The sequence below is a fragment of the Lactuca sativa genome, chromosome 2 (assembly GCF_002870075.4).
Source record: "Lactuca sativa cultivar Salinas chromosome 2, Lsat_Salinas_v11, whole genome shotgun sequence".
NCBI classification, from domain to species: domain Eukaryota; kingdom Viridiplantae; phylum Streptophyta; class Magnoliopsida; order Asterales; family Asteraceae; genus Lactuca; species Lactuca sativa.
In genome coordinates, this window is record NC_056624.2 from 221,447,530 (window position 1) to 221,519,407 (window position 71,878).

Below are 71,878 nucleotides of genomic sequence, written 5' to 3' on the forward strand. Positions count from 1 at the left end.
TAATATCAATTATATATTAAGTGAAAAAAAAATCAACATTATAATTCAAATTTGTACTATTTTAACATTATATTTTAAAAGTTTATAATATCATTCTACATTGAAAGCCATACATTATACCCATTCACCATTGTACTTTCATATTTTGTATATTTCATAATATTTTAGTGTTGAATTTTTAATACAGTATTATGAAATAAATCAATAATATAAGGGTTATTGTCACTGTAGCCCAACAAAGTTACTTATAATGGTTTAAATGGTCATTCGTGACTATATTTTGCATTTTAAGGGCATATACTTGTAATTTCTTGTTTTAAAAGGGCACTTTTTAAAAAAATGAAGGGGTCACCCGGTGACCCCCATTCTACGTAGCAGTTTTCCATTTCCACCTAATATCCAAATAGTATAATTTAGTCCACGTCATTGCCACGTGTATAGATGAGTTAATGAGAGATATTGTACGTTTGAACCCCTAAACTATCTCTTTCGAACACTTTCTTCTTAACTTCCTCATCGAAATTCGTTGTTCAACTGTTCTTCGGTCCTATCCTTTTCTTCAAGTGTGCGTCACTCAAATTGGCGAACTTTGTCGTTGCTATGGCCGTTTTCATGAATATTGATCTACATTTTGCTGGAATTTTTACCAGGTACCCCTCTATTACTTACTCAAATGGAGCAATGCAAAGGTTTGAAGATTTTGATTTTGCTGGAATGGACAAGAAGGAATTTGTCGAGTTCCTTGAAAGATTCGCATTTGAGATATGTGTGAATGTTTACTTTTGCAAGCCCGATATTGATTTTCCTGATGGATTAAGGTTAATCGCGACCGACATGGATTACATTGAACAAATCGAAGTAGGGTATGCTTCTGAACTTGTAATATATATATATATATATATATATATATATATATATATATATATTATATGGACCATCTTGGTATTAATGTACATCAATGGATTCTTGAAAAGCAAGTAGATGTTTGCAGTTCCTTAGACCAATTATCTGGTGCAAATGAAGATCATGAAGAAGTGCACAGTCATATGGATATGGATGATGGAATTGACATGCAAGATTTATATGGTGGTAGGGATGATATCCTAGGTGCAAGGGAGGATTTCCAAGGTGAGTAAGATAATGGCATTCACATGGAAGTGGACATTAAACCTGATGAGTGCATTCCTATGAACAAGACCACGGATGACGAGTTTCTGAGTTAGTTGTGTTGGATTAGTGTCTAAGTCCATAACTATTTTGGTATATACTTGACCCGATGGTGCATGGTCCTTTTGGGTTGCCTTAACCAAAGCAACTTGATAGGATGAATTATGGAGAGAGATGATTAATTATGATTTATTAATATATTATGAGAATAATATATTAAAGGAGAAATCATATTGTTTAATTAATATTAGTCAAGAATTAATTGATAATTAATTTTGTGGCTAAAAGAGATTAATTAAACTTAAGGGACTAGAATTGTAATTATAAGATAATTGCAATTGGGCTATGGATTACCTTATAATATAAGGTTGGACGAATTCTATGGGGAAACCCATTAGAAATCATCCAAGGCTTATTAAAGAAGGGTCCATGGGTTGCTTAGGGCTTAAGCAGTCAGTTTAGGGTTTCCTAGTTCAAAACCCTAATAGCCCACATGTATATAAAGTGCCCTTAAGCCCCAAAAACGTGGTGAAGACTCCTTCTAGGGTTTGTACACGTTTTGGGCAGCCTCCTCTCTCCTTGATCTTCATCCTCTTGCTCTTGGTGTTTGTGAGCCATTAGAGGAGTGACATTTGTGACTCTAAGCTTTCTAAAGTCATTACAAGGAGGATTTGAGATTGTTATTGCCACATAACAATCAAGGTATGATCTAAACCCTAATTCATATATTTTATTGATTATCATATGATAGATTTAGGGTTTGAAGTCTTGGATGAATTGCATGTAGACTTAGATCCAAGCATCAGGGTTTGTATGAGCACATAGGATGTTCTTATGGCTAAAACCCATCAGTGGTATCAGAGCCTTGATTGGTTTCTATTGTATTGATGCCTTGCATGTTCATTCTTGTTGAAAAATCGAAATTTTGGCCTTCTGACTGATGAACTCGGCGAGTTCCAATGTGGACTCGGCGAGTTGGCTCCTACTCGGCGAGTCCATAGAGGAACTCGGCGAGTTCGAGCGTCAGAAGGAGGCAGTTTCGGGATTTCTTGCTGTTTTACTCAAAGATACTTGCCTTAACTATTATGGGTCATTAAAATTCGAATTTTAATCATATTTTGAGTGTATCCTTGATTAAACAAAAGATAATTACCAATTTATTAGATAATAACTTCCTTATTTGATTAAAGTTTGATTATTTGTATTAATTGGGTAACTTATTTTGCAAGAAATTGAAATTAGGTCAAATATAGATAATGATAAAATTAATTGTTTAATTTATATTATTTGTTATTTGATCCTTGTGTTATGAAAAGTTTCATTTTTCCCCCTTTAGGTTTTATGGTTTAAATTTGAACTCAAAAGTTTTGTTTTTAAAATTTAAATAAGTTGAAACCCTAATGTTTTGAAATGTTTCAAAACTTTCCCTCAAGTTTTGGGATTTAAAAGTTGATTAAAAGTTTAATTTAGGAATGTCGAATTCTAAAACCCTAGTATGGTTTTGAAAAGTTCAAATCACACCCTTATGGTTTTATTAATTAATTAAGGTGTATAATTAAAAGAGGTTTAATAAATCCATAAAAGTTTTGGTTTACAATTTAATTGAATTAAAAGTATAATTATCAAATTTAACCACATAGTATTTTGAAAGTGTAAAATACACCCTATACTATATATAACATTAAAAGTCTAACATTATATATATATATGTATGAGTAAAAGTCAGTCTTACCGTTAGTAAGCCTCATTCACGAAGCTAGTCTAATAAGGGGTGTTTAAGGAAATTGCCTATAAAATGGCGATTGAATGGGTATCCACTCTTACCCACCGCACTCTTGACTAGTGGAGGGTCGTTAGCCGAACGGGTAGGATAGGACAGAAACCTTCCATTATAAGTATAATGAAGTACAAAAGTAGCTAAATGTTTTACAGATTCCCAATCTTAGTTACTTTAGGCAAAAGTGAATTGATGCAATTCCATGAAATTACACTTTGTACCCTTGCGAAGACGTTAGTGGAGCGTGTGTGGTTAACCGACACACTAAATGGTTCTAAGCAAAGGTAGCAAAGGGTGACTCAATGTTTGTCATAGTTCGGTGGAGCGTGTGTGGATAACCGGCACATCGAATAGGTGACTGTAACATGCAGGGGCACCATGTAAGTTTGCGTGGTTATTCACACCCTGTTTTGTGATCCTCGGCATCCCAGTCACAAACTAGAGGGGCATATCGAGATTTAAACATGCCATTGAAAAGTTCAATGTATCTCAAAGGATCTAGGAGTTTTTCAAAGCATTTAAAACTTAATCGGTTTTTCATTTTTCATGGTGGAAAATTAGTGAATCGTCATTCACTTACCTTCAAATATCCTGCAACTAGATTACGGCATCCCTTTTCTAGGTTGTAGCGTATTGTGTTGGGTCCTAGCCTTAATATCTCATTTGGGTGATTTATTAAGGACTCAATCAATCAACTAACTTGAATTTGTTTTCTCCCGTTTTATAGATGTCAAAGTATGACAACTATGGTATTCCCAAATCCCATGGAACATGCTTTCCACATGGAGATGATATTCCACGATTCGATCGAGGAACAAGAAATCATGCTTCACTTCCTACACCTCCTCCAATTATTCTCCCTAACCCACAAGTTCGAAGGCTTGAAAAGTTCAAGCTCACTCAAACCTTTTTGGCAAGTAAACATGAAGAAGGAAAGTCAGTGTGTGCACACGTCCTAGAGATGAAGTCACACATTGATAAGTTAAGAACGTTGGGATCCATTGTTTGTGAGGAGCTGGCTATTGACTGGGTTCTTCAGTCGCTCCCTAAATCATATAGTGAGTTCGTAAGAGAGTACTATATGATGAACCACGATGTGACCCTCATTGATCTCACCTATATGCTTATTGCCGCTAAATCAGCAATGGTTTGGTGCACTGGAAAAGTAAAGTTGATTGGTGAATCTGCCTTCCAGACCTCTATGGATATAGACAATCGCAACGAAAGACATGTCGTGATCAAAGAGTTTGATCATCAGAGAAGGGCAATGTCTGAAGTAGTTCCATATGCTGTTCCAAAAGAGTCAATTTGCTTTTATTGCCAAGAGAAGGGGCAATGGAGACGAAGTTGGCCTATTTACCTAAGAGATCTAAGAGATGGGAGAGTCAAAACGTATAGCTCTACTTTAGTTAAAATCCATTAACTAACTCTTTTAAGTTCCTATTCTAGATTCTTAATACATGATGTGATAAGATTACATTTCGATGTCTTATAGGATCGAAGAAAAGAGAGGAAGCTTAAGGAAGAAGTGAGCGGAATTTAATCGTGAGGAAATGGATTTCGATCGCATTCTTGAAGATTAGATTCTTGAGCTACTACTTAGAGTTAGAATAAGATTGCTAAGAAATATGTATAAGCATAGTTTTTCAATGAATTGCATTGTAAGGACAAATTTTTCCGCAATAAAATAAATTTTGATTTTTATATTATTTATCCTTGCAATGACATGCATGAAAATTGATGTTTGAAGGTTTCTAATATTAGCAATAATGGATTTGATTCTTAATTATGTTGTTTGTGGAAATGTCGAGAATTTACCAAATAGGGAGAGTTTCTCATCACCCAAATTTCAATTGGACAGAAACTTGGAATCATGCAACTTGGTTGCATGATGAATGAGAAATTTCATATTTGGAAATTAGACTAATTCGTTGACAAAGTGTCAAGTGAAGGACTAGGAGATCGAGTACACAAAGTTGTGTGTTGATCAAGTCCACCACAAGAGTAACAAAGATATTCATCATGATTTACTAAAGGTTTAGTAAATATGATTATACTTATAAGATTAAGTGTAATTCTGAATTGATTGAAAAAGGTTTAAATCAATAGCAGAACGAATAAGAAAAATCAAGTAGGCAGAAAGATAAAAGTTTCTCTATTCTAAGAAGAAGGGAGAGTACCTTTTATGCTTTATGATATGTCTTAATGATTAAGAACCATATCTCAATTGATCCTCTAAGTGAGTCTTAGTACAATGGTATGTCTAAGAAGAGGAATCGAGAATTGAAGAAATGGTTAAATCAAAAAGTCAATCATACTTCGTTCTAATAACAAGTCTTAGTGTTAAGATTGTGACATTGAGTGAAAAGTATAAAGAAGGTTTATAACATTCATCAAATGTAGAATTTGGAAAAGGATTTTCTTATTTTCGTACATTTGAAATTGGAAAGTTGTGATGTCTTGGATAAGACAAAGACCAACTAGGACCAATTTTATGTGGTGTTTTTGTCTTGATAAAAGCTACACTAACTCTTGAATATTTGTTTGTCAAGAAATGTTTAATGACAAAAGAATCTTATATGTCAAGGAGTCAGTGGGAGTCTTAATGATCTCGAAAAGTTTCAAGAACTAATCAAGAATAAAACTTATCGATCATCACTAGCACACGAGTTGAGGTTTACAACCTATCGTGTTGACATTATCTTGTTTCTATGTCGTTCCAATTGAGTTAATTATGCATGTGAGCTCTATGAGTTCTCATTTGAATGCATAAAAGGCAACGACCTTGATCAATAAAAGGTACATTGATAGGAAAGGGTAAGTTGCTTAACTACTTGGAAGACATGGTGGGCAGCTGTGTTACCATAAGGCAAGAAATCAAGATTAAGAAAGTTCGTTCCATATGAGTTTGGATTTGTCGCAAACTTTGGTTTTGACAAATTCACATGGATAGGAACACATACACCATTAAAATCTAAGTGTCATAAAATTCCCTCTTTCATAAAAATGACTGTGAAGAAATGCTTTCACTAAGAGAGATTTTAAGAAGATAGTGATTGTGAAAATTATATTCTCGAATTCGATTATGGTTACGGTATCCCTTTCCATGATTCGAATTGTGAGATTTGGCAATTAGTCTAAACTGTTTAGACACACATATGAGCTATCTAAGGGAAAGGTGTATAAGCTTAGATAAAGGATTATCAAAGCATTAGGTGTTAGAAACATGAACTTAAGATATTTAATAGGTATTGTTTTTCTGAAAGTTAAGCTGTTTCTGAATACATGTCAAAGCTAGTGGGAGCATAAGTGTTATGTTTGTAATAATCATCATGATAGTGGGAGCATAAATGTTATGCTTGTATGATTATTAAGGCAAGTATTGCAAGTTAGCAATATTAATTATAGAAAACAAGAGTTATACCTTGCAAAGTTATAAGGGTTGAATAGTTGTTTTTCTATAATTAAGGGAGAGAATATTATGCTTCATTTCAAATCTAAAGGCTTAGGTTGTGGAATGTTAATAAATTTAGTCAAGGATACATAGTACGTTCTCAAATTTCGATTATGATTATGGAATCCCTCTTCATAAATCGAATTGTGAGAATGTGACACGTAAAATATTATGGAAAAATATTGATAAAGTATTGCATCTTTATGTAAGACATTATGCATCGTGTCCCACACGCCTCGGGTATAGGAACGGTTGCAAGTGCTATAATATTTAACCATTCTAAAATTTTTCCAAATGTCTAGCGCATTAAGAGGGAAAAAGGACAAGAATCGGTCTTGACTAAGATAATTAAACAACTACCAAAGGACGATCCAAAGCTCGATGAGGATTGGTCGCTTGTGAGAAGTTGGAAGTATGATATTTGGATGGACCATATCGACATTATTATGAATAGATAAGATTCTATTGAGAATGAGTTGTCATATGGTAAATATGGAAAGGTTTCCATATTGGGAGTTGGATATTGAGAATCTATGTCTAGATTAGAAACTTTTATGCAAAAGGATGTTCAAAGGAATGTACTTTGAGTGAGAGACATCACATCAATGGAATTGTATTGTAACAATTTCCGATAGAGAGCTTTGTAATTCATTGGCAATAGTCATTGTGACCTTAGTGCAGTGACATTACGAAAGGATCATTGCATAAAATGTTAGAATCTAGTATATTCTATAAGTAGCAAGAATTTGATATTCTTACACTTATGATAAGGATTGGGAGTTGTGAAATGAGTATGATTGGAAATGTGTTCATTTGATCTATTTCACAAAGTAAGGACCATAGGTAAACATTGTGTGCATGCTAAGAGCATGGGACAAATGTAGTAATAATTCAAGTAAGAAGTTGATTACCCGAAACAACAAATAATGAGTAATCGATATGGCGATAAATAAAGGGTGTTTTGTTTATACTCAAAGGTTTGAGGCCATATGGGATTAGAATTATTCTTGTGTTTCACTTTGCATGTTTTGACTTCCTGAATAATTTAATTGGTTTAGAACAATCAAATTATTCGAACGGACCACAGTCGTTCATATGTTGCAAGTAGGTATGAATGAAGACTGTCGTGAATTGGTGTGTGGATTGTCTAAAGTATATTAGACATAAGCAATTGTTTGTTGCAACGTTCATGAGTGCTTATGAATATGATTTGAGCATTGGATTAAACCCACGTTCACTTGGATAACTTCATGAATTATGTCACGAGTGATTGGTGAGACGATAACATCTTATATTCTTGAAAATGAGATGTGTGAGTTGTATCTTGCGAGTCGGTTGCACATTGATAATATGTAAATGCACCAGTAACTTGGTGTTATAAAACATATTGTTGTGTGTGATTCGGTAAGTTAGTGCAAGCGAGCATTGAGTCAAAGTTTATCCGTTCCTTTTATCCAAAGTAGGATAAAAGCGATATATTTCGGCACCTCGATGATTTAGTGATGGCACCTAAGCGCTTGGCCAAGTCGGGACTAATTTGATGTGATCAATTGTAGTTTGTTGTTAGTCGTCATAAATCGGAAGTCGGGAAATAGTATAGAGAGAATGATTAAGTTCATGTTTCATATCTATACGATATCTAGAATGGAGGAATATATGGTCCCTTATCTAAAGGACACGTGTATCTGATAAGATCAGAGTTGACAGCGGATTTTGAAAGCTACGATTGCAGATCAGGATCTGAACTCATACGCAGAATAGTTATTAGACTTATCCAAGTGGGAGACTGTTGGATTAGTGTCTAAGTCTATAACTATTTTGGTATATACTTGACCCGATGGTGCATGCTCCTTTTGGTTGCCTTCACCAAAGCAACTTGATAGGATGAATTTGTTGGATTAGTGTCTAAGTCCATAACTATTTTGGTATGTACTTGACCCGATGGTGCATGGTCCTTTTGGGTTGCCTTCACCAAAGCAACTTGATAGGATGAATTATGGAGAGAAAGGATTAAATATGATTTATTAATATATTATGGGAATAATATATTAAAGGAGAAATCATATTGTTTAATTAATATTAGTCAATAATTAATTAGTAATTAGTTTTGTGACTAAAAGAGATTAATTAAACTTAAGGGACTGGAATTGTAATTATAAGATAATTGCAATTTGGGCCATGGATTGCCTTTTATTATAAGGTGGACGAATTCTATGGGGGAAGCCCATATGAAATCGCCCAAAGCCTTAAGGAAAGGGCTCCATGGGTTGCTTAGGGGTTAAGCATCCAAATTAGGGTTTCCTTGTTAGATAACCCTAATTGCCTCCTATATAAAGAGATCCCTTATGACCAAAAACGTGGCTAAGACTTCTCTAGGGTTTGTATACGGTTTTAGGCAGCCTCCATCCTCTCTCCTCTTCATCCTCTTGCTTATGGTGTTTGTGAACCATTAGAGGAGTGACAATTGTGACTCTATGCTTTCTAAAGTCAACACAAGGAGATTTGGGATTGTTATTGCTACATAACAATCAAGGTAACATCTTAAACCTATTCTCATGTTAATATGATTACTTGTATGCTAGAATTAGGGTTTATAGTCTTGGATAACTTGCATGTACAATAGAGAAACCTAGATCCAAGCATTAGGGTTTGCATGAGCACATAGGATGTTCTTAGGACAAAAACCCATCAGTGGTATCAGAGCCTAGATTGGTTTCTATTGTATTGATGCTTTGTATGTTGAAAAAATTCCATTTTTGTGTTTCTGGGGGCTGAACTCGACGAGTCCATGCTGAACTTGACGAGTCGGCTGGTCAGAGTGAGGGAAAACCGGGATTTCTTGCTGTTTTTGCTTAAGGATAGTTGCCTTATCATATTAGATCAATATAAACCCGATTTTATGATATATTTGACTATATTCTTGATCTAATTGAAGATATTTATCAATTAATAAAATATTTGTTTCCTTATGTGATAATTGATTAATTATTTTGATTAAATTGGTAAATTGTTTCGCAAGAAATCATTAAATAAATCAAATATGGATAATTATGTGATTAAATGTTAATTAAGATTATTTGTTATTTGATCCTTGTGTTATGAAAAGTTTCATATTTTCCCCTTTAGGTTTTATAGTTTAAATTTGAACCTAAAAGTTTTTGTTGTTTTGAAATTTAAATAGTTAAAACCCTAATGTTTTGAAAAAGGTTTCAAAACTTGCCCTCAAGTTTTGGAATTTAAATTTTCATTAATTGTTTAATTAGATGTATATTTAAATTCTAAACCCTAATGTTTTGAAATGTTTCAAAACTTGCCCTCAAGTTTTGGAATTTAAAATTTGATTAAAAGTTTAATTTAGGAATGTTAAATTCTAAAACCCTAGTATTGTTTGAAAAGGTTCAAATCACACCCTTATGGTTTTATTAATTAATTAAGGTGTATAATTAAAAGAGGTTTAATAAATCCATAAAAGTTTAGGTTAACAATTTAATTGAATTAAAAGTGTAATTATTAAATTTGACCACATAGTATTTTAAAAGTGTAAAATACACCCTATACTATATATATAACATTAAAAGTCTAACATTATATACATGTATGAGTAAAAGTCAGTCTTACCGTTAGTAGGCCTCATTCACGAAGCTGATCTATAAGGGGTGTTTAAGGAAATTGCCTATAAAATGGCGAATTAATGGGTATCCACTCTTACCCACCGCACTCTTGACTAGTGGAGGGTCGTTAGCCGAACGGGTAGGATAGGACGAAACCTTCCATTATAAGTATAATGAATTATTAAAGTAACTAAATGTTTTCATAAAATTCCCAATCTCAGTTACTTAGGAAAAAGTGAATTGTTGCAATTTCATGAAATTACACTTTGTACCCTTGCGAAGACGTTAGTGGAGCGTGTGTGGTTTACCGGCACACTAAATGGTTCTAAGCAAAGGTAGCAAAGGGTGACTCAATGTTTGTCATAGTTCGGTGGATCGTGTGTGGTTTACCGGCACATCGAATAGATGACTGTAACATGTGGGGGCACCATGTAGTTTTCATGGTAATTCACACCCGCTTTGTGATCCTCGGCATCCCAGTCACAAACAAGAGGGGCATATCGAGATTTAAATATGCCATTGAAAGTTCAATGAATCTCAAAGGATCTAGGAGTTTTCATAGATTTAAAACTTAAATTTCTTTTTCGTTTTTCATGGTGGAAATTAGTGAATTGTCATTCACTTACCTTCAAATGTTCTGCAATTTGGGTTACGGCATCCCTCTCCCGAGTTATAGAATATTGTGTTGGGTCCTAGCCTTAGTATCTCATTTGGGTGATTTACTAAGGACTCAATAAATCAACTAACTTGAATTCATTTTCTCCCGTTTTGTAGATGTCAAAGTTCGACAACTATGGTCTTCCCAAATCCCGTGGAACAAGCATTCCACATGAAGATGATATTCCACGATTTGATCGAGGAACAAGAAATCATGCTTCACTTCCTCCTCCTCCTCCAATTGTTCTCCCTAACCCACAAGTTCAAAGGCTTGAAAAGTTCAAGATCACTCAAGCCCTTTTGGCAAGTAAACATAAAGAAGGAAAGTCGGTGTGTGCACACGTCCTAGGGATGAAGTCACACATTGATAGGTTAAGAATGTTGGGATCCGTTGTCTGTGAGGAAATGGCTGTTGATTGGGTTCTTCAGTCAATTCCTAACTTATATAGTGAGTTCGTAAGAGAGTACTATATGATGAACCGCGACGTGACCCTTATAGATCTCACCTATATGCTTATTGTTGCTGAATCAACAATGGTTTGGCGCAATAGAAAAGCAAAGTTGATTGGTGAATCTGCCTTCAAAACCTCTATGGATATAGACAATGGCAACGAAAGACATGCTATGATCGAAAAGTTTGATCATAAGAGAAAGGCAATGTCTGAAGTAGTTCCATGTCATGTTCCAAAAGAGTCAATTTGCTTTTATTGCCAAGAGAAAGGGCATTTGAGACGAAGCTGCCCCATTTACCTAAGAGATCTAAGAGATGGGAGAGTCGAAACGTATGGCTCTAATATAGGTAAAATCCATTAACTAACTCTTTTATGCTTCTATTCTAGATTCTTAATACATAATGTGATAAGATTACAATTGATGTTTTGTAGGATCGAAGAAAAGAAAGGAAGCTTAAGGGAAGAAGTGAGCAGAATCTAACCGTGAAGGAATGGATTTCGATCGCATTTCTCGAAGATTAGATTCTTGAGCTACTACTTAGAGTTAGAATTAGATTGCTAAGAAATATGTATTAGCATAGTTTTTCAATGAATTGCATTGTAAGGACAAATTTTTCCGCAATAAAATAAATTTTGATTTTATAATATTTATTTATCCTTGCAATGGCGTATATGAAAAATTGATGTTTGAATATTAGCAATAATGGATTTGGTTCTTATCATGTTATTTATGGAAAGTCGAGAATTTACCAAATAGGGAGAGTTTCTCATCGCCCAAAGTTTCAATTGGACAAAAATTTGGAATCACGCAACTTGGTTGCACGATGAATGAGAAATTTCATATTTGGAAATTAGACAAATTCATTAACAAAGTGTCAAGTGAAGGACTAGGAGATCGAGCACACAAAGTTGCGTGTTGATCAAGTCTACCATAAGAATAACAAAGATATTCGTCATGATTTACTAAAGGTTTAGTAAATGTGATTATACTTACAAGATTAAGTGTAATTCTAGATTAATTGAAAAAGGTTTAAATCAATAGTAGAACGAATAAGAAGAATCAAGTAGGCAGAAAGATAAAAGTTTCTCCATTCTAAGAATAAAGGAGAGTACCTTTTATGCTTTATGATGGGTCTTAATGATTAAGAACCATATCTCAATTGATCCTCTAAGTGAGTCTTAGTACAATTGTATGTCTAAGAAGAGGAATCAAGAATTGAAGAAATGGTTAAATCAAGAAGTCAATCATACTTCGTTCCAAAACAAGTCTTAGAGTTAAGATTGTGACAATGAGTGACAAGTATTAAGAAGGTTTATAACATTCATCAAATGTGGAAAGTTGTGATGTCTTGGATAAGACAAAGACCAACTAGGACCAATTTATGAAGTGTTTTGATAAAAAGTACACTAACTCTCGAATATTTGGTTGTCAAGAAATGTTTATTGACAAGAGAATCTTATATGTCAAGGAGTTAGTGGTAATGGTCTTGAAAGGTTTCAAGAACAAATCAAATAGACCTTATCGATCATCACTAGCACACGAGTTGAGTTTTACAACTTATCGTGTTGACATTGTTTTGTTTCTGTGCCGTTCTAATTGAGTTAATTATGCATGTGAGTTCTATGAGTTCTCATTTTGAATGCATAAAAGGCAAGGCACCTTAATCAATGAAAGGCACATTGATAGGAAAGGGTGAGCTGCTTAACTACTTGGAAGACATGGTGGGCAGCTGTGCTACCATAAGGCAAGAAATCAAGATTAAGAAAGTTCGGTCCATATGAGTTTGAATTTTTCATAAACTTTGGTTTTAACAAATTCACATGGATAGGAACACATACACCGTTTAAATCTAAGTGTCATAAGATTTCCTCCGTCATGAAAGTGATTGTGAGGAAATGCTATCACTAAGAAAGATTTTAAGAAGACAGTGATTGTAAAATTGCATTCTCGAATTCAATTATGGTTACGGTATCCCTTTCCATAATTTGAATTGTGAGGTTTGGCAATTAGTCTTAATTGTTTAAACACACATATGAACTATCTAAGGCAAAAGTGTATAAGAAGCCTTGATAAAAGATTATCAAAGCATTAAGTATTAGAAACATGGACTTAAGAAATTCAATAGGTATTGTTTTTCTGAAAGTTAAGATGTTTATAAATACATGTCGAAGCTAGTGGGAGCATAAGTGTTATGTTTTATAATAATCATCATGATAGTGGGAGCATAAATGTTATGATTGTATGATTATTAAGGCACGTATTGCAAGTTGGCAATATTAATTATAGAAAACAAGAGTTATACCTTGCAAAGTCGTAAAGCTTGTAAAGTTGTTTTGCTATAATTAAGGGAGAGAATATTATGCTTCATTTCAAATCTAAAGGATTAGGTTGAGAAATGTTAATAAATTTAGTCAATGGTACATAATGTGTTCTTAAAATTTCGATTATGATTACGGCATTCCTCTTCACAATTCGAATTTTGAGAACATAGCAAATAAAACATTATGCGTCGTGTCCCATACGCTTCGGGTATAGGATCGATTGCAAATGCTTTAATGTTTGACCATTCTAAAATTTTCCAAATGTCGAGCGCATTTAGAGGGAAAAGGGACTAGAATTGGTTTTGACTAAAATAATTAAACAACTATCAAAGGACAATCCAAAGTTTGACGAGGATTGGTCGCTTGTGAGTAGTTGGAAGCATGGTATTGGATGGACCACATCGACATTATTATGAATAGAAAAGATTCTATTAAGAATGAGTTGTCATATGGAAATTATGTAAATGTTTCCATATTTTATGGACCATATCGACATCATTAGGAATAGATAAGATTCTATTAAGAATGAGTTGTCATATGGAAAATATGGAAACGTGTCCATATGGAGAATTGGATATTGAAAATCTATGTCTAGATTAGAAACTTTTATGCAAAAGGATGTTCAAAGGAATGTAATTTGAATGAGAGACATCATATCTAAGGAATTGTCTTGTAACAATCTCCGATAGAGGACTTTGTAATATCATTAGCAATAGTCTTTGTGACTTTGGTGCAGTGAATTTACAAAAGGATCATTGCATAAAGTGTTAGAATCTAGCATATTCTATAAGTGGCAAGTATTTGATATTCTTACACTTATCAAAAAGGATTTGGGGTTGTGAAAGGAGAATTATTGAAAATGTGCTCAATTTGGTCTATTTCACAAAGTAAGAACCATAGGTTAACATTGTGTGCATGCTAAGAGCATGGGACAAGTGTAATAATTCAAGTAAAAAGTTGATTACCCGAAACGACAAATAATGAGTAATCGATATGGTGATAAATAAAAGGAGTTTTATTTATACTCAAAGGTTTGAGGCCATATGGGATTAGTATTATTCTTGTGTTTCACTTTGCATGTTTTGACTTCCAGAATAATTGAGTTTATTAAGAATAATCGAATTATTCAAACGGACCACAGTTAGTCATACGTTGGAAGTAAGTATGAATGAAGACTGTCATGAATTGGTTTGTAGATTGTCTAGATCGTATTAGACATAGCAAAGGTTTGCTGCAACGTTCATGAGTGCTTATGAATATGAATTGAGCATTGGATTAAACCCACGCTCACTTGGATCACTCCATGAATTGTATCACGAGTGATTAGTGAGATGATAACATCTTATATTCTTGAAACCGAGATGTGTGAGTTGTATCTTGCAAATCGGTTGCACATTGATAATATGTAAACGCACTAGTAACTTGGTGTTATAAAACATATTGTTATGTGTGATTCGGTGAGTGAGTGCAAGCAAGCATTGTATCAAAGTTTATCCGTTCCTTTTATCCAAAGTAGGATAAAAGCGATATCTTTGGGCCCCTCGATGATTTAGTGATGACAAACGTAAATGCTCGGCCGGGCTAGGGCTAATTTGATTTGTTCAATTAGTCAGTCGTCATAAATCGAGAATCGAGATATAGTACAAAGAGAATGATTTGAAATCATGTCTTATACGATATCTAGAATGCAGGAATATATGATCCCTTATCTAAGGACACGCGTATCTGATACGATCAGAGTTGACAGCGGCTTTGGAAAGCTACGATTGCAGATCAGGATCTGAAGTCATACGCAGAATAGTTGTTAGACTTATCCAAGTGGGAGACTGTTGGATTAGTGTCTAAGTCCATAACTATTTTGGTATGTACTTGACCCGATGGTGCATGGTCCTTTTGGTTTGCCTTCGCCAAAGCAACTTGATAGGATGAATTATGGAGAGAAAGGATTAAATATGATTTATTAATATATTATGGGAATAATATATTAAAGGAGAAATCATATTGTTTAATTAATATTAGTCAATAATTAATTAGTAATTAGTTTTGTGACTAAAAGAGATTAATTAAACTTAAGGGACTGGAATTGTAATTATAAGATAATTGCAATTTGGGCCATGGATTGCCTTTTATTATAAGGTGGATGAATTCTATGCGGGAAGCCCATATGAAATCGTCCAAGGCCTTAAGGAAAGGGCTCCATGGTTTGCTTAGGGCTTAAGCATCCAATTAGGGTTTCCTTGGTAGATAACCCTAATTGCCTCCTATATAAAAAGATCTCTTATGACCAAAAACGTGGCTAAGACTTCTCTAGGGTTTGTAGACGGTTTTGGGCAGCCTCCATCCTCTCTCCTCTTCATCCTCTTGCTTATGGTGTTTGTGAACCATTAGAGGAGTGACAATTGTGACTCTATGCTTTCTAAAGTCAACACAAGGAGATTTGGGATTGTTATTGCTACATAACAATCAAGGTAACATCTTAAACCTATTCTCATGTTAATATTATTACTTGTATGCTAGAATTAGGGTTTATAGTCTTGGATAACTTGCATGTACAATAGAGAAACCTAGATCCAAACATTAGGGTTTGTATGAGCACATAGGATGTTCTTAGGACCAAAACCCATCAGAATTATGGAGAGAGAGGATTAATTATTATTTATTAATATATTAAAGGAGAAATCATATTGTTTAATTAATATTAGTCAAGAATTAATTAGTAATTAATTTTGTGGCTAAAAGAGATTAATTAAACTTAAGGGACTGGAATTGTAATTATAAGATAATTGCAATTGGGCTATGGATTACCTTATAATATAAGGTTGGACGAATTCTTTGGGGAAACCCATTAGAAATCGTCCAAGGCTTATTAAAGAAGGGTCCATGGGCTGCTTAGGGCTTAAGCAGTCAGTTTAGGGTTTCCTAGTTCAAAACCCCAATAGCCTACATGTATATAAAGTGCCCTTAAGCCCCAAAAACGTGGTGAAGACTCCTTCTAGGGTTTGTACACGTTTTGGGCAGCCTCCTCTCTCTTGATCTTCATCCTTTTGCTCTTGGTGTTTGTGAGCCATTAGAGGAGTGACATTTGTGACTCTAAGCTTTCTAAAGTCATTACAAGGAGGATTTGAGATTGTTATTGCTACATAACAATCAAGGTATGATCTAAACCCTAATTCATATATATATTGATTATCATATGATAGATCTAGGGTTTGAAGTCTTGGATGAATTGCATGTACAATAGAGAAACCTAGATCCAAGCATTAGGGTTTGTATGAGCACATAGGATGTTCTTATGGATAAAACCTATCAAGTTGTGCCCAAAGGAGCAAGTCACCCCCCACAGTCCACCTCGTGAAGATACATATGATGCACCACAAGAAGATGAGGTAATATCTACTAACCAGGCTATTAAAATGAGAATGTTCATTGGAAAAAGCAGAAACCTGTATTTGGTATGAGATTTGTGAGTCTTAAACAATTGAACATATGATGTGTAACTATGCTATAACAAATGGTTATCAGTTATGTTACAAAAGAAAATGATAGTAGGAGACTATTAGTGAAATGTTGTTCTGGGCAGTGCAAGTTTAGGATGTGGGCTTCTTGGATGAGTGACGAAAAGGCTTTCCAGATTAAGAGTCTCATAAATGAGCATAACTATGCAAGAAACTTCAATTTAGATTCAATTGTGAATTATTCATGGATAGTTACCCATTACACAACACAATTCTTACAGAAACAAAAGGTTAGTGTCAGGCTACTTAGGGATGAGGTAAAAGTGAAATTTGGTATAGATGTGAGTATGGGACAATGTAGAAGAGCAAAGAAGTATGCAATTGAACTGACTGAAGGAACACTAGTGGAACACTATGCAAAGTTGTGGTCATATGGTGAGGAGATTAGAAGATCAAATCCAGGATCAACAGTTAAAATGGATGTCAACTCTATGTCAGACGGTAAGAATTATTTTAGCAAGTTTTACTTGTGTTTTGATGGGCTTAAACAAGGGTGGAGAGGGAGTTGCAGAAGGGTTATAAATTTAGATGGATGTTTCTTAAAGGGGTTATATACTAGAGAGCTAACATGTGTTGTAGGAAGAGATGCCAATAATCACATATTCCCAATTGCATGGGTAATTGTCTATGTAGAGAACAAAGAAAATTGGAAATGGTTTTTGGAAAACCATAGAGATAACCTTCAACTGGATAATGGTTTTAGAATAACATTAATGTCAGATCAGCATAAGGTGAGTTGTTTACTTCCTAATTTTTAATATTGTAGTTTCATTTTATAGAACAATTTACCATTGAATATACAGGGACTGTTAGAGGCTGTCAAGGAAATACTGTCTACCGTTGAACATAGACAGTGTGCAAGGAATATTGTTGCCAACTTTAGGAAAAGATTCAATGGTGTGCATTATGAAACCATGTTTTGGAAGGCAAGCAAGGCATCCACTGAGCCTTTATTCAATGCTACCATGAAGGAGATTGAAGTGCTTAACCATGTAGCCTTTGCTATCTTATGGAAACAAACCCTAAATCTTGGAGTAGAGCATTTTTTTCAAGAGGGAAAGATGTGTGATGCAATGGAGAATAGATTATCTGATAGCTTCAACAATGTCATCAAGGATGCAAGGAAAAAGCCAATCATCACCATGTTAGAGGATATTAGATTGTATGTTAAGGAGAGAATATACAATTTAAAGATTAAAGTTAGTTCATGGCCTGATTACAAGCCTTGCCCAACAATTACACTCCCACTAAATCAATTAAAAAAAGCTCAAAGGTAATTTCTAATCTTTACACTCATAATTGTATGTAATTACTTATGTTATGTCTGCAATAGGTATTGGTAGGTTTTACCAAGTAGTCTAAACCAATTTGAAACAAGAAACATGGTTGAGTCCTATGCTGTTGACCTGGACAAGAAGACTTGTACTTGTAGAGTATGGCAACTTAATGGGTATGGATGTGTGCATTCAGTTGCAACTATATCATTTCTGAATAGAGATGTTGGTGTTTATGTGGATACAATGTTCTATGGAGCAGTCTACAAGAATACTTATAAATATCTAATTCAGAGGATGAATGGTAGCAATATGTGGCCACCTAGTGACTTCATACCACCTCTTCCACCATTGAAGAGAAGAATGCCAGGTAGACCAAAGGTTAACAAAAGAAGAGATGCATCAGAAAAGCTCCCAAGGTACACTGGGTCTAAGGTAGGGAAACAAATATCATGCAGTGTGTGTAAAAATATGGGCTATAACAAGGTCACATGTCCTCAAGCTGAAAGACCTCAAGTGCAAAAACCTAAAGTTGGTAGGAGGCCAAAAATAAATGTGAATAAAAGGAAAACATGTGTCAATGAAAATGGTGAAGGATCAGGAGGTGTTGGTGTAGGAAGCAGTAGATCAAAATCAGTGCATGAAGGGCAAAATGGTGAAGGAGCACAAGGTGTTGGTGCAGGAAGCAGTGGATCAAAATCAGTGTATGAAGGGCAAAATGGACAAATAAAAGTGGGTAAATGTAAAAAAAATCATAAAGAATCATCACGATGAAACTTGCTAAGAGGGTGAAGGGCAAAGATGGGAAAGGAGATACCAATGCAAACCCATTGGAGCTTAATGATTAGGATATGATTTCGTTTAAGTTGTTATGTTTTAACTTGGTTGTGTTTGGTTGGACTTTATTATTAAGTTTGGAATTGGGTTGTAGTAGGTTGTTAAGTTTGGATTTGAACTGACTTTGTTTATTTGAGAAACATATGTGTTTAAGAAATTTGGTTGTTTGAGAAACATATGTGTTTATTTGTACTACTTATGTTGTTTGAGAAATTTGGTGTGTTTAAGAAAGATATGTACTTCTTTTCTTGATCGTGCATGGTGCATGTTAACCAAGGGAACATTAGGTCAATAGTTCCAGGAAGGAATGTTTACTTGGTTAGATTACAAGGGAACATGTGGTCCTAGTAAAATCAGGATCAACATACAAAACAAAACAAAGTACATTACAAGTTAAATAACAAGTGGTCCAATAATTTGCTTGTTCGTGATTTGTTCATACAAAACACATCAAAGTACATTACAAGTTAAACATACAAACCAAAACAAAGTACATTATAAGTTAAACCCAAATGACCTTCATTACAACTTGTACATGATTAAACAAAAAAAAAAAATTCCCAACTACATATTAGTTAAACCTTCAACTTAAAGACCTCATATTGAAGCTTTTTGTTCAACCTAAACAACCCAATTATGATCACACCTTCTTTGTTGCACTGCATTTCATCAACCCAAGCTATAAAACCTAAACGAGCATCCTGATTTCAACTATTTGCTTGAATTAATATATCTTAAAAAAACTAGGGTTAACATCAGAAATTGAATAAATGGTAAATTACCTTTTTGAGACGTGCATAAAAGGGCCTTCCTGAGTTATTGGTAGTACGTGATGTTCTTATTATAGCCTCAGCTCCACATCCACATTCCATGTTCTTCATTATGTATCTTCACCGTGGAGAGAATTTGAAGAAGAAAACAATGTGCTAGAATGAAACAAGTTGGTATATAAGAAAGGGTAGTACGTGTAAAAGACTATATTACCCCCACTGTGCAAGGCACGTGGGGTCACTAACATCCCCACTTTTTCCTTCTTCCCATTACTATTGCACTTTCAATGTATTTTTTTAATGAAAATTAACAAGTAAATAAGATCATAAGCAATGAACAAAGAACATCACCCAAGCTTACAAAATGTCTATCATTTAGACATGTCTTTCATTAATCATTGGATTTCACTTACAAAATACATATCCTTTATAGAGGTCTTTTACATATTTCGCCAAAAAAACACAAATACAAAAAAAAAAAAAGAAAAAAAAAAAACAGAAAATCTACATACTAATAAGCTTCTTAAACACGAGCCACCATTGCTTCAAATCCACCCATCACCCAAGCTTAAGAATGAAATGGAGCACAACCACCATCAACAAGAGCATCCCCACCATCATGTCACCCATGGCAACACCAACGACTTTAAACTTCTGATCATGTCATTGCTTGTGCTGGAGACTGATGTGGTCGATCCTGCAAACGATATACTCATGTCCAAGCTGCTCCTTCAACCGTTTCATTTCAGTTTGGTTTTCTGTAATCTTCTGAAGGTGCTGGAGCAAATTGTAGTTGATGTCTTCACCAGAATTTAAAGAATCGGGTGAAGGTTGGGAGGTGACATTGTTGCTTTTTAAGGGTTCTTCTAGATGATTGTTTGCCCGAATATGGTAAACAAGTTTGAGAGTTGTTTTACTTCAAAACCCACATAGGTGTGTCCCCTTATAATTCGAGACGTGTATCTGGGACTCAATCGAATCGACAGTGTAAGGTTGTTGGGGTGTTGGTGGAAATTAAAGACGGTCATTACTCTTTGCATGTGTCAGCTTCTATGTCATCAAGTCAACTTGGTATTGACTCAATGGGTTAACTCACATGTATACATGGCAAGTGACGAGGCAGGTTAACCTGCTAAAATGGGTAAGATGACTTTCCAATCGGTAAAACACAAGTTTATACACTTAAAATGTAAAAAATAGTCACAAGGGACCATTTAAACCATTATATGTAACTTTGTTGGGTTATAGTAACAATAACCCATAATCTACTATAATAAATGAAGGTTTTTTTGACACATGTCATCTTCTCCTTTATGACACATGACATTTTCTAGAATTTCTAAATTTTCTATTTTCCACTTGTCATTTTATTGTATTTTTCATTTTATTAAATTCAAATTCCACATTTAATATATAAGGTAATATATATGTAATGTATTTATTAGAAATGGTTTATATATGTAATGTATTCAATACATTAAAGTCTCATTAATTTTAATAATTCAAAAATTTTCTTATTTTTTTTATAAATTCAAACTTTTTAAATTATTAAAATTTCATATTTTTTTTTAAATAAACTCATGTAATACATGGATGTCACACCTATTATAAATATAAATCAATAATACAAAAGAGATTAATTAGAAAAAACAAATACCAAATAATTTAGTTTCTTAAATTCCCATAGGCCATACCCATGTTTATAAACGTGAAAAGAAGGTTTTATCAGAACCACACGTTCCATCGCTTGATTCATTATTCAAGTCCTCCATCAATGTTACTTTCTTGTATCACGAACCTTGTCCCTTCTGTTTCTGTATTTGACAACACTTTATCAATCAATCAATTGAACTATTTTTTCATCATACAAGTTCTACGGAAGCTCCAATATTATTCAATCATGGGGCCACAAATCGAAAATGGTCCCAACAATTACGTGAATCTGGACTACATTTTTCAGATATGTTATCTTCTTCGATCCAGCAGAGTGTGATGCTTCCAAGATGGAGAAGTTGGTGGAAGTGTCGGACCAGGTGGTATGCATCGACTTCGTGCTCGGAACCAAATGCAGAGCCACCGTCCGCCTCAGATCTCTCAGCGCTACCACCTCAATCGCCTTCAAAATCCAAACCTCATCTCCTCACAAGTTCCTGGTCAATCCACCGAGTGGACTCATCTCTCCTCTCTCTCAATCCACCTTCCAAATAATCCTCAGACCGCAACCGAAAATTCCTTCTACTTTCCCTCGCTCCGCCTCCGACCGCTTCCTCATCCGCACCTCCCTAGTCGAATCCTCCGTGTCGACCAACCCGGACACCATCACCTCCTGGACGCATGACATTAAACTGAAAGTCGCCTTCGTCGGTCCGTTCCTGCTCCGGCATGCGGTGAATATCGGTGACTGCGACGCTGTGAGGAGTATGTTAAAGTTTCAGAGGACGCTTTTAACCGAGTTATCGACTCGTGAGGCTGAATCGCTCCACCGTGTGGCTGTCAGGTTGGATAATTCTGTTGAGATGGTGAGTTTGCTGCTGGAGGTCGGGTTGAAAATTGATTCAACAACTCGGATTTTAGAAGACGTGGAAGAATCTAGATGGACGGAGAAAGGGTGGTCGGAATTACACGTGGCGGCGGCGTTTGATCGGACAGATGAGGTTTCGAGATTGATTAAAATGGGAAACCGTAGGGGGTTGGATTGCAAAGATAAAGAAGGAAAGACACCGTTGTATTTAGCGGCGAGCAAAGGGTATGAGAGGTGTGTTAAACTGTTGGCGGGTGCAGGTGCTACCGTGGACGCTAGACGTATTGATGGTTGGACGGCGTTGTACAGAGCAGCAGCGAAAGGTGACCGTCGGATGGTAAAAGTGTTGGTCGAACTTGGTGCAGATCCTTCGATCGTCGCCGATAATCGGAATCGTTCCGCCATTGATGTAGCACGAGATGAGGGACATGTAAGTAAAATCAAAACATTCGTAAATTAAAAAGGTGAAAAGAAGTCGTTATTTTTAGCTATAATTTGTCATTTGTGACGATGATGCAGAAAGAAGTGGTCGAAACCCTAGAACGAGGGGAAGAGGTGTTAAACGCCGCACGCCGGGGAGATCTGGGGCGCCTAGAATTTCTGTTGGAGACAGATGCGAGTGTGGATTTTCGAGATCAGTATGGTTTGACTGCGATTCACATGGCAGCCATTAAAGGCTACAAAGATGTGGTGATGTTGCTGGTTGAGTTTGGTTCTGATCTGGAATGCACGGATGCGGAAGGGCGGACGCCGCTGCATATGGCGGTGGTTGGCGGCGACAAAGATACGGTGGAGGTGCTGGTAATCAGAGGAGCAAACGTGAATGCCAAGTGTAATAGAGATGTAACGCCATTACAAGTTGCTGAAGCAATGGGGAATGAAAGTCTAACACAGTGTCTCCTTCTCCATCAAGCTACTTGTTGATATTTCATCATTTGGCTTTTAACTCTTTGCCCAACCTCAAAATCTGTTCAACGTTTAAAATCATTCCCACAACGTTTAAAATGAAATTTAAACATTTTATTCTTTCTTTTCAAATCTCCTCCCAAATCTGGAGAAAAGTTAGGAGGGAAAGTTTTCTGTCCATTTCCTTTCACTTTCTCTATTCTCTCTTGTTTTCCTCTTATTTCCTCCCATTTCCTTTCTTTTCTCTCTTTAAGTTGAACTCAGGAGCAGGGTGTAAGGAAGAAGATGCTTTCTTTTATTTTATTCCCTCATTAAAAGAAACTCAAAAAACACAATTAACCATTTTTCACAATTTATGACAAAATAACTAAATATTTTGCTTGGACCGTAAACCGGAACTGAATGAACACTGAATGAATGTTCAATGAATCATTTGGCTGGGAGTTTGTTTATTTAATAAATGAATGAACATGAATAAAATTATTTTTTGGTTTGGTTAAACGAACATGAACATTGGTGTTGTTCGTTCCTTTATGTTTGTAGTTATCGTATGATTTGCTATAATACATGTATATATGTATGGTTTTTTTACATTTGTTTATATTCATTCTTTTATGTTCATTTAGCACATTAATGAACGAACATGAATAAAATAATTTATTAAATGAATGAACATGAAAAGAAAATTTGTTCGTCATTTGTACGTTCTTAGCCATAACTTCCCCCATAAAAATCTCATCGAACTTTAATCATTGCATCTCCATCCCAATAACACAATAGCAGGTATGACCATTTTTTGGTATTGTTTTAGTTGTATCACGTATGCTCAGTAAGATAGTAAACTTATGTAATATAAGCATTGATGTAGTACTCAGGTCATGAGAAGATAAGCTAGAATTGTACGTCTTATGGAGTATATACACTTGGTCAAGATGCACCACTTTATGTTGTTTGGTGTAGGCATTATATCCTTGTAATTTCGTTTTGTTCATGATATATAACATACGAGGCTATAAATGTATTGGACATTTGGAAATAATAAGGGTAGGATAAAGGTATGAAAAGTTGTTGAAAAATGGCAAATATAGACTACTACTTGCATGACAAAATTCCTACACTCTTAGCTCAAGTGCCAAACATAAGCCTATTCTTTAGCTGATGGGCTTTTTCAAGGCCCGTGAAGCCCCAAGAAAAAGTTTAGTGCCGCTGTAGCCCACTGAAAATGGGTATTGTTTTACGGCTTCATTGATAGACCATTTCAACTCCTTTTTGTTCATTCTTTGTTTATGAAGGGGGCAGCGAGCGGGTTAATCTCTTATTTTTTATTCTGATGTGTTTGAAGTTGTTAGGGAATGCTAAAGCTAATGGCTCATATGCATATGGTATAGATAAATGTTTAGATGATGTAATAACACCATTTTGATCTTTCTATATCCACTGGAATGAATAGAATCTATGAATTTGTGAAAAGGATTGAAAATTTGATATTTGATATTGTAACTAAATCATATAATGAATTAGAAAAAAGAATCATGTTTAGATTCATTTGGTAAAAAGTATCAATACAATGAGAAAGTAGTTGGTTAGTTAGCACAAAGAAAGAAACCACAGATTTTGTCCTAGAATCCCAAGCTTCAAAAGACGAGTATATAACCCTTGACAAGAAACACGGTTGTAAACATGTTTTAAGATATGATGACAACTTATGATGAATTGATGATGTGTATGGGATGATCACTTTTAACATATGTTATTTTATTACGACCACAAGAGGGGTATATTGACAATCAGTCATGGATACCAGAGTTGATCGTGTGAGATGCCATCATGAAAATATACTCGAGGATGATCCAATCGGAATGATAACTTCAAGTTTAGGCAAGTCTAAATGTCTAATTGACTATTTTTTTTTTTTTTTTTTTGTAAAAGAGTTTGTTTTTTAAAAATTCAAAATCAGTGACTGAATACCAATGGCCAAACCAAACCCTGATGCTAATAATTAAAAAACCCAAGAGAGTAAAATTTTGTAATATTTTCCTTATTCGGATGATGAGCACATGGTTTTGTGTACATAATATCTTTTCTACGGAATGAAAAAATACCCCCAATTCAAAAACATTAATTCTACACCTTCCAGATTCCTTGTTGTCTTTTCTTACTTATCCCCACACCCCTTATTCACAAGTAAAATTCAACTGCTATTTCATATAGTAATAAATAAACAAAAACCTGTCCCCATCAAATATGGTTTTAACACTCCAATACCTCTCTATAAACTTACTTAATACATGGAAATTAAAATTGGATTTTGGTTAACCCTTTTAATTTTGAAAATATCAATTTGGACGCCAGAAACCTTTCCTAGCAACCAGAAATCGTTGCTGATGTAAGCTAGTTGACCAATGAAGGGAACGTAGAATCTGTCTCAATTTTTTTAACATTTCTTTACTATCTTCAACTATCACAACTCCACCTGGTCTTAATATGCGATCCATTTCCACTGCACTATCCAACATCTCACACCTGCAAAATTAAATTATATACAAACCCAAACCCACCCACAACTTTATTTAACAACCTTAATAACAGAAACAAACTGATTATATTATTTATACCTCTGTGTTAGGTTGCCAAACAGGAAACTAGAATGAAGAAGATCATAACTTCTAGGATACGTATTAAGTGATTCACACCAATCATGGTAAATACCAATCAACCCTCTATCAAATATCACAGGCAAAGTATCTGGCATGTTAACAGGGACAACATTCATCACCCATAGGGGTACATCCGTCAAAGCAGCAGCAAACCTGACCGGGATTTAAAACATTTTAGACACCAAAACTCTCAGATTTAACCCATCAATTAAAATAAAGTAGAAATTAACTAACCCTCCATAACCAGCATTCATATCCATCACATTCCTCACATTTGACCAGTTTACCCCCAGGTTTTCAAGGTACACATTTGTAACAATTTCAGACCATTTTCTGGTATCCTCATCAAAGCCCTGTAAACCATAACCATCTGGTTTGGTTTTGAGCCTTTGGGGCCATGGTGTAGGCCATGTGGTGGTTGTTGGGATTCTGGAAATACAGCCATCAAGGGGTGTATACCTACACAAAAATGAAGATGATGATGATGATTATCATGATCATGATGATGATGATGATGATAGTTGAAAAATGATGTCATCTACCATGAAGTTTTTGCATGTGCATCCTCATCACATACAGGTGGATTGTTTACTTTACGTGATTCATAGCAGGAAGAAGAAACAGGCTTCTCATATATAACCAACCCTATTCCAGAGGAATCAAAGCTTTTTGCCACTACTTTCCAGCAAATAGATTCAGTCAGAGCTACCATGGCTGCAGGAAATTCAAAACAAAAAACTTAGGATAATAATTTAATGAAATTTAAAAGAAAAAAAAAAAACAAGTTTAGGGCAATTTGTATACACACATTCCCAAACTTTTTTATCTCTTTCATCATCACGATAGACTGGTGTAGCAGACCAGATAAAAACACCCCCAGGCCTTAGAATCCTGTTTAACTCCAACAATGGTTTTCCACCTGTAAATTTATTAGCCATCAAGATTTATTTTTAATGCTGTAAAACTTATATTTTTTTTTAAAAGAAAAGGTAGAAAGAAAGAAGTACCATCTCCATCCCAGTGCACCCTGCATCGTGCACAGTGGATCAAATCAAAGGCGTTATCTGGAAATGTGAGTCTTTGTGTTCCGATTACTGAAAGAGTGGCTGGAATTCCTCTTTCCAAAGCAAATTGTATTTGAGCTTCATGTTCATCTTTTGGAGCAAATGACATTGTTATCACATCTTTGTCTAGTAAATATCCACCAAAGCTAGCAACACCACAACCAACATCAAGAATCACCCTTGTGCGTTTTCCCCAACCAATTTTTGGCAGATTCTACAAGAAAACAAAAAAGATAAACATCAAATGAAATAAAGTAGGTAATTTGATGCTGGGGAATCTGTGGAATGTTACTTTTTCTATGTATTGGATGTAATGAGTAACTCCTTCCTTGAATTGAGTGCCTCCACCAGGAAAAAGAAGATATTCACCAGATGTTTTCACCCAGTTTTGTTCTTTCTTGTATTCAACAAGCTTAAGGTGTGGGACGTTGTCAAACCATATCTGTAAAAAAAGGTCAGTAATTTTTAGTTTTTGTTAAGGCTGCCTTCAAAACAGCATAACATAGTTTTTTTTTCCATATTTTCATGTAAATCTTGGTGTTTGTTGCTCACTTTTAACTTTTTTCTTACATGTGCTGTAGCATTGTTAAATATTGATACTCCTATGTGTAAAGATGTCAATGCCACATTACCATCAAATCATTATATATCTGAGGATTATTTGGGATATTCCATTTTCAATACACTTATAGCTTTGTTGAGAAACATTGAATATTTGGGACTGAATGTCTAAATGTACTTATGTTCTTTGGTTGTTTTTGTATTACAATGGGAATAAAGAAAATGTTTACCAGCTTCAATATGATTCACGCTCTAAAAATCAAAACTCAAGCATGAAGAATTCTATGTCCATGCCTAGTAAACAAGTTCATTTGGGAAAATGTGCAAATAGCAGGCCAATTTTTACTCTACGTGAACAATACCAATGTCTCAACTCTTTCAATGCATACATATGTTAAAAAAAACACTAGATTACTTTTTCCAATGTAAAAAAAAATTATATTCAAACATATTGAAAAAAGTATCTACCTCCCTCGGTGGAAACTTTAGTTGGGGATTAAAATATGCTAACCTACTCATGCAGGTCTGCAGGAAACTTATTTGTGTGGTAATATAAAATCAAGTCCAGTGGCGAATCTGCATAAAATTGAGTGCTTGCAGGAATATTTATATACTGCATTAATAACCTTAACGGATCTGCATACCATTTCCGATCACAGATAACCCTAGTTGAATAGCATTCACCGGACAACTTCTTTAGGCAACATTTAAATAAAGGTTTTTAAGTAACATATAGAAATAAACCTTACCAAAGTAGCAATCTCACCATGTCCCTACTTTTAGGCCAAGGAACTGGCAGCTTGTATCCATGAGGCAGCGGAATCAAACACCGAGGGTTAGGTTTTGGGCAATGTCGTTCTCGATGCTCCATATGCCTTCTCGATTTCAAAGATTTTATCGCCTTCCAGTTATCCAAACACGGTATGTAATCCACCGCCAGTGGACCTGGGCATGCCTTCCAGTCTATTACCAAGTCCTCACCACTATCACTATCATCCGAATCAGGATCTACCGAACTATTGCTAATCTTACCATCTATTTCTCGTAGAGGCGGCGTCCGCGCCTTGCTAGGGATGTTTTGAGAGATTGAAGGATGAGTAGAAGATTGAGGGAGATGGTAGAGATGTGGTGGTTGGGAGGTGTTGGTGGTTAGGACGAAGAAAGCGACGAAGAGGAGTAGGAGGAGGAGAGATACAACGAAAGGATACCTGCGTTCTTTTAAGAGGTTTTGCACGGAAATAGCCATTGTCGGTGACTCAGATACTGTTTCAGATCTACAGAAACGGAGGAATCCGATGATCGGAAAGAAAAAAAAGAGAGTGGCACAGGCACAGAGAGTGTGAATGCCTTGAATTTGTTTTGTTTTGTTTTGGGGTTTCGAAAGTAAGATCGCGGTAAATGGTCTTCAGGTTTTAAAATGCAGTTAAAGTAAACGTGACGTCCGAATTCTGATCGAGAAAAACTGGGGACAGACAACAGATTTTCTCCATCTAAGATTTTGCCACGTGTAGATACTTTAACGATTGGGATCAAACAGCATAAAGCTAAAAAAAAGGTTTTGGTAAATGGTAATAAAGCTAAAAAAACCGTTTTATTAAAACCACAAGGTTAAGAGCCTTGCGCTCTACCAACTGAGCTAGACGGGCTGTTGCTGTTTCAGTTTTGTCATTAATGAATTTAAAACAATATAAATAAATTTCAACTTTTTTCTTTCTAAGATCTAGTTTCTGCATGTTCGATGATAAACTGTTTCCAATTACTTCAAAAAAAAGATATGAGTTCAGGAAAATTATTAACAATAGTCTTTTAAAGATTCATACGTTTTGTTGATAATGTTTGCATATGACTCTTTATCAATAGCCCGTCTAGCTCAGTTGGTAGAGCGCAAGGCTCTTAACCTTGTGGTCGTGGGTTCGAGCCCCACGGTGGGCGTTTAATTTTTTTACACAATCCCCCGATCTGTTCTTATTAATACTTGAATGAACACATTTGGGGAATGTATCACCTACTCACTCACGCACATCACTTATGTTATTTACTAAACTTTTGGATCAGTAATTAATTTTCTAAAGATGATTATAGAAAGGATATAGACACATGATAACTTTAAATCATCATCAGACTTATTACTCTTTTAAAAACTCAAGTAATGCAATAAGAAGAGATCTTATACAACAATTTGCATACTTTTTTTATACATAAACAATAATAAGGTTAATGAGGAGTTTATCAGTTTATAAAGTAATAAATAGACAGTGGAATAAAACCTGTACTTTATGCAATGTATATTTTGCAAATTCACTAAAATGTATAACTTAAAGTAAAAATAATGCAAACCCGTTGTTTGAAATTAACGAAAAAACTAAATATGTTACATGATGACATGAAAGTGTGTTCCCTATTTATTTATCTATAACGAAAATAAACTTTTATTTCATTATGTGTTATTAATAACATTTAGCTTCTCATTTAAGTATAGTTTGCATTTGCTTTCATTATAAGCATTGAATGATGTATGGTATGTGAACGTTTTAGTGCTTTATATAAATTTTTTGCAGGTTTTCATGTTCCATAATAAAATATGACCAAAAGAAGATAAGCAAGAAAAGAAAGAAAGAAAAGGCCGAAAAGGACATTGGGTGAGAAAGACTCAATGGGTCATGAATGAAATGAATGGCTTAGAAACAATTTAGCCCAGTACCGTGTCTACAACACAAAGGGCACAACACGGTTTTTATCATTAGAATAAATTTTGAATAGGAAATTGGGTAATTTAATTAAATTTGTAAGACATTTTGGATATAAAAGTCATTTTTTTCTTTAAATAACCATTTTCTTCGGAATGAACGAGTGAAGTTATCGGTCTGGTCCATTCTTACAGGCTTGAGATAAATGGCAATACATAAAACATTCTTGAATGCATATGAGAATATTTTCATATTTCAAACTCAGTAAACAAAGAAGAAATGACATTTGATTCTGATGAGTTGGAAATTTTAAGCGTAGGTTTTTCACTCATTTACTTGTAGTTTAATTTTGTAAATAAAACTGTAAAAAGTTAATGTCTAGAAAACAACGAACTAGTCTGAAACATGAACAACGGGTCTGAAATGTTGTGATAACTATTATAATGTGCATTATGTTATTCCAGATTGTTTTATTTAATCTGAAACACACATCACTTCAGAATAAGTTCGGAATACAAAGAACTTGTCTGAAATATTTAGAACAATATGTTTCGGACTATTTAAATGATTTTTTGAATGGCTAACCTCTTCGAACAACTTTTTTTAATCATGACAAATTTTTCCATATCTATCTAAAATGTTCTATAAACCCTCATCATTTAATTAGTCATTTTTTTAATACACATCATACTTTTTTTTAACAAAAATACGTATGATTAATACATATTAGTTATTATCGTACAACAAATAAAAAGACAAATGGACAGTAAGTTATTAGAAATATTACAATATATAATCACTTGCTCACACGTTGGTTTTTTATAAGTGATGGGCTACATAAAATCGTCACCTATGTATTGCTTTATGATTTAGTGATGAATCTGTTCATTTGTTTTTCAATTGTGTGGTAATTTTTTTCAAGTTGGGATTCGGTGTTTTGTATAAGTGATGGGCTACATATAAAAATTGTCACCTATGTTTGAAGTTAGGAAAAAAAATTCCGTTGCCGGGACTTGAACCCGGGTCTCTCGGGTGAGAGCCGAGTATCCTAACCAACTAGACTACAACGGATTTGTTTAACCTTACAAAATCTTTATATTTAACATTAGTACGTTATCAGCTGTTGATCTTTCGATCATTGTTTGAATGATATCAGGTTCCAATTTGGCAATTTCATTCTCACTTTCCGATGCGAGTCCCCACTGATTCCCGGTATCTTGAGTATGGACTTGGGTTTTATCATTAATTTTTACCATCCACAGTTTTGCTTAGTTGGTGCCATTAATTATTTATCCTTCTGATTTTCAACATAATTAATGGTCATTTGTAATTTATTGACGTTCATAATTGGACACAGTTAGGCAAATGCTCAACTAAAACTTGCGAGCGTGCAGCTATGAAGATTGAAGATATTATTGTAAATAGTAAATAGTAGTGTTTTGTGATCATTTCATTTGTAATTTGTTCACAATTGGACAGAGTTACCTTACGCAAACTTTCATCTGAAAACTTGTTTGTTGTATTTATACAGTCAAATGAATCTAGATAGATATTAGTTAGCTGTAAATAAATAAATATAGAGATTTTTTAATATCTGTCCTAAGAACATATATAAGAAATATTAATTGAAGTATTAATTATAAGAAATATTATTATAATTAAATTTGATAAATATTAATTATAAATAATATTTTTTATGGTTAATGTAGTATATTTTATATTTAATTATGATAATATTACAATTAGTATTTATTATATTTAATTATAATAATATTTCTTAGAGAAAATGACAAAAATAGCCAATTACACTAATTGCATTACAAAAATAGCCAAAAAAAATCGGGATTACAAAAATAGCCACCCATTTCGCAGGTGAGAAGGCCCCATCTGCGAAATGGGCATCTCATCTGCGAATGTACAAGTGCCTGAAGCACAGTTGTGCTTCAGGCACTTGTACATTCGCAGATGAGAAGCCCATTTCGCAGATGGGGCCTTCTCATCTGCGAAATGGGTGATTTTTATGTATAAAAACGTTTTTTTTTTTTTTTTTTTTCATTTTCACCATTCTCTACACAAAAACTCTCTCTAACTTTGGGCTTCTCTCGGAATTTTGGCTAGTTTTTGAAGAAAATGGAAGATTATGTCAACAATCCCGCAAATATGGTTAGATTTTAACTCTTTTAATGTTTAAATTTTTTTTTTTTTTTATAAATTTTTGTATTATTTAGTGTTAAAAAATGGTAATTTTGTTGTGTTTGATTGATAGTTTTAGTATATTTTTAGTATACTTGAAGTTTAAATGCAAGTAGAGACAAGTAGAGACTGCGTAGATAATGTTTACAATTTGTTTTTGTAGTTTTTTTAGTTGTTGTATAACCTGAAATCTTGTAAGTTTTTTTAGTAGAAACTGCAAAATAGTTGTTTGTATATATATTTGTCATATAACATTTGTATAAGTTGAAAATTTGTCGTATATATATTGTTAGAAATTGTTTTTATTTGTCGTATAAGTTGAAAATTTTGTATAAATTAGTCGTATAACTTGCAAAATTGTTAGTTTGGTTGTCGTTTTATTTTTAAATTTTTTTGTTTATATGGTTATATAATGTTAGTTTTAATTAGAAAGATTATTGTTTATATATTTATCGTTTAAGTTGAAAATTTGTTTAAGTTGAAAATATGTTTAAGTTGAAAATATTTATATATGATATTGTTTTCTATCGTAAATATATTTGTTGTATAACTTGGAAAATTGTTTATATATGTGTATGTTATTGTTTTTTATCGGGGAAATATATATATATATTAGTAATTAAGAAAGTATTTGCAGTTCGTAATCATATATTTAAAAAAAAAAATATTTTTTAGTTATCTAATTTGTTTTTGTGTTTTTTTTTTGCAGCATGATTTTAGTTTAATGAATACGAAAGCCTTTGCGAACCTAAAAGGCTCTGGCGGTAACATATGGGAAGTCTTTGAAGTTTTAGATGATGCCCGACGTGCTATTTTCAGAAATACCGTCTTTGGCTATTTTATTGATGTCCCTCGTTTACAAGGGGACGCTTTATTGTTTCATAAAATGTTCCTTCATCAGATCCGGCCGGACCCTGTTTTATCTCCAGATGGAATAAAACGTTTATATTTTCGAGTAGGCAATACCAAAATGGTTTATGGGCCGGAAGAGTTTTGTTTGATTACCGGCTTCAATTTTGGGGAGTATCCAAAAAACATTGGGAGAAAAGGGTCGGAAAAATTAATAAGCAGTAAAAAAAGATGTTTACTGCGTGAACGGCTATTTCCGGACCATACTAATAGTTCGGTGAAAATCGGCGACCTGAAAAGTTTAATTTTAAATCAAACATTCTTAGCACTTGACGACCTTGATGCAGTTAGAGTATGTTTGATATACATTTTGTGTGAAGGTTTTTTGGGCAAAGAAGTTAACGATCGGGTGCCACAAGATTGGTTTTTTTTGGCTGAGAATTTGGATCTCTGGAATAGGTATATTTTCTTTACGTTAAAAGTTCTATTTTATTAAAGTTATAATTTATATAATAATCAATTTTGTTTTTTTTTTTGTTTTGTTAGCTTCGCTTGGGGTAGCTATCTATGGGATTTTACTTATGTTGACCTTGAGGATACGTGGAATAAGATACATCATTATTTATCACTTCCTGAGCGTGGTCAAACTTTAAAGTATTCCGTCTCAGGATTTACGGCTCCAATTAGGGTATAAAAATTTTATTTTTTTTAAATTGTTTTATTGTTATATTTTTTATTTTAATTTTAACTTTTATTACTGTTATTGTACAAAATTGTAGATATGGATATATGAGATGATTCCGGCTGTTCGTGCATGTGGATTTGCATTGAGAAAAAATAAAGACTTGCCTCGGATGAAAAGATGGAGCGGAACAAAAAAATTGAAATGGGTTGACGTGAACAAGATTTGGTCAAAGATGCAGGTTTAAAAATAATTCGTTTATTATTAATAAAGTTGATTATTATAGTTTTATATGCATTTTTAATATGTTTAATTTTTTAGGAGGGGCTACCACCAAGACAAAACATGTTACCGGGTGATGGTGAGATGACATCTTTTTATTATATGTCATTTCAAGAGTATGTATATGGTGAAGGGAAAGCAGTTCCATCCCCAGTACGGGACCATTTTAGGAGACAAGACGAATCTTCGTCTAGTATGTCGTCCAGTGGTCGCTCTCATGGTAGAGGTCGGGGCAGTGGGAAACACAAGCTAGACGAGTTGTTGAAACGGGTACATGCACTGGAGCAGCATGTGTTTATGAATCAACAAAAACCTACAGAGGTTTTTGTTGAAGAAGTGAATAATGACCAATTTTGGAACGACATTTTTTTTGAGGACCCGACAGTGTCACAAAGAAATTATGATGAACAGGTTAGTTACATGCTACATTATTTATTAAATTTTATTAACATATATGAATACCTGTGTTCATATTTTATATTTGAAAATATAGGTTGTGCAAGATGAAGAGATGAATAAAAACAATACAACTCAAAATGTTTTTGGTGATACTCAAGACGACAAGGTTGTTATAGATGTTACCTTTACGATTTTAATAATTACTTTTTAATAAAGTGTCTTTCGTTATTAAGTAAAAAGTTATATTTTTAATGTAGGTGTTGGAGGAGAGTAATCAGTATGCGGGGAACAAATTTGATGATGATGTGTTTGATGTAAACGATTATAGTGAAGTTAAAGAGGTTATTATAGTTACATTAATATTATATTAATATTTTGTTTATTTAGATATTATTGCTTATTAAATTATGTGTATTTCGTTATTAAGTATAAAGTATTATCTTTAATGTAGGAGTGGGAGGAGAGGAATGACAATGCAGGGAACAAATTTGATGATGATGTGCCGGATGAAGACGAACTAATAATAATGGGAAATGTAGATTATTTTCATGATGATGATGATGACAAAGAAGTTACACCCGATAAACCTAGGAGTCGAAAACCATCACAATTTTTATGCACTCCTTACACCGAGGTATTCGTTTTATTTATAAACTGATGATTTTATGTTTATGTGAATTATCTATGTTTATGTGAATTATCTGAAAGATATACATTTAAACATATGAATATTGTTTTTAGTTGCACACGACACCGAAACAAAAAAGAAGAACAAAAAAGAAGGTTGGTACGAAATCAACATGCCCCGTTCCTCCTCCAGTTTTTGGTGTTGCTCATGACTTCTCCATGTTGCGCCTGCAACCTTACGTAGCAGGCGGTGAGGATGTCATCCAAAATTATGTATTGCATTCATACGATGTGCAGCATCGTTTGTTTAATTTCGTGTTAGATAGAGATTTTTGGAGCTCATTGTTTGGGCATACACACGACGGATGGTTGGAGTCAGCGGTAAATAAATTGTTAATTAATTCTTTTAAAAGTTAATTGTTTTTTAGTCAATAACAAAAGTATCATGTGTGCAGCATATAACCATTTGGTACCGACTTTTGATGGAGAGACGGTTTGAGAGCGACCGACATACAATAATGCCTCCAAATTTTTTTGTTTCTCATGCTTTGGAAGAAGGACAAGACTGGAGGGCGTTTATGGCTGGTATTGCTACATACCCTAACTTCATGGTTGCTTGGTGGGATGTTGATACGGTAAACTTAATAGTTTATATTGAAAATAATATCGTTTTTTTGTTATGTTTTTGTATTGTGATGTAAATAAACATAATTTTATTTTCTGATCCTTATACAGGTCTTATTGCCGATTCATTCATCCCCTAATCATTGGCTATTTGGGGAACTACGATTAGCGTCAATGGAAGTGCATATTTATGACAGTCTTGGTAGAGGTGCTTATGAAAAATTCCAATCCGAAGGAATCTTTTCCAAATTTGAACGTCGGGTGGCAAATTATTTGGACAAGATTAAGTATTGGGCGCGGAGGAACATCCCAAGGATTCCATTGAATATGCAATTCATTTATGAAGAAAACGTTCCCCAACAAAGTAGTCATTTGGGAGATTGCGGTGTTTTTCTTTGTATGTTTATGGAGCAATTGGTTTCAGGTCAACCAATACGTGTTCTTATTGACCCAAAGAACGCAGCTTTAGAGTTCCGTCTCCGGATGGCAAAAATTATTTGGGGGTCTAGTCTTGCTCCTCTGTAGTTGGATTATATAAATGTATATACAAATTAATGTTGGATTTCATTATTAGTTTATCTTTAGAGTTTACTCAACGGATGACAAAAAATATAACGTTACGACAATTACAACAATTTAATGACCTACTAATTACTTATCAATAAATTCAACATAAGAACGACCACAACTTTTGTTTTAACGTTACAAATACAACAATTTATTGACCAAACAACTTCAAAACCATAAAAACAATATTGAAAAACTTACAACTTGTAAACAAGAACTGCCAAGAACAACACCCAACTACAAACCAACGCTATCTTTAACTTCTTATTTTCTGATTGAAAGAGCTTATTAGAGTTAGCTACTTTAGCTATTACCATAGAAGATTGGTCCTTCTCTTCATCAACCCAACTGATAAACCCGCATTTTGGTCCCTGTTACATTTAATATCCACAGTAAGAAAATAAATTTGTGTCATGTAAACACAAGGGTTTAAATTTGAATGACGGTAAGAACATGATACCAAATACGGGCAAGCGTAGAACAATCTTCCTGGGTTTTTAGCTGTACCCGAAATCCTAACGATACGTTCTCCTCCACAATTGCAGTATGCCATTAGCCTTCTTATTCTTTTAAATCGGAGTTACTTTCTCAGTTAAATTTTTTCATAATGAGTGACACCCATTTATAGAATAAATCATATAACGGACAATTCTTTTTGACTATGAAATAAACTGGTTTGACTATGAATTCATAAAAGTTCAACTATGAAATGCAGACAAGTACATTCTGTAGTATTGTCATGTCGGTCAGTGAAATTTGACTATGAAATGAACTGGTTTGACTATGAATTCATAAAAGTTCAACTATGAAATGCAGACAAGTACATTCTGTAGTATTGTCATGTCGGTCAGTGAAATTTGACTATGAAATGAACTGGTTTGACTATGAATTCATAAAAGTTCAACTATGAAATGCAGACAAGTACATTCTGTAGTATTGTCATGTCGGTCAGTGAAATTTGACTATGAAATGAACTGGTTTGACTATGAATTCATAAAAGTTCAACTATGAAATGCAGACAAGTACATTCTGTAGTATTGTCATGTCGGTCAGTGAAATTTGACTATGAAATGAACTGGTTTGACTATGAATTCATAAAAGTTCAACTACGAATTTAAAGGGTTAAACTATGAATTTTGATCAGTAGAGATACAATATCTTCTATTTATAATTCCATTTGTGTGATCATTGTAGAGCACAATTATCGGTATTGAAAATGAGTAGTCACAGCCAAAGAACCTTTTCTCAACTACCAATTTTCTTGCATAACCTTCAAAGAACAAATCCTAATACCTTCACAGCCATTAAGAAAACCGATAACAACCGCTTTCAATTCTGTTTTGTGGCTTTAGGTTGCGTGGTATAACATACTTCTTTTATTGAGTTATACAATATTTCATGGTAATCTATGTCGATTAGTTCTTACATAACACTAATATGTCTTCGTTTTTATGTAGATTCGTACCTTCCTTAGGTGCATGATACCGCTGATATATGTAGGTTATTTACCCCTTCTTGGGAGCTTTCTGACAACAATGTACTTCGCAGTGGCTTTAGATGGAAATCATGAGCCACTACTCTTAGCACTTGGTTTGGGAACCTTACAGTGTGAAGAATCATGGAGATGGTTCATGATGAGGTTAAGAGATTGTTTAGGTGAGGACACAGAGGTTGGTTTCATAAGCAACATGTGTGATAACATAGACTTTGGTGTTGACAGTGCCTACCCGGATTCCTATCATGGATATTGTCCTAAAGATATAGCTCGAAAGATACGTGAGTCTATCGGACATAACAATACGGAAGTCGAATCGTTGTTTTGGAAGTCATGCAATGCATATAGCGTTGATGATTTTTACTTGTGTTTCGAAAGGTTGCAAAGTACATGTAGGCAACCACCTTTCTGCACCTTGCTTATGAGTCCAATTTACTGGCTTGACGATATACCGATTTCAAAATGGACAAGAGCATTTTTCCCAAAAATACGTTACAATGTTAAATCGATTGACGTCCCTGAAATTTTGCAAATTATATCCTCACGTGAGTTTCCTATAACAACGATAATTGAGTTAACCACCACGTCGATAAAATCAAAGTATGCTGAGCGGGCCGAACTGGCTGGTAAGGGAGATTGTTATGTTTTGTTTTTTTTATTGTGCTGCTATTTTTATTAAAATATCAAATTTTACAGGGAGGTTGTCTGGTGGGTTGACCCCTTACGTTGAGAGTAAGGTTCAAAAAAGTCTCAGCAAGTCTTACAATTGTAATGCAAAACGTTTGTATGGGGATACATTTGAAGTCCATGACACTTTTGCCACCAACAACGTACAACTTGAACGAAGGGTATGTAGTTGTGGTAAATGGCAAAAAAGCGGTATACCATGTGGCCACGCTATAGCATGTCTAAGAACCCGTACATCTGAGTCCATTCAGAGAATGGTTGAATACAAGTTCACTAATTATGTGTATCGAGTTGCATATGGATCTGAGTTGGTGAATGGTATACCATCATATGAGCATTGGGAAATACCAAATGAAACGGTGGTCCTGTTACCTCCCTCAATGCAGTAGTTATTCATGTAGCACATTTATGTTTTATGTAGTATTATGTATTAGTTTTTTATGTACTCTGTTTTTATTTTACTGCTGTGTTACGTATTAGTTATCCATGTACCCAGTTTATTTTTTATGTCGTATTATGTGTTAGTTATTTATGTACCCCGATTTTATTTTATTGCTTTCTAAATATTGGCTATTGAGGGAACAACATACATTAAAAGAAATGGACGTTTATTAAATAGTAACGACTAGACACATACAACAACAAGCAACTTAAATAACGAAAAACAATTAACTTAACCAACATGCATATTAAAAATAAGGGACATTCTTTAAAACATTCCATGCATCTAAGTGGGTAAACTCGCTACCATCGTATTGAAAGCGGTATAGTTCCAAAGCCACCTGTCGTAGAATGTCTTCATCCGTATTTGCATGTTCGTTATCCAACTCGTTATAAATACGTTGAAATTGTTTCACCTTCATTTTCATATCCAGAAACTTCGCTTTGACATCTCTTCTTCTTCGATATTGAGTGCGGTTCATTAAATGGTGAAACAAATGACAGACACGAGACCAAAATGATCCGGCACGAACTTGTGGGGGACCCGGTGGAAAATCCACCTCTACAGTTGTAATCCAAGCTTGAACCAAAGCGACCTCCTCTGCGTTCCTCCATATACGTGGTGAGTCCATAATTGCAAGGAGGGAAGTAATAGAATACAATTACAACGGATATTGAAATCTATTTATAACGACTCCTTACTTTTCCTGGTGCAATGAGTTGTCAACTCAAACAGCAATGTATTGTGTTGTCATTCAACCGGGGATGAATTGTCAACTCGAACAGTGATCTGTTGTGTTATAAGTATAGTACACTGCATTCGTCAGTTAATTTTGACTATGAATTGCAGACATATTAGAAGTTTGGACTGCGATTTTGTGTAGAAACTACTATAAATTGACCCTAAGTTACACGCAAAACGTTATTAAATTAACCAATATAGTTGTTCAAATATTGTTTTTTAGATTCTACCCTCTTTGTTTCAATCCAAATGACTTCTATATCATGGAGCAATGAAGAGTTCTTGGTTCTTACACATGCTTATATTCATGTGTACGAGACAAGCAAGTTGAATGATCCAATGTTTTGGAGCCGTCTAACAAATATTTTCAATGCTGCAAACCGAATGGCTACAAGAAACGATCGTGACGAACTAGACATCTTAGCAAGATGGTATGAAATGAAAACCGAAGTTCTATTATTCAACGATCTTTATACCAAAATTGACGACGCCCGTCTAAATGCTACTGAGGATGTCATCTTGGAAGCTGCTAAGGAGGAATACAAGTCATTAAGTAACGGGTTGGAATTCCAGTTTGAAGCCCCTTGGAATATTTTGAAATATATCCCGTTTGTTTAAAATCTATTTTAGTTTATTATTTCAGTACTAGGTTATTTTCATGTACTAGGTTATTTTCATGTATTTCTTATGTATTTCGTATGTATTTCGTTTGTTTAAAATCTATTTTAGTTTATTATGTGAGTACTAGGTTATTTTCATGTATTTCGTATGTAATTCGTATGTGTTTCATATGTTTAAAATATATTTTAGTTTAGTATGTGAGAAACTCGTATGATTAAGTTGAGTTAATATATAGACATATATATATATATATATATATATATATATATATATATATATATATATATATTTTAGTTTATTATGTGAGAAACTCGTATGATTAACTTGAGTTAATAAATGGCCATTGCATTAGTTATCAAAATATATTAGAATACATTAGTAACAAGATTCCATGAACCATTAAAACATCACAACAATTACATGAAAAAAACAACATAATACCAACAAAGCATTAACGTAAAACACAAGTCCATGGCTTATTCTTAACACAAATTAGAGCGGTCTACTTGAAATACTGTTTATCTCTAACAACCTTCCAAACTTCCTCATATTCGAAGTCTCTGCCTTCATGCTCAAAGATGTAAAACTCTGTAACAACTTCCAAGAACTCTTCTTCGTCACGACAACGAACATTGTTACGTTTCGCATAACTACATGCTCGATTGAACCATGTCACTTCCTCCTTTACATCCGTCCACTTAGTAACAACATCTGATTTTTCTCTTTTTTGCCCTTCTCCCATCTCATGGTTAAACAAAGATGTGATGCGACTCCATTCATCACCAATTAGGCAATGCGGGGGAGCAAGTAACGGTTCACCATCCTTAACACTTAGCCAGCACCGTGTTAGAAGTAACACCTCGTTTGTCGTCCATGGCCTTTCAGAATTGGAACCAGGTAATTCATTCGAAGAACTTGCTGCATTCGACGACATTTCTAATAATGGGAATTCGTTTCGTTTAGGTGATTTGGGTGTTTGGTTTATAGATCTTAAACATCTATTTATATAAATAAATAGACTATGAAATAATACTTTGACTGCGAAATGGTTATATTTGGACTACGAATTTCAGCTTTATGCAGTGTTTTGTCATGTCAAACTGTCATTGATCTCTTGTCACTTAAGGGACCCACTGGGATGTGCAGGTTACTACAGTGACTTGTCATTACTGTCTAGTCATTTCAAAGTTGGACTTCTCATTACTGTCTAGTATGTATAAATACCACTTATTGCTCCAGTTTAATACAACATCGATTTTATTATGAGTTCCTCACACAAATTCGAAATTTGCTCATGCAACGAAGTAGATTGTTACTACTGTGATTCGGTAGACCCTTTTTTTACACCCTCTTCAGCCGGGTCATATATGTCACATGAAAATTTTGAAGAATTAAAGAAGGCTGAAGCACAACAAGAAGAGGACAAAGAGTCATCCCGACTTCTCACTCAACTTGCTAATGATATAGGTTCGGAATGCAAACAGGCTGAAGAATGGATTGACCTCAATAAAAACAAAATCAAAGAGCATAAAGATTGGATAAAAAAGAGTAAGAAGGCAATCAAAACGACTGAAAAACGGCTTGCTGAGAAGGATGAGCAGTTGATACACATTATGGTAAAAAAGGATCGTTTCGAAGACAAAATGAGAATTAGGGATGACTATATAACGATGGAGAAAGAGAAGTACCCGTTGCAGTTCCCTGAGTTTAAAAATTAGTTATAAAGTTGTTGTAATATTATCATGAAACAGATTAGCTTGCCAAAGGATCGTTTGTTGTTTTTTTTTAAATAACATGTTGTAACTGTTAAAATAAATCTGCAAACTATATTTTATAATATAAAGGCTTCATTCATTGTTATAATCAACAAACTTAACTAAAATATGAAAGCATAGCAATGTCTTGTAAGAGTTAATAAAAATATTACAATACATAATAAGCTAACAACTCGTCATTACTCTTAATTTCAAGGTTGTTTTATATCAAAATCAGCGTTATGGGTTTGTGAGCAACCCGCTGAACCACCAATATTATATGCCATTTCTGCAGTAGAAATTATGTGACCTGCTCTGCTACCAGACGCCCTTCCAGTACAATTATTTCTCGTGTGTCCTAGTTGACCACATGTAGAACACTCTTTTATAATTGGACCCTCGCCTTGGGATGGAATGCGGTCTGTGTTTCTTGGCCTGCCTGGCTGACGTTTATCCATTATAGGTGGCTTAACAATCATCAAATCATCGGGGATCTCCCATTCGGATGGCTTCGGCAGAGGGTTTATTGATTCCTCATATGTTTTCCTCAGTGTTTCGGTAAAGTAAGCATTTAATGCAAACCTCGAGCAGTCTTGGTAATTGTTCACTGTTAAACATCTTATGACATGACCACAAGGTATCCCATCAAGTTGCCAATGCCTACATGTACATGTCATATGTTGAAAATCAACAATCACATTTTGTGCCCCCTTTTTGACCTCGCATTTCGTATTTGAGATCATGCGAACATCCCATTTGGTAAAATTTTTCTTGTTTTCTTTTACAACTTCATCCGCCCAAGGGGTAAGGGTTGTTGTTGCTTCCGCTAAAAAAACAGCCAAAATGAAGAAGTTAAAATCAATAACATCGAAACTAATAAAACATTAATATTACAAATTTACGTAATACCTGCAAAGTTACGTCTTTGAAACCACCATTGTTGCATTGTAGCACGAAAAAAATCAATCAACATAAGTATTGGCACCTTACGTGCGTGTCTAGATAATGCATTTATAGACTCCGCACTGTTGGACGACATAAGATTGTATCGGTTCCCTTTAAAATGTGCCCTTGACCAGGTTTCTGGATTTATACTTTTTAAGTACTCCCATACTGGTTCTTTTGTCTTTTTCATAACATCCATGGCAGCATCAAAAGCATCAACTGTGTACGCCCTACACGCCTCCCAAAAAATTCCTTTAACCGTCTTACTCTTGCCGAATCTAGATACTATGTTGAAATACAAATGGACACCACATATTCCATGATGAGCGTGAGGAAAAATGTTGGCAACGGATGTTGCTATAGATGGAGACCTATCAGATATAATTGTAAGCTCCTGCATATTTCCTATGCAATCACGTAGTTTTTGAAAAAACCATGTCCAAGAATCAGTACACTCATTTTTGCATATACCATATGCAACCGGTAATATTTGATTTTGTCCGTCCTTAGTAACTGCAAGTAGCATGGTACCTTTGAACTCGCCCTTTAGGTGAGCTCCATCTACTACTAGGGTCGGCTTACAAAAATTGACAAAAGCTCGTACCTACAATACATTGTATATCTATTCAAATACACCAAAATAAATATTAAAAAAAAATTAGAACATGATAATACTAACCGAGCAACCGAGTGCGACGTACAAAAACTCAAACCGATCATCAGCATCTGTTTTAATATGTGTGACAGTACCCGGATTATGTTTGGCCAAGTTGTGACAATACGCCGGAAGTTTGGTAAAAGAATCCTCTTTCGTACCCCTTAACGACAACAATGCATATTGTTTCGCACGCCATGCCTGATGGTATGAGATATTGATATTCAATTGAGCATTCATATCATTAACAATTTCTTTTCCCCGATAAACTCTACTATAGTCTTCAGCCAAAACATCAGCAACATATTCACCCAAAACATATTTGTTTGCTTGTCGATGATTAGGTTGCAACAATGTTGAAGAACATGTGTGTACATCAACAAATTTATTCACTTGGAAAAGTCCATCAGTATTTTTAATTGCTTTTGCTCTTAGTAACCAAGAACAATTTTTCGAAACACAGACAGCTTCATACCTTGATTTGGTGGATCTACTTGTCCTCGTCTGGAAACCTTCTCGAAGACATTTTTTACCAATACACCGCTTTAAAAGTTCTTTGTTTTTAAATATACTCTCACATTGAATCTTTTGAAGATTAATGTCTACCATCTGTGTTGGGATATCTTCATTATTATCAACTGGCCATGTTGGTACAGGGGGCATACCGTAAAAAAGGTTATCGGGATACTTAGTTTTAACTTCATCACCCAACTCATCTCTATCGGAATTACTTTGTAGCTCGGTTATATCTAAACATACATCACCAACATCAACATAATGCCCGTAAACATGATTTTTTTCATTTTTTTGAGTTGAATTTTTTTTCTTTTTAGTTTTATCTACCACACGCCTATTCATAAGTTTAACTTCTTGTTCGGCAACATCATCACAACGACCACCAACATGATTAAGATATGTACCAACATCATCATCACCAACATACTTGTAATTCTCGGGATCCACATATTGAATAGGTGAATAACTAACATTAACATTTTCAGCAACACTGTGAAACTGAGGTACACTAGGAGTATTGAAAGTACCTATCGGATCGTTGCTCCCTTTAAAACTGCATAAATTACCAACAAGTTCGTTTCCAATTTCACCGCCCCCATTAACCTCCTCAACTTCATCAACCACCACAAACACTTTCACAGCCCTTCCTCCACTACATTTGATTACGTTTATCAACATTCTAACATCCACGTCTTCAACTATAGCTATATAATAATTTAATTCAGGATGGTGGAAACGAAGACTAATTCTATATTTGTCTAACAAACCAATTTTGCTTCTTACCATAGATACAAAATCACTATAACTAATATACTCAGAAAATATCAAAGCAAATTCAGAAATACCTCCCTGTGGACATATGTATTCCAGATTAGTTCCATTAACTTGCCATCTCCCACCGGTTACAAGACAAACCAAATATTCAATCATTTTTTGAGCAAATTGTAGAGATAGAGAGTATATCACAAACCAAATAACAACCAAAATGATATTTTTTCTACAAAAATTTTTATATAGCAAAGCCCATTTCGCAGTCAAACCAATTCATTTCGTAGTCAACCTTAAAAAAAAAAAAAAAAAAAAAAAAAAAAAAAAAAAAAAAAAATCATCATTTCGCAGATAGGATCAGAGGATTTCGCAGATGGGACCTATTCCATCTGCGAAATTACCCCTATTTATACCGAAAAATATTAAAAAAAAAAAAAAAATTCTCACCTGCGAATGTACAAGTGCCTGAAGCACAACTGTGCTTCAGGCACTTGTACATTCGCAGATGAGATGCCCATTTCGCAGATGGGGCCTTCTCACCTGCGAAATGGGTGGCTATTTTCGTAATCCCGATTTTTTTTGGCTATTTTTGTAATGCAATTAGTGTAATTGGCTATTTTTGTCATTTTCTCTATTTCTTATAATTAATATTTAAGTTAACATTTATCATATATATTATAAAATCCCATAAATATTAACAGTTTTGTTTTGTGTAACCAGTTGTATTGTAGTTAAGTCATAAGTGTTTGGCCGATTGAGAAGTCTTACCATCATTCATCCTCACCAAATAATACTTTTTCTTTATTGATAAATGATGTGACCCATCCATGATAACAATATATTCATTTTATTTTCAACGGCTGGAATAAATCGTCGACGATTTGATCCAATAATTGTACGGTACCTCCCTCCCTCCACCTGTCACCCGCAAGGAACACTTTGGATGACTCATGACTGATAACGTGTCATCCATACCCTCTTCTACTCTTTGTTCCCATCATCGTCTTGTGCACATTTCAATATGAACAAAAAAAATTTTAAAAAAAAAAAACAAATCATTAACACATACATCAAATTAAAACCACAGTTTTTTTTTTTCTTTCTGTTTTTCGGTTTTAAGATTTATGGTGGGCAGGATTAGTTTTATAATCGTGTCATAAACTTACAACAAACAGCAATTTGAAGAAATGACAAAACTCCAATTTCCATGGTTGTAATTATTCAAATACCAAATATATAAACCCTTACACTTGAGAACCAAAATAAGATAAATATGTGAAAAGCATTTGTAACAAAAAGCTTAATAGGGGGAAGGGAATAGACAACTAGTCTCTATCTCTCTATATTGCTATTGCACCAACAAAAACATAGATCATAGATGAGATGGATGGATGGCTACTAACTAGTAATATCTCTCTCATCTTATATTCTTATATATATATTCATAGCTCATAGAGAGGTACAACCACCATCACTTTAATCGGGGTTACACTTAGACAGCAGCACCTTCGTTCAGCAGCATCTGATCAAAATGCCAAACTCCTGATGATATTTCAAAAAAAAAAAAAAAAAATTATACACTTCATTTTACCAAAATCTTAATACTATATATTATTAACCAACAAGTTAAATTTGTATTTTTACCATGTCCTTTCCCAACTCTTCTTAGCTGAGCAACATATTCAGATATCTTCTTAATCGCCTCAACCTTTTATCAAAATCATCATATCCCCGTCCCTCATTAGCAGTTATAAAATAAAAAAATAAGATGTCTGTATATATCTACCTGTTCGCCCAAGAACTCGCTTTCAACAAAATCAGCTAATTGTACGTCATTGTTCTTGTTGGCTACCTGTTCACAATCCCAAAAAACTCAATTCCCACTTTTTAATCAGGTTAATAAGCAATCGTTAATCTGGATTGGTTAGTAATGATCATACCGCATGGACATGAAGGAGCTTCTCATTTGTCAACTTCTCCAGTGATAATGCAAGCTCCATGGCTACAATCAAGTCAACAAAACATAGGTAAAACAAAACTATCCAAATTTTGGACAAACAATCATAGTATATCATAGCTAACAACTTACCATAAAGTGCATCTCCTTTCTCTGCATGATCAAAATCAGACAATGGCATTAAAATGGATTGCAGCTTCACCTTCCCACCACGTTTATTCTGAAACCAGAAAATTGTAGAAAAACCATATAACTTTGATCAATAACCATACTTCTCAAGTATACATATGAACTAACAAGACTGCTACAGAAAATTATCAAGCACCTGGTACTCCATAAACTTCTCAGCATGTTCCCTTTCTTCCTCACTGGATTCCTTAAAGAACCTAAAAGGATTCATATACCAAAGTCAGATCAGATGTGATTGTTAATACAAATGACAATGATGATGATGATGATGATGATAGTAACTTACTTGGCTAAACCCTTGAGAGCAACATTGTCCCTATCAAAGTAGGCATACATAGCATGGTACACATATGAAACATTGTACTCCACACTGAAAACAACAATAAAAAGAAGATTAAGCATTAGAAACATGGACAAACTCACCATCAACGGAATCTGTTAACAAAGACACCAGATGCTGTTTATGCCGATTAATGAAATGTTTAATCTCAATCAAAACGAAAACAAAATGATAAGTAAATAGAAAATAATGTACTAAATTAGAAGATAATGTACTAAATATCATGCACAGAGTCACCTAGATCTATCAAAACCGAAACCTGTGAAGATAATATGATATATATTCACACAGACCTAATAGAATACACATATAAACTAGACCTTATGTTCTGGAACTTTTTTCTACACACATACCATGCGAAATATTCACAAAGACCTAATAAAATACACTTATAACTACACCGTATGTTCTCCTGTTAGTTTTATCAAACACATACCATGCGGTTTTGGATGTGCAAACATGATTACTAATCACAAAATTTCTAGTAAACAACAATAATAGCATATAAAATGAGAAACCGACAGAAAAAAGTTGAAATACGAAAAGAAAATTTAAAGTAAAAAACGTACTTGATCTGCTCGTTAATGACGGCCTCGGAATCATCAGCGTACTTTTGACGAGCAAGAGACTGTTGAGGAACAGTAGGGACGAGATTGAGCTCCTTTTTTACCTCCTCAAACGGCTCAAACACAACGCCTGTAATCGGCCTATTATTCGAAGATCCGCCTTTCGCCGCCGCACAAACGATAACCGATGGAGGTGAAACAGAGGAAGATGATAGCTTAGAACCACTGAAATTATCCCCGGAGCCTACGGTGGCACCGTTCCGCAAGAAGATAGTCGCTGGAGCTCTTAGAAGCATGATTTCTAAAAGAGATAAAGAGACGCAGAGAGTGCTTAAGAGAGTGATTAAGGGTCAAATGGAGAGCAGGTTTGTGTGCGTGTGTGTGTGTCACTGATAAGTGATAAGGAAGAAGAGGAGAGGCAATATATACCAAATCGGCGTGTACGAACAGCCGCAGGATCGGATGACACGTGGAGGGTTAGGATTTAATAGATGAGGTAGGCGCGTGGCTGGCTCGTGGTATACCTGTATAGATGCTCCAGGTTCTGATAGTGCTTTGTCGTGACTGTGTTTGTAGCTTTGCATATCGAATATTGATTTTAGAATTTTTTAATAAAAATAATATATCTTGTAAAGTAGACAAAAAGACCGAAAACATAGAAGAGCTATCCACTTAATAATCACATCTTCTTCTTAGGCCCGTGTATTCAATATTTCTTTTCATTTAACAGTATGATCACCATAACAGCAAATACCATACCGTGACTCTTGAATGATAGACCAAAAGGTCCCCATGTACAAAAGGTTATTTTGTCAGTATTTTATAGTTGTCTCCATGGATCATCACAACTTTGTGTGTCCGAATCATCGATCCAACAACAATTTGGCAATTCTTTCGTCTCCAGTACTTTATTGTATCAACAAAGGTTCAAAAAATATACTCGCGACTACGTTATGGCATTTTAGATTATTTCAAAACGAAATTTGTGGTTTTATAATCTTACTTTAACCATGTCCTTAGTGACAGGCGGGTCTTAAGGAATTAAATATCCTCAAAGGCTTGGGACGAGCAAAAAAAAAGACTTTTATCATCATTATAAGTTTTTATTTTTAAATAAATAAATATAATAAAAAAAATTAGATCTAGTGCACCTATCCACTTTGCTCACCTCAATGCCCCATGCTTAGTGAAAATGAAGTAATGTTTAGAAACATTCATCCCTGAATGAAGATGACAATTGCGATTTTTAAACATGATGGTGGGTGTGTGTTATCGTGTGTCATGTAATGAAGAATATATTAACGGAATATATTTACAATAAATATATTCCGTTAATAGTTAGGCAGATAACCAAGGAAAATACATAAAGAGGATCGTTGATTCAGCTTGTGGGTATATGTGGCGGAGGTATTTGGGTAACATGCGCAACCAAAAACACGTAAGTGATCATAAGATGGATTGCAAAGGTAAAGGGCGCTGGTAGGAGTACGGAAGTTAAGAAGTTTGGTGGGAAGGATGTTATGGAGGTATGTGGCAGTGCGGAGGGCTTCAACCCAGAATGAGGGCGGAAGGGTGGCATGAGTAAGAAGAGAAAGCATGATTTCATTTAGTCTGCGGATCATGCGTTCGGCTTTCCCGTTTTGTTGTGAGGTGTGTGGACATGAGAATCGAAATTGAAGTCCATGAGTGAATGCAAAATTTTTAAAATGGTGGTTGGCAAATTCGCCACCCATGTCACATTGGAATATTTAATAGAAGTTTGAAATTAGGTTTTGATGAATGCGTGTAATTGAGAGAACTTGGAAAATGTTTCAGATTTGTATTTCAAGGGGTAGACCCATGTGTATTGGGAGTAATCATCAATCAAAACCATATAATATTTGTACCCGGTTTTACTCAATACCGGAGATGTCCACAGATCACAATGGATAATATCAAATGGTTATATAGATTAAGAATTATAAAAAGGCAATCGTGTATGCTTAGAAAACTGACAAGAGTTGCAAACTAAGGTGCGACTACGTTTATTACATGAAATCAAAGACTTTGAAACAAGAAAATCCATAACGGGGAGACCGAGGTGGCCGAGACGATCATGCCAAAACTCGCTGGTTGAAGAAGTTAAGAAGGTTGATGCAGGAGCAACACTGGTTGTAACAACATAAATTTTCAAAACAATTTTTCCATTTCAAAATATAATAAAATTCATATGTAATATCAAAATCCATGTATCAACATCATCTCGATAAAAACATATCCCAAGATCATAGAATAAAATCATCTGCCAATGTGTACGGATCATGTCGGTGCCTTCCCACGATCCTTGCTAGTACCTAAAACACATAACACATAACATTGTAAGCATAAAAGCTTAGTGAGTTCCCCAAAATACCACATACAACACATACGCCACTCAAGGCCATAGCTCTATGGGACCTTCCGGCCCATGTGTCTCAGGGGACTTCCGCCCCAACCCTGGTAGACCTTTCAGTCCTACACGTAATGACCTTCCGGTCCATACCCTTTTGACCTTCCGGTCCACACACTGTTGACCTTCCGGTCCATAACGTGATGACCTTTCGGTCCATAACATACTGCTCATAACATAACATAACACATACATATCACATATCATCTATCAACATATATCACATACTCTTCATAGCACATAAGACCTTCCAGTCACACATAATTACCACTCTAGGTAACGTATAGTGAGAATACTCACCTCGTATGATGTCTAGTTACTCACGTGCTCGGTATTCCCTGAACCTCGTGACAATGACCTAGCCCCGCCTAAACACATAAGCAATCATCTCAAATCAATAACGACTCTCCAGGCTAGACTAGTCCCTTCCAATCAGAAGGCTAAAAGACCATTTTACCCTTCTAATGGTCCAAAAGTCCAAGTGTTGACCAAACCCTAAAAGTCAACGAAAGTCAACTGTCCAAATCAGACTAGACTCGTCGAGTACATACAACGACTCGACGAGTCCTTGCGTGTTCACAGACTCCTCCTAAGGCCTCACTCGACTCGTTGAGTCGACCCTCAAACTCGTCGGGTCACCACTGGTGTCAAATCGCAGGGCAACCCGATCCGACTCGGTGAGTTTCCTCCACGGTTATGCTCATTCGACCTTCTGAGATCAGATCTGCTTCTCTAAATAATAGATCTAACCTTCTAGCACTCAAAAGTCATGTAAAGGTTCAAACTTTACGTTCATGCAACACATATATGGCTATAAATGGAGGAATAACCCTCAAAATGGTAACCTACTCTCAAAACTCTCATGAAACAGCATAAAGCTGGAAGGTTGGGACTCCTTGGACCTCTCATGGTCTAGATCTAACATCTACACCACCTTGGGACATCACATGCTTCATAATCCAACCCAAAATGATGCAAAGAAACCCTAGATTCAAGCAATCTATCAAATACACGAAATGGGAAAGGATTTGTACCTCTAGAAGCGAATCTCAGGCTGAATAACACAGATCCAAGCTCCACAATCGAACTAGCTTGGACTTTCCCACTCCTTATTGCAAGAATACACCAAAAGGATGATGAATTAGCCTTTCCCTTGCTCTCTAAGCTCTCTTCGCTCTCTAGGGTTTCTCAGGGGTGTAAGTGGCCGCAAATGAAGGCCATAAGGACCTTTAAATAGGTCCCAAACCCGATAAATTAGGGTTTTCCTCGTCAGCACTGACTCGTCGAGTCAGATACCCGACTCGTCGAGTCCAATCGCTAAAACGCGTCAAAAATCACGACCCTACTCGACGAGTTGAGGCACCAACTCGTCGAGTCCCTCCAATAAATCCAAAAATTAAATAATTAAATGATTAAAATAGCGTACCCGCAATTTCGGATGTTACAATTCTCCCCCACTTGCATTAGACTTCGCCTTCGAAGTCTTCGGCTGGAAATAACTTTGGATGTTGCTCCCGCATTTCCGACTCCGACTCCCAGGTTAGCTCGGACCCTCTCCGATGTTGCCACCAGACCAGAACCAGGGGCACCTCCTTGTTCCTTAGAACCTTGATCTTTCGATCCACAATCGCGATTGGCCTCTCAACATAATTCAGACTCACATCCACCTGAATGTCCTCTAGCGGTACAACTGTCGTCTTGTCGGCAATACACTTCCTCAACTGAGACACGTGGAAGGTATCATGTATCTGGCTTAACTCTACAGGTAGCTCCAAACGGTACGCTACCTTGCCCACCCTAGCGGTCACCCTGAAAAGGACCAATGTACCGGGGTCCCAGCTTGCCCCTCTTCCGGAATCGGATCACTCCTTTCCAAGGAGATACCTTCAGGAGTACGAAGTCTCCCACCTGGAACTCGAGCTTGGATTGTCGCCTATCCGCATAACTCTTCTGGCGACTCTGAGCTGTTAACAACCTCTGTCTGACCTGTTGTATCTGCTATGTCGTCTGAAGCACTATCTCAGTGCTGCCCATCACTCGCTGCCCTACCTCTCCCCAACAGATGGGAGTCTGACACCTCATCCCATACAACAACTCGAAGGGAGGCATACCAATGCTCGAATGGTGGTTGTTGTTATAGGAAAACTCAGCCAACGGCAAATACGTGTCCCAACTTCCTCCGAAGTCCAACACACATGCTCGAAGCATGTCCTCGAGCGTCTGAATCGTCCGCTCACTATGTCCGTCCTTCTGTGGGTGGTAAGCGGTACTGAAATGCAGTCTCGTGCCCAACTCCTCATGAAACTTCTTCTAGAACTTGGAAGTGAAACGTACATCTCGATCTGACACAATCGAGATCGGTACTCCATGCCGCGATACCACCTCCCTCACATACAAATCTGCTAGTCTCTCTGCAGAAGAGCTCTCACTGATAGCAAGGAAGTGAGCGCTCTTCATCAGCCGGTCGACAATCACCCAAATTGCGTCGACACCCCTCGCGGTCCTCGGAAATTTGGTGATAAAATCCATAGAAATATGTTCCCACTTCCACTGGGAACCTCAAGTGGCTGCAACTTGCCATGCGGACGCTGGTGCTCGGCCTTGAACCTGAGACAAGTCAAGCACCTCTCAACGAACCACGCAACACCCCTCTTCATACAGGGCCACCAATAGTCTCTCTTCAGGTCCAAGTACATCTTAATGGCCCCTAGATGGATCGAGAACCTCGACCTATGCGCCTCCTCCATCAGAATGGTACATGCCCAACCTGCAAACGACACCTAAATCCGACCCTGAAAGGTCATAAGCCCTCGGTCATCGGTAACAAAATCAGATACTGCCCAATCACCTGCTCTCTCTTGCGGTTCTCCGGTCTCACGTCCTCTGCCTGGGCCTCCCGAATGGTGTCCAACACTGGAGTCATCACCGTTAACCTCATACAAACATCTCGTATCGGGGCACTCTCTGCCCTATGGCTCAGGGCATCGACTACACCGTTAGCCTTGCCCGGGTGGTACAGGATCTCATAATCATAATCCTTTACCACATCCAACCATCTCCTCTAGCGCATATTCAGGTTAGGTTGATCCATATGTAACACCCCAAGTTCAGAAGCAAGAGTTCAAGCGTGCAAAGTGTTATTAGAAGGATGGACTCGGCGAGTTGGATCTATGACTCGTCGAGTCGGAGCGTGTGAAGAGCACGTGATAAGTGGCCTGACTCGCTGAGTCAGCGACTGGACTCGACGAGTCAGTGCTGGAAGAGGAAAACCCTAATCTTAGGGTTTGCACCCTATTTAAAGGACTTAATGTCCTCCCCTCATCCCCCTTACTACCCTTTGAGATCCAGAAACCCTAAAATCGTGAGTGAGAGTCCTTGGAAGCAATTTGGAGCTTAGATAAGTGATTTTGTGAAGAGATCTTAAAGATCAAGGAGCTTGGATCAAGGAGATTTGTGGAGATTCGGCTTATTCTTCAGTGGGAGGTCGTTTTGGAGGTAATGAATCGTTATCCTTGGCCTTCTCCTTTCTAGATCCATCTTTCTTGGAGTTTTAGGGTTTGTTTGGAGTTAATATGATGAGATCTTGGTGCATGAGTTAGATCTAGAGCTGAAACTCCATATCTGAGTTCTATTTGGATCAATTATGCAGAAAGCCCTTTTGATTGCTATGCAAAAGCCATTCCCCATGAGTTAAGTTCCTTTCTAGCTTGGTTTTTGGAATTATGGGACATGAAGCACGTAAAGTTAGCAACTTTATGTTGCTAATGCACTCTAGGGACCTAGATCTATTGTTTGGAGCAAATGAGTAGCTTTGTATCTTTTGATTATGGGAATACCTGTATCAAGTCGGCGAGTCTGGGAGATGACTCGGCGAGTTGGGATAGGGCTTCAGGCTATGAGTCGCATAGTGACTCGGCGAGTCGCATGGGTGAACTCGGCGAGTCATATGATGATGAGCTTGGACTCGACGAGTGGAAGAACAACTCGGAGAGTCTGATGAAGATTGTCGTGGACTCGGCGAGTCGGTTCTTGGACTTGGCGATTCACGATGCAAAACCCCCAACCTCTTCTGGTTAGAATCAGAGCAGTGAGTAGAGTGGTGATTCAGTGAGTTGGTCATGATAGGACTCGGAGATTGTTGAACTCGACGAGTCATGGGGTGACTCGGCGAGTCGAGTCGTGATGTGAGAGTTTCTGAGTTTTAGAACTCAGGGAGTTAGTGGGTTAACTTGGCGAGTAGAGTCAACCAGGAAGGTTGACTTTGACTGAGGACTTTGACTTTGACCGATTTGACCTTCAGGGGTATTATGGTAATTTTGGATATTTATGTCATTGGATCATTAACGATTGTAGGTGTTGGAGTTAGAGGCAGTGCTTCGGATTTGTGCTTTCGTGATTCAGTTCGGCAGTTGCAAGGTGAGTTATCCTCACTATATCAACAGGGTCTACGGCACCAAGGTCGGCCCTTTATAGGATGGGAATCCGGATATTTGTTTGATATGTTATTGAATTGCTAGATCTGTATCTTGGTATATAGGGTAATGTTATGTTAGTGACATGGTTAAGGTCGGTATCCTGGTATATAGGGTAATGTTATGTTAGTGACCTGGTTAAGGTCGGTACCCTCGTATATAGGGTAATGTTATGTTAGTAACTGGTTAGGTCGGTATCCTGGTTAGAATGTTGTTATGCTGCATGATCTGATAGATTCGTTTGTTTCGCTGAGGATTATTATATGATTAACTGTTTTATGTGCACATGGTTGTTTGACTGGGGTTGGGTTGAGGTGGGTCCTGCTTTGTGCTATAGGCCAACATACCCAGGGCGGACCGGAGAGACCGAAGGCCCAGCAAGCAGTCCGGATAGGCTGAAGGCCCCAAGAGGGCGATCCAGACGTGCCGAGGCTCGGAGAGTGGACCAGGCCGGTTGAAGTCCTGGTGCGGGCGGACCAGTCATTTTGTAGGCTCAGAGAGTGGACCAGGTGGATTGAAGGCCTGGGGCGGGCGGACCAATCACACTGTAGACTCGATATACATGGCTAGACTCGGAGAGTGGACCAGATGGACTGAAGGCCCAGTGCGGGCGGACCAGTCATGTTGTAGACTCGATATGCATGGTTGTTCTGTATTGTGATATGATATGAGTATGGTTATATGTGGTTGGTATTTTGGGGGTAACTCACTAAGCTTTCGGGCTTACAGTTTCAGTGTTTTGTTTCAGGTGCTTCAGGAGATCGTGGCAAGGCGAAGGTGTGATCGTACCGCTCCCCATACTTCATGATTTTGTGATTTGGTTATGGGGATACTCTGATGTTTAAACTCTTTTGAAAAGAAGTTGTAATAACTTAATGGCTTTTGAATGAATTAAAATGTTTTAAATTGGTGCAATTTTTATGAGTGTTACAAGTTGGTATCAAAGCCTTGGTTTGAGTGAATTGGAAGAATATTCGTGTGAATCCAGTCTCAAATCAAGGAGGGATTTTCAAAATGGTTTTCAAAAGGTTTCTAAATAATTAAAGGAGGATGCAGAGGGTACGATTAGCCAGAGCCAGTAAGTAGACCCCAAAATACCATACAAGTTATTTAATTATGTGATATGTTAGAACAACATGCTAGTACTAGGCTAGGGATCTTCAGGAATTGCATGATAGAATTGCCTGATAGAATTGCATGATTATGTGATGCCTACTAGCCTAAGGTTTTCCTTATATGAGATATTCATCTTTCCTCTAGGAGTGAGGATAGAGCGCTCGTCGTGTGTGTGTATATGGTTAGGGTGTTGTGGTGATACTTGAGACAAATATGGGTAGGTGTGGAAGGTAGTATGGGCCCGTACTACTGAAAGCACAGGACCCATATGCGTATCAAGGAAGTCACAACTCTCTAGGGTATCGGTTATGAGATAGTTCCCCGGGCGGGTATGTGATGTGTCTAAGGGTCTTGTTAGTGTATTGCAGTATGGCGATTATGAGACGTTTCGGGGCAGGATCCGGTTCGGAATCAGGATCTGGAGAGGGTGGTCAGGATGGACCAGTACCACCCGAGGTCATTGGTCAGATGAGTACGAATGAGTTGGATGCCAGGATTCGTGAGATCCTGCATGATGAGGTTGTTGTCATGTTCCGGGCTGAGTTGTCGGAGATGTTTGGGTCGATCAAGACCGCCATGGTTGATTACTTTGATGAGTGCTATGCAACTCTTGCGGAGACGGCTGCTGCGGTAGCTACAACGGCTATAGCAGCGGCAGGAGGAGGAACCGTTCGAGGTTTTCAGTATCGGGACTTCGATAATACGAAGCCCCCTACCTTTTATGGAGTCCATGATCCTATTATTGCTATGGGATGGTTATCATACGTGGAGGGTTGTTTCTTCGCGTTTTCATGCCCTCCAGATCAGAGGGTGAGGTGTGCTCTGAACCTTTTGAGGCTCGGAGCGAAGGATTGGTGGAGGTTGACTACGGGATCTTACTCTAATGTGCAACGGGCTGCGGTTATGTAGGATCAGTTCCGGGAAATGTTCAATACTCGTTATGTTCCGCGGGTTGAGAGAGAGAGAGGTTGGCTTAGGAGTTCTTGGAGCTAAATCAGGATTCAAAGTCGGTGATGGAGATCACCAGGATGTTCACTGAGAGGGCAATGTTTTGCCCGGAGTTTGCTTCGGAGCAGGCTCAGATGTCCCGATATCTGAGTATGCTCAAGAGGGATATCCGGCAATTTGTGTCCACGCAAAGATATGATAACTTGTTAGAGTTGCAGGAGGTCGCCAGGCGGCGTAAGTTGGAGATTGAGTTGCAGTTGTGAGAGCAGAGGCAGGCCCCGACGCTGTCGCAGCCGGCGCCGAAACGGTCCAAAACTGTTGACTCTAGGATTGGGGGTCAAAGCAACCACATTTGTGAGAAGTGTGGTAAGGGTCATGTCGGAGTTTGTAGATTCGGGGGTGCGTGTCGTAAGTGCAGGAGAGAGGGGCATTATGCGAGGGATTGCCGTCAGTCTGCCCCGGTTTAGGATATGAGGATTTGTTATCATTGCCATCAGGTTGGGAATTTGAGGGCCAACTCTCCACATCTTGTTGCAAGACCGGTGCAGGCTCCAACATCGGCCAATTTGAGGATTACGGGCGGGGGTCAGGGTGGAGCGGAGCCTCCGAGGGCTCAGGGACGCGTTTTCCAGCTTATAGCAGTGGAGGTCAGGGCAGAGCCAGATGCAGCTGCGGGTATGTTTCCATCTTGTTATCTTGTTGTAACACCCATAAAATTTACGCCAAATTTAAACTTCTAATACTAACAAAAGAGTCAAATAGTAATTGTTTTTACAAAACATTTCCAATTCAATTATCATCAGAGTGTCCCAAAATAGACCATGAGGATGAGGAGCGGTACGGTCACACCTTCTCCTTCCCTCGCTCTCCTAAAGTAACTGAAACAATAAACTGAAAACTGTAAGCCCGAGGGCTTAGTGAGCTACCCCCAAAATACCAATACCACGCTGGCAGAAACCATAGCCATAACGATCAATCAAACAACATACATACTGGGCCATCGGTCGGACTGGTCTGCCCTACTGGGCCTATAGTCTATCTGAATCTATCCCGAGCCTTCGGCATGAATGGTCCGCCGCGTGGGCCTACAGTCTCCCCGGACCGCTCAGAGGGTGTGTTGGCCTTCAACACAAAGCATGGCCGCCTCAACCCAACCAACAAGCAACTAACCATGTACGCATACTATCATATGCTGGCACATACACATAGCAAACATATATATCTCATTTACCATCAATCATAGAGTTTCACTCCTAACTAAAGCATCGACCTAACAGGTCACTAACATACCAATCCTTACGGATCATAAAAGCATAACATACTATCTATTCTGATTTTGATCTAACAAGGATCATATGTAGCATACCATGACAACCAATCTCTAGCATAACAACCATCCTAAACAGGATGAATTCTAACATAGCAATAACATAACACCCATCCTAAACCAGGATGAAATCTAACATGGCAATAACAAAGCAACCTTCCTAAACCAGGATGTAAATCATAAAGGGTCGGCCTTGGTGCCGTAGACCCTATCGATATAGTGAGGATAACTCACCTCGCAGATGTCGATTCGAAATGCAAACTCCAACTATCGGATCACTTGACACCGGCTCCACCACCTATAACCATAGCACAATATACTCACAAGTTCTTAATCTTATGAGACACCCCATAACCTCTTAGTAATTCCTGATCAAGGTCAAAATCCTTAGTCAAGGTCAACAGTCCATGTTGACCTCAACTCGCTGAGTACGCTTGACCACTCGCCGAGTCCATGGAGCACATTCCAACTCGCCGAGTTCCTTCGAATCCCGATCAATCCTTAAGGCCATCTGTCAAGTTTCCTCCTTGCAACTCGATGGGCACACATGCATGCATATCCTAGGGAAAAGCCATCCGGCTCGCCAAGTTGTTCTTTAACTCGTCGAGTTTTATGGCGATCTTCATCGGACTCGCCGAGTTGTTCATCCAACTCGCCAAGTTCATGACCATCTTCATGTGACTCGCTGAGTCATCCTTGAGACTCGCCGAGTCCATCTAGTCCTCTTTCCATACAGACTTGTTTTAAGCCATGCAACGGCTCCAAATCACAGATCCAAGCTTCTAGGGCATACTTACCAAGTAAAGTTGCAAACTTTACGTGCATGTATGGTTATAAAGGCTCCAAATGTCTATTTTAAGTTCTTAATGGAGCTTCAAGTCCAAGAGGGACTTCAACCACAACCAATACAACAACTTTATGACTCTAGTATCCAAGGAGGGTCCATATCTGAAGTTACAACTTCAGATATATCCCATAGCTCATCATCCCAACTTGAATATGTTGGATTAGTGTCTAAGTCCACAACTATTTTGGTATGTACTTGACCCGATGGTGCATGGTCCTTTTGGGTTGCCTTCACCAAAGCAACTTGATAGGATGAATTATGGAGAGAAAGGATTAAATACGATTTATTAATATATTATGAGAATAATATATTAAAGGAGAAATCATATTGTTTAATTATTATTAGTCAATAATTAATTGGTAATTATTTTTGTGACTAAAAGAGATTAATTAAACTTAAGGGACTGGAATTGTAATTATGGGATAATTGCAATTTGGGCCATGGATTGCCTTTTATTATAAGGTGGACGAATTCTATGGGGGAAGCCCATATGAAATCGTCCAAGGCCTTAAGGAAAGGGCTACATGGGTTGCTTAGGGATTAAGCATCCAAATTAGGGTTTCCTTGTTAGATAACCCTAATAGCCTCACTATATATAGAACCCTTAAGGCTCAAAAACGTGGGGAACTTCTCTTCTAGGGTTAGAACACGTTTTGGGCAGCCTCCATCCTCTCTCCTCCTCATCCTCTTGCTCTTGGTGTTTGTGAACCATTAGAGGTGTGACATTTGTGACTCTAAGCTTTCTAAAGTCAATACAATGAGGAATTGGGATTGTTATTGCTACATAACAATCAAGGTAATATCTTAAACCTATTCTCATGTTAATATGATTACTTGAATGCTAGAATTAGGGTTTATAGTCTTGGATAACTTGCATGTACAATAGAGAAACCTAGATCCAAGCATTAGGGTTTGTATGAGCATATAGGATGTTCTTATGACCAAAACCTATCAGTGGTATTAGAGCCTAGACTGGTTTCTATTGTATTGATGCATTATATGTTTGAAAAAATCGATTTTTGGTGTTCTGGAGGCTGGACTCGCCGAGTCCATAGCTGAACTCGCCGAGTCCATGCTGACTCGACGAGTCCATGCTTGACTCGACGAGTCAACTCGTCAGATGGAGTAAACTTCGGGATTTCTTGCTGTTTTTGCTTAAGGATAGTTGTCTTATCATATTAGATCAATATAAATCCGATTTTATGATATATTTGACTATATTCTTGATCTAATTGAAGATATTTATCAATTAATAAAATATTTGTTTCCTTATGTGATAATTGATTAATTATTTTGATTAAATTGGTAAATTGTTTTGCAAGAAATCATTAAATAAATCAAATATGGATAATTATGTGATTAAATGTTAATTTAGATAATTTGTTATTTGATCTTTGTGCTTTGAAAAGTTTCATATTTTCCCTTTTAGGTTTTATAGTTTAAATTTGAACCCAAAAAGTTTTGTTGTTTTGAAATTTAAATAATTGAAACCCTAATGTTTTGAAAAGGTTTCAAAACTTGCCCTCAAGTTTTGGAATTTAAATTTTGATTAATAGTTTAATTTTGATGTATATTTAAATTCTAAACCCTAATGTTTTAAAATGTTTCAAAACTTGCCCTCAAGTTTTGGAATTTAAAAGTTGATTAAAAGTTTAATTAGGAATATTAAATTTTAAAACCCTAGTAATGTTTTGAAAAGTTCAAATCACTCCCTTATGGTTTTATTAATTAATTAAGGTGTATAATTAAAAGAGGTTTAATAAATCCATAAAAGTTTAGGTTAACAATTTAATTGAATTAAAAGTATAATTGTTAAATTAAACCACCTAATATTTTAAAAGTGTAAAAATACACCCTATACTATATATATAACATTAAAAGTCTAACATTATATATGTATGAGTAAAAGTTAGTCTTACCGTTAGTAGGCTTCATTCACGAAGCTGGTCTATAAGGGGTGTTTAAGGAAATTGCCTATAAAATGGCGATTGAATGGGTATCCACTCTTACCCACCGCACTCTTGACTAGTGGAGGGTCGTTAGCCGAACGGGTAGGATAGGACGAAACCTTCCATTATAAGTATAATGAATTATTAAAGTAACTAAATGTTTTCATAAAATTCCCAATCTTAGTTACTTAGGCAAAAGTGAATTGATGCAATTCCATGAAATTACACTTTGTGCCCTTGCAAAGACGTTAGTGGAGCGTGAATGGTTTACCGGCACACTAAATGGTTCTAAGCAAAGGTAGCAAAGGGTGACTCAATGTTTGTCATAGTTCGGTGGAGCGTGTGTGGTTTACCGGCACATCGAATAGATGACGGTAACATGTGAGGGCACCATGTAAGTTTGCATGGTTATTCACACCCACTTTGTGATCCTCGGCATCCCAGTCACAAACTAGAGGGGCATATCGAGATTAAACATGCCGTTGAAGCGTTCAATGAATCTCAAAGGATCTAGGAGTTTTCATAGATTTAAAACCTAAATTTCTTTTTCGTTTTTCATGGTGGAAATTAGTGAATCGTCATTCACTTACCTTCAAATGTTCTGCAATTTGGGTTACGACATCCCTCTCTCGAGTTGTAGAATATTGTGTTGGGTCCTAGCCTTAGTATCTCATTTGGGTGATTTACTAAGGACTCAATCAATCAACTACCTTGAATTCGTTTTCTCCCGTTTTGTAGATGTCAAAGTTCGACAACTATGGTCTTCCCAAATCCCATGGAACAAGCATTCCACATCCTCCTCCAGTTGTTCTCCCTAACCCACAAGTTCAAAGGCTTGAAAAGTTCAAGATCACTCAAGCCCTTTTAGCAAGTAAACATAAAGAAGGAAAGTCGGTGTGTGCACACGTCCTAAGGATGAAGTCACACATTGATAGGTTAAGTGTAACGCCTGTGTTTCCGGGCTTGCCGTTATTAGCAATATAATAGTCTAGGTTAACCTTTGTAACCCGTTTTGAAATAATAAGATTGTATTATTTGAGTATTATGTGTTTTGTGATTAATTGCTTAATTATGTGGTCTGATTAATTAAGAATAAAAAATAAGCGTCAAAATTTAAGTGTAAAATAAACTTAATATCTTTGATCTATGTTGTAGTAGTTGAAACAAGGTTTCCGAATATATATAGAACGCCCAAATCTGACTTCGTATGAGGAAGTTATGATTTATCAAAGTTCCGGCTTAGCGGTATACAGCCTGAAATACTCGAATTGAGATCGAGCGGTTGTTAGCCGAAGCAATCTAAATGAGAATCGAAGATCTCATTGTTGGTATCGAAGCGATAAATAGTTAGGCGAGAACGGACGTCAAACGAAGAAGTTATGAATTTATAACGAAAGTTTCTGTCGCGGCCTATTAAAAATAATTAATAAAAATAAAGTCAAAATTAGCCGACGGAGTCTAAACGAAAGTTGTAGATCGTAGTCTCACCTTCGCGTGGATATAAAGAACGTCGAAAACGGAGTTCGTATGAAGAAGTTATGAATTTCCGAAGTTTATTAATCATTTAATAATTAAATTTAATTATAAATCGAAGGCATTATCCGAAGCCGAGTCACCCGTCTGATCCAAGGTACGCCCCGCGTACGTGAGTACGCTATCGCGTACTCCGCATAGTGTCGACACTTCGGATGACGCATGCAGTGACGATTTCGGACGCGTACGCGCTGCGTACGCCTGTACGCCCCGCGTACTCCGAGGTTCCAGCCTCTATATAAAGGATCCGAAGGCAGCCTCATTTGTTGTTCAATTTCTTCTCTTCTCTCTAGTCTTTTGCCTCGTTTTTCGTGCCGAAGCTACCCCGAAGCCCCGGTATCATACTCTAGCCCCGAGGCAAGTCCCGAGATCCCGAAGATCCCGAGAAGCGCGGTTCCCGAGTCGAAGCTCTACCCGCGAGAAGTTCGATTTTCGAGGAGATCTTCCAGATCTGCTGAGGAATACTACTTCTATAAGCCGTAGTGCTGTCGGATCGTCTTCTGATCAAGTGAGTGTATACTACCTTTCATAAACACAATAATAATACGAGTTTGGTTCGAATGTATTAAGTATATTGTTGTTTATAAGTGTGAGTGTGTAGTTATTTCTTCTAATACAATAATACGAAGTATTTTATATAAAAATACGTGCTATGTGTATATATTTGGTTGTGTTATGTGTGAATGAGTATTCACTCTCTTCTATCTTACAGATCTGCTTATTTCTTTATGAGATATGTGTTATGTGTGTGTGTGCCTCATCTGTTATGTGATATATGTGTTGATTCAAGCATGCTATACAGGTTTTCTTTAAACTATGTATACAAATGTATATTTTTATCTACTAATATGTTGGGTAGAACATGGGTAGATAGTTGGTGTGTAATAAACAGATGAGAGGCCTCGATGTTGTTGTTGTTGTTGATCTAGTTATTCAGCGGAGTATGGATAACGACCACGGACTCTTTCTAGACAGTCCAGTGGAACGCTAGCAGGTTCATAACCTGTAGGTGTTGTGAACGATGTGTTCACCGGTGTACTCTATCCCCCTCATGGTTGCCTTTAGGATATCTATTGTTGAGGAAACCCCTTCGCAGTGATGTCCGTCCCGATGAAAATCCTAGATTAGGTCCCTTGAGATAGTTGTTTTAGGGACGTAAAGTGAGGATAACGGGAATGGGTAATCGGGATAGTGTTTGGTTGGTGAAATTAAATATAACTTATTTATTGTGGGTTGAAAACCCTATATGCTCACCAGGCTCCCAAGCCTGACCCACTCAGTTTTATTTGTATTACAGGAAGTGGCACAAGGGCGTAAGATGGATGGATCATCTTGTTGTTTTGTTTACAAGTCTGAATATGTATATATTTGTTGAATGACTTGTAATGTTTATCGTTTATGCTTTATGGTCTGTATCGGAACATGACATCCCGAGTTTTGATTATATAATGAAATGCATCTCTTGATGAAATGCTTTGATAAATATTATTTTATCATGTTTTGTTTTGGGAACAAATTCCGCAACTCTTTCAAATCAAAAGGATTTACTCTGAAAATATTTAAAAGCATAAATGAAAATCGGTCTTTTCTGGCCGAGATTTTGGGGATGTCACAGTTGGTATCAGAGCATTAGTTTAAGCGAACTAGGAATTTGTAGGATTTCTAGACTTAAACTTAGAATGCTAAGTGGAATTTTGAGATGTGTGTCTGTTGGATTTTAGACACGAGCACTAGTTTATTTTAGGAAAGTTGCCTAAAATGCTTTTATGTGCTAAAATGATATATGTTGCCATATATGATATTATTTGTTCGGATCTACGGTTTGTTGCCAACCGGATCTGAAGGTTTATGTGTTTAGGATTCTAAGCGTATGTATACGATATTAGAACTAGCATGTAATCGTTTGGCGTAATAAGGTGAAATTATTCGGTGTAGATCAAAAATGGTGAGAACAAGGAGTGGCGTTGGAAACGCAGATGAAAACAGGAATCAACCGCCAGTGATTGAGCAAATACCTGTTGTAGCAGCAGCACCAGAACCAATAACAATGGCTGCGGTGCAAGCCATGATTCGGGCTATGCTAGCCGAACAAAGGGAGGAGATGCGACAAATGTTGCATAATAATAGGGATGAACCTATCATACCTATTGAGGAACCGGAATTGATTCCCGAGCAATCGGAGGAAGGGAACAATAGTCGCATGGTGAGTCAAGTTGGGACTCAAGAGGAACGAAGGAACGATCCAGAAAGGAGAAACAACAAGGATGGGCGTATGTACAAGAATTTCTTGGGCGCCAAACCGCCAAGTCTTTCTGGGAGCCCAAAGCCGGTTGAGATAATGGATTGGATCTCCGAAATGGAGATGGTATTTGAAAGTTGCGACTGTAGCAACAAGCAGAAGACCGTCTTTGCAGTTAGACAACTGAAGACTGGGGTCTTGAGTTGGTGGAAGTTGTTGGCAGATACTATGCCACGAGGAGAAGCTCTGAAAATGTCATGGGAGGAGTTCTTGGAACAGTTAAGGGTGCAGTATTGTTCGGAGATAGATCTGATTGATCTGAACAATGAGTTTCAAAACTTGAAGAAAGGGAAGATGAGCATAGATGACTATGCTACTGCATTTACTGAGAAGATGAAGTTGTTTCCGTACCTAGTGCCGACGGAACTCTCCAAGATTGAGAGGTTTGCTAACGGACTGCCTGCTGACTTTGGTCCGACAGTCAAAATGGCAACCACTCTGAAAACGGCTGTTCGTGCAGCTAAGAATGTGGAGGCCCAGCAGAAGGAAAAGGGTCTGGAAAGAATAGATGTTGGAGAAAAGAGGAAGTTCGATGGAACTTCAGGGTCCAACAAGAAAAACAAGTTCTCGAAGTCTGGTTCGAGGGGAGGTGGAGGTGAAGCGAAATGGTGCGACAAATGTAAGAAGAAGCATCATGGAAGATGTGAGGTGGCGAACACATGCTACAAGTGTGGAAAGCCAGGGCACTATGCCAATGAGTGTACCCTCACAAAGAAAGTTTGCTATGGTTGTGGTGAGGAGGGTCATATGTCAAGGGACTGCCCGAAGAAGAAGGAGGCAGCTAGACCCAACATTCCGCCAAAGCCAAAGGCGAGAGCATTCCAGATGACACTGGAAGCTGCTAAAGATGAAGCTGATGTCGCTTCAGGTACCTTTCTCGTTAACGAATTGCCTGCCCAAATTTTATTTGATTCTGGAGCCAATTACTCCTTTATATCGCATGAATTTGGTAGAAAGCTAGCTTTGCCTGTTGTTAGACTAGATAATGCTTTATTAGTCGAAGTTGCTAGTGGCAAGTTTGTACCTGTTAGCTATCGCATGAAAAACATCTTAATTGATCTGAATGGGAATAAGTTCCACGAGGAATTATTGCCTATCGAACTTAATGGTTTCGACATCGTATTGGGAATGGATTGGCTTAGCGCCAACGACGCCGAAATTTTATGCAAGAAGAAAATAGTCAAAGTAAACCCGCCTGGGAAAGATTCGTTTATGGTGTATGGAGATAAACGCAGAGTGAATTCTGAAATCATTTCATTGATGAAAGCCAGAAAATGTTTGACCAAGGGGTGTACATCGTATTTAGCATTCGTGATTGATGCTAAGAAGGAAAAGAAGGTGATGCAGAATATTCCAGTTGTGTGTGATTATCCGGAAGTATTTCCCGAAGATCTTCCTGGATTACCGCCTGATCGACAAGTGGAATTCCGTATTGACTTGTTGCCAGGAACAACGCCAATTGCGAAAGCACCTTATCGATTAGCACCGACGGAGATGAAGGAACTAATGATGCAACTTCAGGAGTTATTGGACAACGGTTTCATTAGACCTAGTTCATCGCCCTGGGGAGCTCCGGTGTTATTTGTAAAGAAGAAAGATGGAAGTATGAGAATGTGCATTGATTACAGAGAGCTGAACAAGGCAACAATAAAGAATAGATATCCGTTGCCGAGGATTGATGACCTGTTTGATCAATTGCAAGGTTCGAGTTATTTCTCGAAGATCGATCTTAGGTCAGGATATCATCAGCTAAAAGTAAGAGAGCAAGATATCGAGAAGACTGCATTCAGAACAAGATATGGACACTACGAGTTCTTGGTTATGTCGTTTGGACTAACCAATGCTCCAGCAGCGTTCATGGATTTGATGAATAGGGTTTGTAACCCGTTCCTTGATAAATCCGTGATAGTGTTCATAGACGACATTCTGATTTACTCGAAAAGCCAGGAGGAGCATGGCAGACACTTGCGAGAAGTGTTAGAAGTCTTGAAGAAGGAGAAGCTGTATGCTAAGTTCTCCAAATGTGATTTTTGGATTCGTGAAGTCCAATTCTTGGGTCACGTGGTCAACCAAGAAGGGATAATGGTTGATCCAGCAAAGATCGAAGCTGTGACGAAGTGGGAACAACCGAAAAGTCCCACGGAGATTCGAAGCTTTTTAGGATTAGCCGGATATTACCGAAGGTTTATCCAAGGCTTTTCTTCGATCGCTAGTCCATTGTCAGCTTTGACCCACAAAGGAGCTACTTATGCTTGGGGTGAGAAGCATAAGGAAGCATTTGAGAAGCTAAAGGAGAAGCTATGCGAGGCACCGATACTTTCTCTACCCGATGGAGTTGAAGACTTCGCTGTCTATAGCGATGCGTCTGGGGTTGGATTGGGTTGTGTTTTGACCCAAAGAGAAAAGGTGATAGCATATGCGTCTCGACAGCTGAAAGAGCATGAAAAGAACTACCCGACTCATGATTTGGAGTTGGCAGCGGTAGTTTTCGCTCTGAAAATATGGAGGCATTACCTCTATGGCACAAAGTGCAAACTTTTCACTGATCATAAGAGTCTCCAATACCTCTTTAATCAGAAAGAATTGAATATGAGGCAACGACGCTGGCTAGAATTACTTAAAGACTATGACTGCGAGATACTTTACCACCCCGGTAAAGCTAATGTTGTTGCTAATGCTCTCAGTCGGAAAGTCAATCCCGAAAGGAAAAGGCCAAGAGCGTTGAGAATTGAAGTTGTCTCAACTATTTTGGAAAGTATAAAGAAAGCTCAGAGCGAAGCTTCTGAGAAGAATGACAGAAAGGAGGAACGTTTGGGCAAAACGTTGGTGTTCGGTGTAAACAGTCATGGACTGAAGGTGTTCCAAGATCGGATTTGGATACCTAAGACAGGAGGAGTCAGAGATCTTCTGATGGAAGAAGCTCACAAGACCATGTACTCAATTCATCCGGGTAGCACTAAAATGTATAGGGACCTGAAACCCTACTACTGGTGGCCGACGATGAAGCTTGATGTTGCAAAGTATGTGGCCGAGTGTGTGACTTGTGCGAGAGTCAAGACACAACATCAGAAACCGTACGGGAGTTTAGAACCTTTGTCTGTGCCTATGGGTAAGTGGGAAGACATTGCTATGGATTTTGTCACTAAACTGCCCAGAACAAAGAATGGTCACGACATGATTTGGGTGGTCGTTGATCGATTCACTAAGAGTGCGCATTTCATAGCGGCCAGGGAGAAATGGTCTATGGAGAAGCTTGCGAATTCTTACGTGAAGGAAATTGTGAGGCTTCACGGTGTTCCGTTAACGATTGTGTCGGATCGTGATAGCCGTTTCACATCGAGGTTTTGGAAAAGTCTACAAGAGGAATTGGGTACCAAGTTGTGTTTAAGTACAGCTTACCATCCGCAGACTGATGGTCAGAGCGAACGAACGATACAAACACTTGAAGATATGCTGAGAGCATGTACTCTGGAATTCCTAGGTAATTGGGATGAACATTTACCGTTGGTAGAATTTTCCTATAATAATAGTTTCCACTCGAGCATTAAGATGGCACCTTACCAAGCTTTGTATGGACAGAAGTGTCGTACGCCGTCTTGTTGGCTTGAGGCTGGGGAAAAGCAGTTTATGGGACCGGAGTTGGTTCATCAAACTGCTGAAAAGTTGAAAATAATTAGGGAAAGAATGTTAGCGGCTCAGGATCGTCAAAAGAGCTATGCTGACAAAAAGCGAAGACCGATGACTTTTGAAGTTGGAGATTTGGTTTTGCTTAAAGTCTCGCCGTGGAAGGGACTTATAAGATTTGGTAAAAGGGGAAAGTTAAGTCCAAGGTTTATTGGACCGTTTAAAGTTCTTCAGAGGATTGGGAACCAAGCTTACAAGCTCGAACTACCAGAAGAACTGAATGGAATTCATAACACTTTTCATGTGTGTTATTTGAGGAAGTTCACGGGAGAAGTTCCTGACATAATTCCAATTTCTGAATTGAGAATTGATGAGAACAAAAGGTTGATTGAAGAACCAGAGGCAATTGTTGACCGAAAGACTAAGAAATTGTGACGCAAGATGGTTGGGTTAGTGCTTGTCCGATGGAAACACACGAATGGGCCGAATCTCACCTGGGAGACGGAGAGTGACATGATGGGTCGCTATCCGCATTTGTTTGTTGATGTGTGATTCCGGGGACGGAATCATTCTAAGGTGGAGAGAATTGTAACGCCTGTGTTTCCGGGCTTGCCGTTATTAGCAATATAATAGTCTAGGTTAACCTTTGTAACCCGTTTTGAAATAATAAGATTGTATTATTTGAGTATTATGTGTTTTGTGATTAATTGCTTAATTATGTGGTCTGATTAATTAAGAATAAAAAATAAGCGTCAAAATTTAAGTGTAAAATAAACTTAATATCTTTGATCTATGTTGTAGTAGTTGAAACAAGGTTTCCGAATATATATAGAACGCCCAAATCTGACTTCGTATGAGGAAGTTATGATTTATCGAAGTTCCGGCTTAGCGGTATACAGCCTGAAATACTCGAATTGAGATCGAGCGGTTGTTAGCCAAAGCAATCTAAATGAGAATCGAAGATCTCATTGTTGGTATCGAAGCGATAAAAAGTTAGGCGAGAACGGACGTCAAACGAAGAAGTTATGAATTTATAACGAAAGTTTCTGTCGCGGCCTATTAAAAATAATTAATAAAAATAAATTCAAAATTAGCCGACGGAGTCTAAACGAAAGTTGTAGATCGTAGTCTCACCTTCGCGTGGATATAAAGAACGTCGAAAACGGAGTTCGTATGAAGAAGTTATGAATTTCCGAAGTTTATTAATCATTTAATAATTAAATTTAATTATAAATCGAAGGCATTATCCGAAGCCGAGTCACCCGTCTGATCCAAGGTACGCCCCGCGTACGTGAGTACGCTATCGCGTACTCCGCATAGTGTCGACACTTCGGATGACGCATGCAGTGACGATTTCGGACGCGTACGCGCTGCGTACGCCTGTACGCCCCGCGTACTCCGAGGTTCCAGCCTCTATATAAAGGATCCGAAGGCAGCCTCATTTGTTGTTCAATTTCTTCTCTTCTCTCTAGTCTTTTGCATCGTTTTTCGTGCCGAAGCTACCCCGAAGCCCCGGTATCATACTCTAGCCCCGAGGCAAGTCCCGAGATCCCGAAGATCCCGAGAAGCGCGGTTCCCGAGTCGAAGCTCTACCCGCGAGAAGTTCGATTTTCGAGGAGATCTTCCAGATCTGCTGAGGAATACTACTTCTATAAGCCGTAGTGCTGTCGGATCGTCTTCTGATCAAGTGAGTGTATACTACCTTTCATAAACACAATAATAATACGAGTTTGGTTCGAATGTATTAAGTATATTGTTGTTTATAAGTGTGAGTGTGTAGTTATTTCTTCTAATACAATAATACGAAGTATTTTATATAAAAATACGTGCTATGTGTATATATTTGGTTGTGTTATGTGTGAATGAGTATTCACTCTCTTCTATCTTACAGATCTGCTTATTTCTTTATGAGATATGTGTTATGTGTGTGTGTGCCTCATCTGTTATGTGATATATGTGTTGATTCAAGCATGCTATACAGGTTTTCTTTAAACTATGTATACAAATGTATATTTTTATCTACTAATATGTTGGGTAGAACATGGGTAGATAGTTGGTGTGTAATAAACAGATGAGAGGCCTCGATGTTGTTGTTGTTGTTGATCTAGTTATTCAGCGGAGTATGGATAACGACCACGGACTCTTTCTAGACAGTCCAGTGGAACGCTAGCAGGTTCATAACCTGTAGGTGTTGTGAACGATGTGTTCACCGGTGTACTCTATCCCCCTCATGGTTGCCTTTAGGATATCTATTGTTGAGGAAACCCCTTCGCAGTGATGTCCGTCCCGATGAAAATCCTAGATTAGGTCCCTTGAGATAGTTGTTTTAGGGACGTAAAGTGAGGATAACGGGAATGGGTAATCGGGATAGTGTTTGGTTGGTGAAATTAAATATAACTTATTTATTGTGGGTTGAAAACCCTATATGCTCACCAGGCTCCCAAGCCTGACCCACTCAGTTTTATTTGTATTACAGGAAGTGGCACAAGGGCGTAAGATGGATGGATCATCTTGTTGTTTTGTTTACAAGTCTGAATATGTATATATTTGTTGAATGACTTGTAATGTTTATCGTTTATGCTTTATGGTCTGTATCGGAACATGACATCCCGAGTTTTGATTATATAATGAAATGCATCTCTTGATGAAATGCTTTGATAAATATTATTTTATCATGTTTTGTTTTGGGAACAAATTCCGCAACTCTTTCAAATCAAAAGGATTTACTCTGAAAATATTTAAAAGCATAAATGAAAATCGGTCTTTTCTGGCCGAGATTTTGGGGATGTCACATTAAGAATGTTGGTTATCCGTTGTCTGTGAGGAAATGGTTGTTGATTGGGTTCTTCAGTCACTTCCTAACTCATATAGTGAGTTCGTAAGAGAGTACTATATGATGAACCGCGACGTGACCCTTATAGATCTCACCTATATGCTTATTGCAACTGAATCAGAAATGTTTTGGCGCAATGGAAAAGCAAAGTTGATTGGTGAATCTGCCTTCAACACCTCTATGGATATAGACAATGGCAACGAAAGACATGCTATGATCGAAAAGTTTGATCATAAGAGAAAGGCAATGTATGAAGTAGTTCCATGTCATGTTCCAAAAGAGTCAATTTGCTTTTATTGCCAAGTGAAAGGGCATTGGAGACGAAACTGCCCCATTTACCTAAGAGATCTAAGAGATGGGAGAGTCGAAAC

The 71,878-nt window shown here is 36.9% G+C and overlaps 6 protein-coding genes and 2 non-coding genes across 8 annotated transcripts; 4 read left to right on the plus strand and 4 right to left on the minus strand.

The window, feature by feature from the left end:
• The first annotated feature begins 21,599 nt into the window (after positions 1-21,599).
• On the plus strand, positions 21,600-23,856 carry LOC111879878 (protein VAPYRIN). Its single transcript, XM_023876312.3, has 2 exons — positions 21,600-22,787; positions 22,877-23,856. The coding sequence occupies exons 1-2, from the start codon at positions 21,840-21,842 to the stop codon at positions 23,279-23,281; spliced, it is 1,353 nt and encodes a 450-aa protein (XP_023732080.1). The 5' UTR covers positions 21,600-21,839; the 3' UTR covers positions 23,282-23,856.
• Positions 23,857-25,448: 1,592 nt separating this feature from the next.
• On the minus strand, positions 25,449-28,947 carry LOC111879842 (probable methyltransferase PMT23). The gene is made up of 8 exons (XM_023876274.3): positions 28,312-28,947; positions 27,277-27,426; positions 26,928-27,198; positions 26,729-26,839; positions 26,463-26,634; positions 26,155-26,379; positions 25,879-26,073; positions 25,449-25,786 (listed from the first exon to the last, which is right to left on the minus strand). Exons 1-8 carry the CDS (start codon positions 28,789-28,791, stop codon positions 25,600-25,602), a joined length of 1,791 nt encoding a protein of 596 aa, XP_023732042.1. The 5' UTR covers positions 28,792-28,947; the 3' UTR covers positions 25,449-25,599.
• Positions 28,948-29,404: 457 nt separating this feature from the next.
• TRNAK-CUU (transfer RNA lysine (anticodon CUU)) lies at positions 29,405-29,477 on the plus strand. The gene has a single exon. It is a non-coding gene; the product is annotated as a tRNA-Lys (tRNA).
• Positions 29,478-31,230: 1,753 nt separating this feature from the next.
• Positions 31,231-31,303, minus strand: TRNAE-CUC (transfer RNA glutamic acid (anticodon CUC)). Its single transcript has one exon. It is a non-coding gene; the product is annotated as a tRNA-Glu (tRNA).
• Positions 31,304-32,305: 1,002 nt separating this feature from the next.
• On the plus strand, positions 32,306-35,042 carry LOC128132244 (uncharacterized). Its single transcript, XM_052768705.1, has 7 exons — positions 32,306-32,395; positions 33,135-33,733; positions 33,821-33,962; positions 34,054-34,197; positions 34,278-34,649; positions 34,732-34,803; positions 34,895-35,042. Exons 1-7 carry the CDS (start codon positions 32,363-32,365, stop codon positions 35,006-35,008), a joined length of 1,476 nt encoding a protein of 491 aa, XP_052624665.1. The 5' UTR covers positions 32,306-32,362; the 3' UTR covers positions 35,009-35,042.
• Positions 35,043-35,732: 690 nt separating this feature from the next.
• LOC128132245 (uncharacterized) lies at positions 35,733-36,820 on the plus strand. The gene is made up of 2 exons (XM_052768706.1): positions 35,733-35,899; positions 36,000-36,820. Exons 1-2 carry the CDS (start codon positions 35,747-35,749, stop codon positions 36,411-36,413), a joined length of 567 nt encoding a protein of 188 aa, XP_052624666.1. The 5' UTR covers positions 35,733-35,746; the 3' UTR covers positions 36,414-36,820.
• A 5,397-nt stretch (positions 36,821-42,217) lies between these two features.
• Positions 42,218-45,394, minus strand: LOC128132246 (uncharacterized). The gene is made up of 2 exons (XM_052768707.1): positions 43,820-45,394; positions 42,218-43,744 (listed from the first exon to the last, which is right to left on the minus strand). Exons 1-2 carry the CDS (start codon positions 45,239-45,241, stop codon positions 43,094-43,096), a joined length of 2,073 nt encoding a protein of 690 aa, XP_052624667.1. The 5' UTR covers positions 45,242-45,394; the 3' UTR covers positions 42,218-43,093.
• Positions 45,395-46,267: 873 nt separating this feature from the next.
• Positions 46,268-48,535, minus strand: LOC111879873 (ferritin-4, chloroplastic). The gene is made up of 8 exons (XM_023876308.2): positions 48,135-48,535; positions 47,512-47,595; positions 47,362-47,422; positions 47,169-47,256; positions 47,020-47,081; positions 46,866-46,931; positions 46,724-46,787; positions 46,268-46,621 (listed from the first exon to the last, which is right to left on the minus strand). Exons 1-8 carry the CDS (start codon positions 48,425-48,427, stop codon positions 46,572-46,574), a joined length of 768 nt encoding a protein of 255 aa, XP_023732076.1. The 5' UTR covers positions 48,428-48,535; the 3' UTR covers positions 46,268-46,571.
• Between the last annotated feature and the right edge of the window lie 23,343 nt (positions 48,536-71,878).

Bases quoted from the DNA above. Each gene is read 5' to 3' on its own strand.
- LOC111879878 (XM_023876312.3), top strand. From the start codon at position 21,840: ATGGAGAAGTTGGTGGAAGTGTCGGACCAGGTGGTATGCATCGACTTC. The intron at 22,788-22,876 runs GTAAGTAAAATC...ACGATGATGCAG, and splicing joins TAGCACGAGATGAGGGACAT to AAAGAAGTGGTCGAAACCCT.
- LOC111879842 (XM_023876274.3), bottom strand. From the start codon at position 28,791: ATGGCTATTTCCGTGCAAAACCTCTTAAAAGAACGCAGGTATCCTTTC. The intron at 26,074-26,154 runs GTTAGTTAATTT...AATCCCGGTCAG, and splicing joins ATGAATGCTGGTTATGGAGG to GTTTGCTGCTGCTTTGACGG. The intron at 25,787-25,878 runs GTATAAATAATA...TTAATTTTGCAG, and splicing joins TTTGGCAACCTAACACAGAG to GTGTGAGATGTTGGATAGTG.
- LOC128132244 (XM_052768705.1), top strand. From the start codon at position 32,363: ATGGAAGATTATGTCAACAATCCCGCAAATATG. The intron at 33,734-33,820 runs GTATATTTTCTT...TTGTTTTGTTAG, and splicing joins AATTTGGATCTCTGGAATAG to CTTCGCTTGGGGTAGCTATC. The intron at 33,963-34,053 runs GTATAAAAATTT...ACAAAATTGTAG, and splicing joins GATTTACGGCTCCAATTAGG to ATATGGATATATGAGATGAT.
- LOC128132245 (XM_052768706.1), top strand. From the start codon at position 35,747: ATGGAGAGACGGTTTGAGAGCGACCGACATACAATAATGCCTCCAAAT. The intron at 35,900-35,999 runs GTAAACTTAATA...ATCCTTATACAG, and splicing joins CTTGGTGGGATGTTGATACG to GTCTTATTGCCGATTCATTC.
- LOC128132246 (XM_052768707.1), bottom strand. From the start codon at position 45,241: ATGATTGAATATTTGGTTTGTCTTGTAACCGGTGGGAGATGGCAAGTT. The intron at 43,745-43,819 runs GTTAGTATTATC...AATGTATTGTAG, and splicing joins ACGTCGCACTCGGTTGCTCG to GTACGAGCTTTTGTCAATTT.
- LOC111879873 (XM_023876308.2), bottom strand. From the start codon at position 48,427: ATGCTTCTAAGAGCTCCAGCGACTATCTTCTTGCGGAACGGTGCCACC. The intron at 47,257-47,361 runs GTGCTTGATAAT...TTCTGGTTTCAG, and splicing joins AGAAGTTTATGGAGTACCAG to AATAAACGTGGTGGGAAGGT. The intron at 47,082-47,168 runs GTAAGTTGTTAG...ACTTGATTGTAG, and splicing joins GAAAGGAGATGCACTTTATG to CCATGGAGCTTGCATTATCA.